We start from the raw sequence: 72,089 nt of genomic DNA on the forward strand, positions 1-72,089 counted from the left end.
ATGAGACAGTCACTGTTAGCAGTCGATTTGATGAGAGTGACCGAAGCTGAAAGACGGGTCCTTGAGGCAACCAAAGACGCTAGGGTAAAATGAGAAATAAGAAAAGAAGAGAGAAGTTGAGGAGCATGTAAATCAAGAAGATTATGCAAATGGGGTGTGCTACAAGCAACAGACATGAGCCATAGATCAAATATAACTCTGAACTGAATTTTCCGAGAGTTAAATTTTCTGACTTATTTTGTACACAAAAAATCTATTAGAGATAGAGGCCTGAAATTTTTTGGGAAGTTCCATGGTAGTGTTTGGAGGGAAACAGACTAAAGACACTAACACTATCAACGGGAAGGAAAAATACATACTGATTACTTACAAAAATGTAACCTAAATCTAGATTACCTTCTGATTACTTACAAAAATGTAACCTAAATCTAGATTACCAGCTGTAAACATTTGTAGAATAGAAACTTGCAGCTGAAGTGACATCTACATTTTAGACAGATATGTTGGTAATATGTACTTAAAGTTTGAAGAATGTAAGTAACATTCAGCGCGAGAGAACTGACTGGACACTGTAATAAAAATCTGAGTTGAAGGATCAACAAACGAATTTGACCGAATGTCATGTGACGTCGGCAGTGACCAAACACAACGATCAACAACGAACAAAATGCACAAAAAAAGGGCTAGCATCTTTGGTTCAGGCTCAAAACGTATTCGCTCTCGGGTTCGAATCCTGCTGCTGCTTGAATTTTGATTAATAATCAGCATTAGCGGCCGAAGACTTCCGGGATAAGAAGTCACCCTCATTCTGTTAACGGACTTGTCATAGAGGGCGGAGGAGCGGACAGAGGTTCAAGGCAAACTCTTGTCCTAGGGGTGGGAAACTGCCCCTAAAGGTGGAAGAATCAGCAATGATCAACGGCATGAGAATACAGAAGGTAATGGAAACACTGCACTGAAGACACGTAACGTGTATCCACAGGACATGTGGCCTGCAATTCAAGAAGTGTCATGACGATTTCACCATTGGCAAAAGATTCCGAAACAGTCCCTCATTCGGATCTCTGGGAGGGGACTGCCAAGGAGGAGCTTATCATGAGAAAAAGATTGAATAATCAACGGAAGGTTAACGTTCTACGAGTCGGGACGTGGAATGTCAGAAGCTTGAACTTGATAGGGAAACTAGAAAATCTGAAAAGGGAAATGCAAAGGCTCAATCTAGATATACTAGGGTCAGTGAAGTGAAGTGGAAAGAAGACAAGGATTTCTCGTCAGATGAGTATAGGCTAATTTCAACAGCAGCAGAAAATAGTATAACGGGAATAGGATTCGTTATGAATAGGAAGGTAGGGCAGAGAGTGTGTTACTGTGAATATTTCAGTGTCAGGGTTGTTCTTATCAGGATCGACAGCAAACCAACAACGACAACGTTAGTTCAGATATACATGCAGACGTCGCAAGCTGAAGAGATAGAGAAAGTGTATGAGGATAATGAAAGGGTAATACAGTATGTAAAGACGGATGAAAATCTAACAGTCATGGGGGACTGGAATGCAGTTGTAGGGGAAGGAATAGAAGAAAAGACTACAGGAGAATTTGGGCTGGGGACAAGGAATGATAGAGGAGAAAGACTAATTGAGTACTGTAACAAGTTTCAGCTAGTAATAGCGAATACCCTGTTCAAGAAACACAAGGGGAGAAGGTATACATGGAAAAGGCCGTGTGATACGGGAAGATTTCAGTTAGATTACATCTTCGTCAGACAGAGATTCCGAAATCTGATACTGGATTGTAAGGCGTACCCAGGAGCGGATATAGACTCAGATCACAATATAGTAGTGATGAAGAGTAGGCTAAAGTTTAAGACATTATTCAGGAAGAATCAATACGCAAAGAAGTGGGATATGGAAGTACTAAGGTATGACAAGATACCCTTGAAGTTCTCTAAGGCTGTAGATACAGCAACGAGGAATAGCTCAGTAGGCAGTACAGCTGAAGAGGAATGCACATCTCTAAAAAGGACCATCACAGATGTTGGGAAGGAAAACATAGGTACAAAGAAGGTAACTACGAAGAAACCATGGGTAACAGAAGAAATACTTCAGCTGATTGACGAAAGGAGGAAGCACAATAATGTTCTCGGAAACTCAGAAATACAGAAATACATGTCGCTGAGGAATGAAATAAATAGGAAGTGCAGGGAAGCTATGACGAAATGGCTGAAGGAAAAATGTGAAGACATAGAGAATGAAATGATTGTCGGAAGGACAGACTCAGCATACAGAAAAGTCAAAACAACCATCGGTGACATTAAAAGCAAGGGTGGTAACATTAAGAGTGGAACGGCAATTCCACTGTTAAATGCTGAGGAGAGAGGGGATGTGTGGAAAGAATACACTGAAACCCTCTATGAGGGGAAAGATTTGTCTGATGTGATAGAAGAAGAAACAGGAGTCGATTTAGAAGAGATCGGTGATCCAGTATTATGATCAGAATTTAAAAGAGCTGTTTGGAACTTAAGGTCAAATAAGACAGAAGGGATAGATAACATTCCATAAGAATTTCTAAAATCATTGGGGGAAGTGGCAACAAAACGACCATTCACGTTGGTGTGCAGAATGTATGAGTTTTGCGACATTCTATCTGACTTTCGGAAAAGTATCATCCACTCTTTTCCGAAGACTGCAAGAGCTGACAAGTGCGAGAATTACAGCACAATCAGCTTAAAAGCTCATGCATCCAAGTTGATTACAGGAATAATATATAGAAGAATGGAAAACAAAACTGTGGTTGCGCTAGATGACGATCAGTTTGGCTTTAGGAAAGGTAAAGGCACGAGAGAGGCAATTCTGACGTTGCGGTTAATAATGGAAGTAAGACTAAAGAAAGATCATAGGATTTGTCGACCTGGAAAAAGCGTTCGACAATGTAAAATGGTGCAAGATATTCGAAATTCTGAAAAAAGTAGGAGTAAGCTAAAGGGAGAAACGGGTCATACAGAATATGTACAATAGCCAAGAGGGAATAATAAGAGTGGCCGACAAAGAACGAAGTGCTCGTATTAAAAAGGGTGTAAGATAAGGATGTAGCCCTTCGCCCCTACTGTTCAGTCTGTACTTTGAGGAAGCAATGATGGAAATAAAAGGAAAGTTCAGGAGTGGAATTAAAATTCAAGGTGGAAGTATATCAATGATAGCATTCGCTGATGACATTGCTATCCTGAGTGAATGTGAAGAAGAATTACATGATCTGCTGAACGGAATGAACAGTCTAATGAGTATACAGTGTGGATTGAGAGTAAATCGAAGAAAGACGAAGATAATGAGAAGTAGTAGAAATGAGAAAAGCGAGAAACTTAACATCAGGATTAATGGTCACGAAGGAGATTAATAAGGAATTCAGCTACCTAGGCAGTGAAATAAACAATGACGGACGGAGCAAGGATGACATCAAAAGCAGACTAGCAATGGCAAAAAGGGCATTCCTGGCCAAGAGAAGTCTACTAATATCAAATATCGCCCTTAATTTGAGGAACAAATTTATGAGAATGTACGTCTGGAGTACAGAATTGTATGGAAGTGAAACATGGACTGTGGGAAAACCGGAACAGAAGAGAAACGAAGCATTTGAGATGTGGTGCTACAGACGAATTTTGAAAATTTGGAGGACTGAAAAGGTAAGGAATGAGGAGGCTCTACGAAGAATCGGAGAAGAAAGGAATATGTGGAAAACACTGATAAGGAGAAGGGACACGATGATAGGACGTTAAGATATGAGGGAACAACTTCCATGGTACTAGAGGGAGCTGTAGAGGGCAAAAACTGTTGAGTAAGACAGTGATTGGAATACATCGAAGCAAATAATTGAGGACGTAGGTTGAAAGTGCTACACTGAGGTGAAGAGGTTAGCGCAGGAGAGGAATTCGTGGCGGGCCGCATCAAACCAGTTAGAAGACTGATGCCAAAAAAGAAAAAAAAGTATGATGAAGTCAACGTGAGAATTAATGTGATTAAATGTATATCAGAATGTTCACCAAGAAACACTCCTGTTGCCCTACTCTATTTCCATTCCACCAGGAGTCACGTTTTTTAGTCAGACACGTAAACTTTTTGAAAATTGTTAGTATTTTTCCAGACTTTCAAAGGCAAGCTAGCTTAACTGTTGGAACGGTCATGGAAACGTTGTGTGAGCCATACGTCTTCCATGAGGATATTTGGTGCCGCACAGTTTTTCCGCTTATCTGCTGCTTTCATCTGTTTGCTCATACACGAAAATCATGTCTGCAAATTCCATCACTGGGTAAAGCTCCATTTGGTTAGAGCTGTTCGACGCTACTACTTCAACATGTGAACACAGACTGCAGTCAACTACGGTACACCAAGATTTCTCGTGTCAGTACGCAGTATGCCATCGGCATTGGATTAGTTATGTAATCATCCTAACCTCTACAGTCCACTCCTAAGCTCTTGTTGGGATTACCTACCCCACAATCTTAGCAACGTAGGTACTGATACATGTACTCCACTTCAGACATATCAGAGCGGTTTTCGCTTATGGCTTTCGACTCGTCATTGCGGGATACGTCATATTGATACTTTTACGTCATCGTTGAAAGTTTGTTAACATCATCAAGGAATCACCCTGTATAGATCACTTCTGTATTCCAGTTGACACGCTCCTCACTACAGTGAACACGATCCGCGGAACTAATTAATTAACGGGATACAAGCGATACGAGAGCCACGGATACACGCAGGCTATATAAACTGCCACGTAGGACCCGGACCACAACACAGAAATGTGAAATAAGAAGTCCTTTTTTCAATCCTGTAGTGCAGACCTTCTTGATATCGTCAAAGACGTGCACGTGCTTACTTTGTGTGACCGTATACCGCTGAATTACGCAGAGAATTGGTTTTACGCATCAGGTCAGCATTCAGCTCTCAAAATATCCCCCAATGTCTTGCCTCAGATTCTCGGTAGTGGCGGGTCAGAGTGAAACACAATTTCATTTGCCAAAATAGCTGAGCATGCTTAACGGAATCATGACAATTTAAAGTGAGTTCGATAACCCGAGAAGGTGATTTTTTTCCCTATACTTAGTTGACCTAAACCAGGATCCATTATTCTTTTGTTCTCTTAACCAGGCACCAATACTTTAGTTAAGAACAAAATAGTACCTGGGGAATAACATTTATTAAATGGACATTGCGGGAAACGGGAAGCGCGCAAAATGTCCTCCATAACGTCTGGCATACAGCTGACTGACTCTTGTCGTAGTAACAGGCCACAAGACGACAGTAAACACTTAATGCGGGACATTCAAGAGTTAAAAAAGCAAATGTCTCTTCACCCTTTCACTACCATTCGAACGTATGTCGTAGGACAGAAAGACAGTGGTAATTTGCTGCATGTTACATCTATGTACCAGGCTCCACTCCCAAAGAGAAGTCTGCTGATAGTTTTAGAAGTTATTGTAACTACAGGTGGCACCCACGGGTTGTGTTGTGTCTTCAGGTTTCATTGTTAACCCTCTGCTCCGCCCAGGTCCACACTGTCGCATCGAATTAATTTGTGCCTGCAGATAGGCAGCCGAATAAACTGATTTGTACAGTTAATTGCCGTCGCCCCCTCCAGAACAATTCGTGTTAATGAACTGCACACATACAGGGTGTTTCCGTAAGAGCGCGCAAAAATGTAACAGGACATAGGGAATGCTCCACTATGAAATTTGAGATAAGAAACGTGTGGTCGGAGAGGCCATCTTAAGGAGACATGGAAATAAACTTGTCTACCACTTTGTCTAACATTGCTGTTTTCCTGTTTATTTACAACTAACATGCGTACAAGTTTACACGCTCTGTCCTGTTTATTTTCACGTTCAATCTTTATTTATTGCAAGAAAACAAGGAGGAAGAGCCTGATTACTAGGAAGTCATGATGCAGGTTTTGTTTACTTTACTTGTCCACAAGTTGCTCTGTTGCATCGTATTTACATCGTCCTATGACAGAACGCGCTATGAATCAGCGACAGACATTACTGAGTGCTATTCAGAGACTTACAGTGCAATACGATGTGAAACGTCCCCTTAGAACAATTATACATGACTGTGCTTAACCTGACACACAATATTTTGTTAGCGCAACGCAATCTGACTTTCAAAAATCCCTACAAAAGAATGGCCCTGACTAACATTAAACTACACCTTTCACAAATCACTTACCTCACAAAAATCTTCGCTGCTCAAGCTACTGCAATACAGCGAGCGCCACTACTGCCAGCTAAATAAAAGATTCAAACTACTGAAGGCACTAACTACTGATAGGGATAGTTAGCAAAACGCTTGGGGCTGGCTGTGTACCAAGGGTCGCATTATGTCAGTGGTTGCTCCAACAACGGATTGATGACCAGACTTCTTCCAAATCATGCTGTTTACTGACAAGACCTCGTTTGATCGTGATGGTATTTCGAACAGGGGGAGTAGCCACGTGTGGGATGAGGAAAACCCTCACGCTGTAGTAGAGTTACACCATCAAGTACGTTTTGTTGTGAATATTTGGGCCGGCATTGTAGGCGACAGTCTCAATGGGCCATATCTTTTACCTGGCCGTTGGATGGCCACCGGTACTTGAGAGTGATCTACCTGAGTTGTTCGTGAGAGGATGTGGATACAACATGACGTTGCACTGCCTCACTTCATTGTGGGTGTCCGCAACCATCTTAGTGCCGTATTTCCTGATCGCTGGATTCGAAAGGGAGATCCTATTCCATGGCTTTCGAGGTCACCTGACCTGAATTCCCTTGGTTATTTCATATGGGGATATCTAAAGTCACTCGTGTATGAGACACCAGTGGATACAGAGACACAATTAGTTGACAGAATTGTAGCTGCCTGTAACGCGATTCAAAAAAACACCAGGGATATTTGTTAGGTTGCGTCAGAAACTTGTTCGCCGATATCATGTTTGGATTGAGGTTGATGGTCGTCAGTTTCAGCACATTTTGTAAGATGCAGTACAAATGGTACGTTCACTGTGTCAATGATGGTACTTGCAGTTAACTGTAACTAGAAGGTGTACAATTTTGCTTCTGCAGTTTGTCGATAGGTGGCGACAACGGTAAGTAGCGGTCGAAAGAAACAGATCGCAGACGCCAGTCAGTTAGCTTGGACCTCGGTCAACATAACCTCATTCAAACATTAGTCGATTTGTGTCTGCATCATAAATTTGTTCTTGACTGAAAATGTCAGTTTACGAGCCTAATTCTCGTGATTTGCGGGAGGTGTTACTGTTGTGTTTCAATACGAAGAAAACAGCTGCTGAGACTCATCGAATGCTCTCAAGTACGTATGGTAAGGACGCTGTTACTGAAAGAACGTGTCGTGAGTCGTTCCAACGCTTCAAGAACGGTGATTTTAACGTCGTAGACCGGCATAGTAGTGGAAGAGAGAATTTTTTCGGAGATGCAAAATTGGAGACATTACTGAGTGAAGACTCGCGTCAAACTCAAGAAGAATTGGCACGATTAGTGGGAGCAAGCAAGCTATTTCAAAACGTCTCAAGGCTATTGGCATGATTGAGAAAGGAGGAACTTGGGTCCGGCTGAAACCAAGAGACGTTGAACGGCGTTTGTGTGTTTGTGAACAGTTGCTTCAGAGGCCAAAACGGATGGGATTTCTGCATCGCATTGTGACCGCGGACGATAAATTGGTTCATTACGATAACCCTAAACGCAAAAAAATCATGGGGATATCCCAGCCATGCTTCCATGTCGACGGCCAAACCGAATATTCACGGCTCCAAGATCATGCTCAGCATTTGGTGGGACCAGCTCGGCGTCGTGTACTAAGAGGTGTTAAAACCAAGTGAAACAATCACAGGTGCTCGTTATAGAACGCAGTTTATGCGCTTGAGCAGAGCATAAAAAGACAAACGGCCGCAATACAGCGCAAGGCATAATAAAGTGATTTTGCAGCACGACAACACTCGATCCCACGTTGCAAAAGAGGTCAAAACGTACTTGGAAACGTTAAAATGGGAAGTCCTACTCCACCTGCCATATTATCCAGACATTGCTCCCCCTATCACCTGTTTAGATCAATGGCGTATGACCTGTCTGACCAATACTTCCGATCTCATGAAGAAGCCACAAATTGGATCGACTCATGGGTCGCTTCAAAAGGTGAACAATTTTTTCGACGCGTGACTCGTACACTGCCCGGAAGATGGGAGAGGGTAGTGGCCAGCGATGGAAAATACTTTAAATGATACATGTGTAACCAGTTTGTTTCATTAAAGCCTCAAATGCTGTGGAAAAGAAGGCGGATGCAAAGTCGCACACCTTGTAATGTAAATAAAAAAGTACTCAGTAATGTGATTTTATTCCCATTATCTCGTTAAGCTGGCTTCTCCGACTTCAGGTTCCCTACCTTAGATTGTGCAGTGGAGCATCCTCTATGTCCTGTTAAATTTTTTCCCGCTCTGACAGAAATGCCACGTATATTAACGTTCGCTGCGTCACAAACGGTGTCCATACTGAGAACCTGTAATGTGAGTTAGAATGTCTAAGAGAGGCTCTGATGTGTGTCTCTTCTGTGAGCCTTACAGCATTTGTACTGTCGTCTAATGCAAAACTAGATGCACTTACGAATAACTGTGCATGTTCCACCCCTCCCCGCGGTGTAAAACGAAGCAGTGGGAAATACACTCCTGGAAATTGAAATAAGAACACCGTGAATTCATTGTCCCAGGAAGGGGAAACTTTATTGACACATTCCTGGGGTCAGATACATCACATGATCACACTGACAGAACCACAGGCACATAGACACAGGCAACAGAGCATGCACAATGTCGGCACTAGTACAGTGTATATCCACCTTTCGCAGCAATGCAGGCTGCTATTCTCCCATGGAGACGATCGTAGAGATGCTGGATGTAGTCCTGTGGAACGGCTTGCCATGCCATTTCCACCTGGCGCCTCAGTTGGACCAGCGTTCGTGCTGGACGTGCAGACCGCGTGAGACGACGCTTCATCCAGTCCCAAACATGCTCAATGGGGGACAGATCCGGAGATCTTGCTGGCCAGGGTAGTTGACTTACACCTTCTAGAGCACGTTGGGTGGCACGGGATACATGCGGACGTGCATTGTCCTGTTGGAACAGCAAGTTCCCTTGCCGGTCTAGGAATGGTAGAACGATGGGTTCGATGACGGTTTGGATGTACCGTGCACTATTCAGTGTCCCCTCGACGATCACCAGTGGTGTACGGCCAGTGTAGGAGATCGCTCCCCACACCATGATGCCGGGTGTTGGCCCTGTGTGCCTCGGTCGTATGCAGTCCTGATTGTGGCGCTCACCTGCACGGCGCCAAACACGCATACGACCATCATTGGCACCAAGGCAGAAGCGACTCTCATCGCTGAAGACGACACGTCTCCATTCGTCCCTCCATACACGCCTGTCGCGACACCACTGGAGGCGGGCTGCACGATGTTGGGGCGTGAGCGGAAGACGGCCTAACGGTGTGCGAGACCGTAGCCCAGCTTCATGGAGACGGTTGCGAATGGTCCTCGCCGATACCCCAGGAGCAACAGTGTCCCTAATTTGCTGGGAAGTGGCGGTGCGGTCCCCTACGGCACTGCGTAGGATCCTACGGTCTTGGCGTGCATCCGTGCGTCGCTGCGGTCCGGTCCCAGGTCGACGGGCACGTGCACCTTCCACCGACCACTGGTGACAACATCGATGTACTGTGGAGACCTCACGCCCCACGTGTTGAGCAATTCGGCGGTACGTCCACCCGGCCTCCCGCATGCCCACTATACGCCCTCGCTCAAAGTCCGTCAATTGCACATACGGTTCACGTCCACGCTGTCGCGGCATGCTACCAGTGTTAAAGACTGCGATGGAACTCCGTATGCCACGGCAAACTGGCTGACACTGACGGCGGTGGTGCACAAATGCTGCGCAGCTAGCGCCATTCGACGGCCAACACCGCGGTTCCTGGTGTGTCCGCTGTGCCGTGCGTGTGATCATTGCTTGTACAGTCCTCTCGCAGTGTCCGGAGCAAGTATGGTGGGTCTGACACACCGGTGTCAATGTGTTCTTTTTTCCATTTCCAGGAGTGTATTTTTTCCTGACTTAAAGTAGTAGATGAGTTTTGCTACTTGGACTACAAAATAGGTGACGATGGCCGAAGTAGAGAGGATATAAAGTGTAGTCTGGCAATGAAATGTTTCTGAAAAAAGAAAAAAATTATTGACATTGAATATAGATTTAAATGTTGGGAAGCCTTTTCTGAAGATAGTGGCTTGGAGCTTAGCCATGTATCGAAGTGAAACGTGGACGATATAGAGTTTAGACAAGGAGAGAATAGAGGCTTTTGAAATGTGGTGCTACTGAAGGATTCTGCAAATTATGTGGGTAGATCGCATAACTAAGGAGGAGGTACTGAATAGAATTGGGGAGAAACGAAAACTGTAGAACAACTTGACTAAAAGAAGGAATCGGTAGGTAGGACACATTCTGAGACATCAAGGGATCACCAATATAGTATTGGAGGGAAGTGTGGGGGTGGGGGGAGTAAATATCGCAGAGGGAGACCGGGAGGTGGATACAGTAAGCAGACTCAGAAGGATGTAGGTTGCAGTAGTTATTGGGAGATGTAGAGGCTTGCGCAGGATGAAAGGTCGACATAGGTGTATCAAACCAGCCATCCAGTCTTCCGAGTGAAGACCACAACTGCAACAATCTCTGGCTAAGACATTAATCAAAAGAAGCCTACATTAATCTGTTTCACCCCCTCTCCCCCCTCCCCCCAACCGCAAGAAGAAACTGGGTCCTGAAAGTGTTACCCATAAAAAAACAAGTATATTTTGTAGTCCGATGATCGTACTATTGCTGACTGAAAAAAAACTTCCACAAAACTGTCAACGTCCCTATTACGGCATTATCCGTCATTGTAGGCGAATGTGAAGAACATAAGAGCAAAATGAAACTGCTACACATTTGAAATATATGCGTATCTCCCTTGTTTTCGCCGCGGTGGTAGCCGTTCGGTTTAGGGCGTCTTGTCACGGTTTGCGCGGCTCCCCCCGTCGGAGGTTCGACTCCTCCCTCGGGCATGGGTGTGTGTGTTGCCCATAGCGTAAGTTAGTTTAAGTTACATTAAGTAGTGTGTAAGCTTAGAGACCGATGACCTAAGCAGTTTCGTCCCATAAGATCTTACCACAAATCTACAATTTTTTCAAAACAATTATTTGCAAAATTTATGATTGTCTCTCTAAGTTGCTTGTATGCAATGACAACATTTTACATTTACAACATATTAAAATTTATTCATGGGCTATGCACCGTGTACCACTGGGGTCAGCATGACCCCAATCTAAATTTTAGTTTTCTTTTTTTGAATGTAACATTACGAAAACAGAATGACGAATGTTAATACCCATTGTTGTCATTTCTTGCCTCAGCAGTTGTTGTGTATTGCCTCAATTTTTGTTAGTGTTTCGTCTCAGCGTGTGCAATAACTACATTATAACTTGAAAACGTTTGAGTAGTGCTGAAATACAAGTAATTTTGAATGAAGAAGAGGAATTAGGAGATATACCGCCTGATGACGATGAAGAGATTGATGCTATTATTTCTGGAGGTAGTGAATCAATTGAAGATTCTGATGAAGACGTTGAAAATTTGGTAACTTTATTTCCTGAGGTTGCTGACATTTCAAATCAGAATGTTTTCAAGTAAGTATATATAATCTACCATATGTTTGCAAAAACTTTAATGACAGTACTAATAATAATAATAATATGTAAGCACATATTTAAAGTAGTAATCCCATTTTTTTCAGGTTGAGAAATGGAAATGAAACACGGGGAAAAATGCTGTTTGATTATATGGGAGACAGCCGGCACGAAATATATTGAAGACGGCTCCAGGTCCCACGAGACATACTGTAAGGAATGTAAATACTGTGCAGTCGGCATTTGAATTATTAATGAAGCCCAGCATTTTCCAGATTATTTTGAAGTGGACCGACAAAGAAGGTAACATTACTTTCGGTAACGAAGGGACAGATCTTGATAGACAAGAATCTGAATGCTTTCTTGGCCTACTTATTCTTGGGGGAGTGTACAATGAAGGTCACAATGAGGGCCTAGTGAATTTAGAGAACGGTCGTGGCTGACCTATTTTCAATAGTTCTATCGCTAGAAACCGCTTTACAGAAATATCACGCTGTATTCGGTTCGATGATGCTCAGTACCGGCGACAGAATCGTAGCCCCTATAAATTGGCTCTTATAAGGGATTTATGTGAACAGAGGGTAAGCAAATTACATGATGCATATGAACCACACGAGAATATTACAGTTGATGAACAACTGATAACTTTTAGGGGTAGGTGTCCATCTCTCCAGTACATCCCTTCAAAACCTGGAAAGCATGGTATAAAGATATGGCCTGCATGTGACAGCACTAATTACTATGTCACACCTGCAGGTGTACACAGCAAAGAGCGAAGGCCAGCCTAGAGAAATAAATCTGGGAAAGGGAGTAGTGTTAGAATTGACAGAAAATTTATCCGGGAGTGGTAGAAATATCACAACAGATAATTTCTTTACAAGTTTGGAGTTGGCAAAGGAACTAGAACGAAAACAAATGTCTCTGTTAGGAACAGTAAGAAAAATTCGTTGTGAACTACCTGCAAAACTTATCGAAGCAAGGGGAAGAACTGCAGCTTCATGTCTCTTCGGATTCCAGATATCAACTACAGTAGTCTCCTATTGCCCAAAAAAGGGTAAGATAGTGACATTGCTATGCATTTCAGAGAGGAAATAGGTGACGGTGAAGTAGCAAGACCTATTTTAATCCTAAACTATAATGCAAGTAAATCAGGTGTAGACACAATGGAAAAGTTAGCCAGGAACTACAACACAAAACGTATGACAAGAATATGGCCCATGGTTATTTTTTATAATATTTTGGATATTAGCTCCCTAAATGCTTTCATAATTTGGATGGGGTTAAATCCTAAATGGAATAAAAAAAACTATTACAAAAGAAGATAATTACTTCTGCAACTGGGAACAAGTATAGTACAGAAAAAGAGAAGTCGGCGCAGCAAAGCTTCTCTTCCTCGTCCTCCTCCTTCAGCAGAAGTGCATACAGGAGCAAAACGTGGACGGTGCTCCCTATGCGAACGTTCAGTGGATAAAAAACATTCTGAAACGTGAAGAAGATGCTTTTCTTTTGTCTGTAAACAACGTTCACAGATTCTTTCTTTTAAATACAAAGAGTTCTTTGTTGTAAATATAAGGATCTATAAGATCAAGGATTAACACAAGTTTGAAAGTGCTTATATACATAATTTACCTGGTTTCAATGAGTAATGTATGTTTTTATGTCAGTTCATTAAAATAAATGAAATACTGGCAATGCATCCCATGTTAATTACTTGGGGTCATATTGACCCCAGCGGTACCCAGTGGTCATTGCATTTGTAAAAAAAATGGCGTGGCGTTGTAAACAATAATTTTACAGTTATTTTATCATAATTATACAACCGGCAACTGAATATTTATGTAAACGTGAAAGTCAGCTGCAGATAACTCCACTGAAGGCAGTAGTTATCGAATTCCGCATCACTCCCAAATAAAAGCCGCAACGTCTTTGGCTCACTGCGGAACTTACCAACTCACATTCGTCGCTTTGCTAATCAGTTGGCACCCTATCAGCCATCTCTGCCACGCTCACGTTGATACAAAGAGCATACGTATAATGAATACAGCCAGTGTCATTGGGCGAAGCATTCTGCTGCAATTTATGTCTCTTACATGTATTCATAATAACCCTATTTTTTTCCTTTCTTTTCTGTCAGTAACTTACAATAGTATACGTTTACAAAGAGGTCTTGCGAGCTACAGAAACGGTACTCTACGACTGGCTGTTGGTGGTACTATGTAAGAGCTCTACTCAGCAGTGTTCCACACACTTCCAGAGCGACCTGGTCCATCCCACCACCAAGAGAATACCAGCCATTTATTTTATGCTATTTTTGTTCTATGACTGTATTCATTCTTCGAGGATCTACAACATGTATGATCTTGTTTGCAGAGTAAAAAATGTTCAAATATGTGTGAATTCCTAAGGGACCAAACTGCTGAGGTCCTCGTTCCCTAGACTTATGCACTACTTAAAGTAACTTAAACGAACTCATGCTAAGAACAGCACACACACACCCATGCCCGAGGCAGGACTCGAACCTCCGGCGGGAGGTCTGATGATGACCTGAGGAAAGACCGAAACCGATCGCCAAACGAAATGCGTGCGACTTAATTGCGAAATAGACTGATTCACTGGAATTTATAGTGGTACCCATGCAAGAATACACATTGATGCATCTGTTTGGGCACCTTTCAGGGTGGCATGAGTTTCTCATTTGGTCTCAATTTGTTATCATATACTTCCCCACTCACGTCCGCCTCTGTAGCGTAGCGGTAACGTTACCGCTTACCACGCAGGGGGCCCGGGTTCGATTCCCGGCAGGGTACTGGTTATTGTGTGTCCTTCGTCATAATTTTCATCATCATTGACTCGCAAGTCGGCGCTGTGGCGTCACCTAAAAAGGACTTGCAATACGACGGTTGAACTCCCCCGAATGGGGCCTCCCGACCAACAATACCATACGATCATTTCATTTTTTCTACAATAACGTATTATGAAACTTCCTGGCAGATTAAAACTGTGTGCCGGACCGAGACTCGAACTCGGGACCTTTGCCTTTCGCGGGCAAGTGCTCTACCAACTGAGCTACCCAAGCACGACTCACGCTCCGCACTCACAGCTTTACTTTTGCCAGTACCTCGTCTTCTACCTTCCAAACTTTACAGAAGCTCTCCTGCGAACCTTGCAGAACTAGCACTCCTGAAAGAAAGGATATTGCGGAGACATGGCTTAGCCACAGCCTTGGGGATGTTTCCAGAATGTGATTTTCACTCTGCAGCGGAGTGTGCGCTGAAACTGTGTGATATGAAGCTGTGAGGACGGGGCGTGAGTGGTGCTAGGGTAGCTCAGATGGTAGAGCACTTGCCCGCGAAAGGCAAAGGTCCCGAGTTCGAGTCTCGGTCCGGCACACAGTTTTAATCTGCCAGGAAGTTTCATATCAGCGCACACTCCGCTGCAAAGTGGAAATCTCATTCTGCTAATAACGTATTATCTGTCACTTCATTTGTCACTAAACTGGTTTTATCCACGACGTTGTTGCATTTATCTTTTCCGGCAGCGTAGTTACAAGGAAATTTTCCCTGGTGTGTCCCGCTCCACAGGTTCAGCCCGGTGGGCTACGAACCCTAAATACGCACCACCAGCGCCCTTCTTGCCGCAGCGCTACGCCGCAGCTCCCGGAAGGCCTCTGCGGTGCCGCCGCCGCCCTTTTGGTCGCGCTGCTCTGCAGAGCGCAGGATCTGCTGCAGCTCGTCCTCCACCTCTTTGGCAGAGTCCTTCCCGCGCAGCCGCATCAGCGCGTCCGTCGCCTCCTCCGTGCGGCCTTTCGACACCAGGTAGTATGGGCTCTCGGGCATCCACCAGAAGGTCCCCACGAACAGCACGGGGACCGCCAGCACGACCTCACACAGCGTGAAGAAGTCCACGTAGGGTGCTATGCTGGTCATCAGGATGCCGCCGATACCCATCATGACCATGCCCATCGAGATCATGAGTCCACGCACGCGATCCTCAGCAATCTCCACCTGATACTGCGGGCTCACCTGCCAACAACCGGAGAAGCGCCTTCAAGCAGGTGTACATACTGTAAGGCTGCATTGCTAATATGAAGCTCTTGTAGAATTCTAGAATACATTACTTGCTCACACAAAAGAATCAAAATAAGGGGAGGCGTTCAATAAGTAATGCAAAACATTAGTTTCTGAGAGCACGTTGGTTTTATTCAGGATTACAATACACCATTTATTTTGGGTTCAAAACCCTATTTTCTAATATAATTTCCGTTCAATGCGATGACCTTACGCCACCTTACTAGGAGGGCCTGTATATCCGCTTGGTAATACGATCATTTACCATTTACCACTCGACTGGCCGACACCGGAGTCAACATCTTGCTGCGTGAATAACCTTCCCATCATTCACTTACTGGTTCCTGCAGAGTGCATCCTCCATTGGATCAGACAGATGGAAGTCGTAAGGTGCGATATGCAGGAGTTTGGGTGGATGAGGAAGAACAGTTCAATGAAGTTTCATGAGCTCCTCTCGTATGCACAGATTTGTGTGAGGCCTTCCACTGTCGTGAATAATAAGAAGCTCTTTCTTCAATTTCACGACTCTGTGCGGCCGACCGGTTTGGACGACCTTGTTGCGATGATGACAGACGCCCTGTCCAACGACTCATCGTGCTTTTGTTCTCTTCCAAGCCTACGTAGACATTCTGCAAGCGCCTATGAATACTTGACATTCTCTGGTTTCCCTCCAAAAGAAACTCAGAGACAGCTCTCAGCTTGGAACGTACCTCCATTACAGCCGCTATTTTGTGTACCACATGTAGTGGAGCTGCCCATCGGAACCTCATGAACCTATAGGAGCTGAAACGGGAATATTCCACGACATCCCACAAAAAATACCGCATCTTATCAATCGAAATTGTCATAGAAAAAATGTGTTACATTACTTATTGAACCCCCCTCGTAGATAATATCTTGTGAAACTGAACTCGCTATTTTCGTACTTGATGTACGGAGCGCCGTATGGAACGACATTCTAGATGACGGATTGTCTCTCGGGTTCTGTAAGGCACTTGATATAGTTCCACACTGTCACTTATTCAACAAAATAACAACGTACCGACTATCAGGTTACTAAGCTTATCCATTACGGATGTTTTCGAACCCGTGACTGTTAATTGAATGTAAACAAGTTACATAAAACAGCAACCAGTCACTTTTTTGAGTAGCTATGTTTATTCCATGAACCGGTTTTTGAACCTTTTCAGGTTCATCTTCAGATGGTTACTGGAGGTTACGTTCTTATTTTTAGCATAATGCTGGGTGCTGGCTCTGTGACAAGAAGATGGAACACGCTTTAATGTATCGCCATGACTATTGTATATCTGACGATATGATGTAAAATTAGTTTTTTACTTACTCCGACAGAATGGGGGGCTTTTTTCGTTAGTGTCCATCCGTTTGCTTCTATTTTGATGGTTAGTGGGTATATCACTTTGCACACTTTAAAAGAATATGAATTAATTTACACTCTGACAGCGAAACTTTGCCAGCATCCAGAATGTGCTGTACAACTGTTGCTTGTAACAAAGATCTTGACAAAAAGATATGGCATAGGCCTACTTTGCGCAGAGATGTAATTTGTTCTTTTTTACATGTATTAAAGTCGATATAAGGGCAAATATTTTAATCACACTGCCGATAACATGAGAGCGCAAAATAAAAAAATAAATTAATGAATTACTACAAGAATAAACTTAAAGTGATATGTCTTATTTCTATTCGTATATTAACGTATAATACAGTCAGTTTATAACATAAATGTTAACCAAGATTGGCATCAACATGAATGCACAGGAGTCAATAATATAGAGTTACCGTATTTACAATGAGATACATCCGTTTGTATGACTATGATCTTTACGTTTAAACCTGCCAGGTTAGCCGAGAGCGCTAATGCGCTGCTTCCTGGACTCGGGTAGGCGCGCCGGCCCCGGATCGTATCTGCCTGGCGGATTAACGACGAGGGTCGGTGTGCTGGCCAGCCTAGAAGTGGTTTTTAGGCAGATTTCCACATCTCACTAGGGGAATACCAGACTGGTCCCCACGTCCCGCGGCAGTTACACGACTCGCAGACATTTGAAGCACGTTCACACTGTTACGTGAATTACGCCATAGACATACAGCTGGGGTGCACTGATTCTGTCCCGGGGGTACAGGGTGGCAACAGAAAGAGCATCTGGCCACCCCTTCAAACTAATCATGCCAAATCCGATTGTAACGACGCCGATCCTGCGAAAACTGCGGGACAAAGGCGGAAGAGAAAGAAGAATAAGAAGAAGACCTTTACATTTAAGTTTAAATTTTAAATAATAATCAACCTTCAAATGAACTGTTGATTTATTTCTGTTCTTACGATAATATAATCTGGAATATTAGTAAAGGTAGATTCTATTTTTTTAGCTAAGGTAATATGTATAAAAGTTATAGTGTTTGTAGTGGATTAAAGCTGTTGATATGACCATACACTTTATATCTAAAAACAAGAACAAAAGTTCAAGTGAACTGTCGACTCATTTTTGTTCTTACACGAACGTAATCTGGAATATTGGTGAAGGCAGATCCTCTTTGCTCCAGCTACAAGTAACATGTATAAAAGTACTGATTTATTTTAACAATAGAAAACTTTACTATTTAGAAACATAGTATAGGTTTTATTCTGTGGTGGTATATTTACATTGACACCAGTGTAGTTAGGATGTAAGGAGGATAGGGGGGAGTGGTTATGAGGGAGGCGAGTGGGGACATGTAGTAGGGTTGGTTGAGTGGTTACTTGTTTTGAATTAGTAAATCTTCAAAGTACTGAAGGAAAAGTTTGTTTCTCAGTTCAGTTTGGTCATTGAGTAAGTGGTCAGATGCTGTATTTGTAGCCGAGCGTCTGAGGCGCTGCAGTCATGGATTGTGCGGCTGTTCCCGGCGGTGGTTCGAGTCCTCCCTCGGGTATGGGTGTGTGTGTTTCTCCTTAGGATAATTTAGGTTAAGTAGTGTGTAAGCTTAGGGACTGATGACCTTAGCAGTTAAGTCCCATAAGATTTCACATACATTTGAACATTTTGAACTGTATTTGTATAGATAAATATTTCAATTTTCAAGAAGGTCAAGTATCGTGCCTTTGTCGGCAAAATGGGGTATTAGCAGATTTTGTTCTATGTTGTGATTCTTGAAGTTTTCACGGCGTATTGAATGTACGGTGAGATTTCGGGATTGCAGCCGGATCATATTGACTTTTTGCCACGATATTTCGGCTGGCAATCGTCCAGCCATCTTCAGATGAATGTCCGTCACTGGAGACTGCAAGTTCCCGGAGTCAACTTTAAACCAAAAAATTGGCGCGAAAACGCATGCGCATTGGCCTCCGTCACAGGAGCGTCCTCTATCGAAATCCGCACCCTCTGGAGCTACTGTTCTATCTGTGGCGCGCAGGCGCATGCGTAAAGGTGAAAACTACGTGTCCACCCTCTGCCGGAATGCGCGCCCAGGTCGCTAAAACAGACGTCAGATGTCGCCAGACGTGTCATTATGAATAAAACGTCTTCTCTCGGAGGAAATTAGAGTGATCACCGGGTCCCAAGCCTTGTCCAGTTGAAACCGCCATCACGACTTATAAGATTTTGCGCTAGGCGTATCTCCACGGATTCGGGATCTATAAAATTCCTCTCCAGTGTGGCAAAGATTACATCGGCCAGACGACACGCACAGTACATGAAAGTTTCATATCAGCGCACACTCCGCTGCAGAGTGAAAATCTCATTCTGGACACTCTCATTCTGTTCAACGGAACATAACCGAAAAAAGCCGCCCGTACTGTCACGAGCTAGCACCCAGCATTATGCTAGAAATAATGATGTAACTTCGAGACACCACCTGAAAATGAACCTGAAAAGGTTCGAAAACCGGTTCATGGAATAAAACATAATTATAAAAAAATGACTGGTTGCAGTTTTATATAACTTCTTTACAAGACAACAAGTGTCTGGAGCAGGTTATCAAGATTTAAGTGAGCTTGAACGTGCTGTTACAATCGGCGCACGAGCGGTGGGACACAGCATCTCCGAGGTAGTGCTGAAGCGGGAATTTTCCCCTACGACCATTTCACGAGTGTACCGTGAATATTAGGAATCCGCCAAAACATCAAATCTCCGATATTGCTGCGGCCGGAAAAAGATCCTGCAACAACAGGACCAACGACAACTGAGGAGAATCGTTCAACGTGATGGAAGTGCAACCCTTCCCAGGTTGCTGCAGATTTCAATGCTGGACCACCAACAAGTGTCAGCGTGCGAACCAGTCAACGAAACATAATCGATTTAGGCTTTCGGAGCCGAAGGCCGACTCGGGTACCCTTGATGACTGCACGACACAAAGCTTTACGCCTCGCCTGGACCCATCAACGCCGACACTGGACTGTTGATGACTGGAAAGATGTTGCCTGGTCGGACGAGTCTCGTTTCAAATTGTCCCGAGCGGATGGACGAGCACGGGCGTGGAGACAACCTCATAAATCCATGGACTCTGCATGTCAGCAGGAGACTCTTCAAGCTGGTGGGGGCTCTGTGATGTCGTGGGGCGCGTGCAGTTGGAGAGATATGGGACCTCTGATGCATCTAGATACGACCCTGACAGGCGACACGTTTGATCACCTGCATACATTCATGTCCATTGTGCATTCCAACGGACTTGGGCAATTCCAGCAGGACAATGCGACACCCCACACGAGCAGAATTTCTACACTCTTCTGAGGTTGAACACTTCGGCTGGTCACCAAACCCCCCAGACGTAAACATTATTGAGCATATCTGTGATGCCTTGCAACGTGCTGTGCAGAGGAGATCTCCACCCCCTCGTACTCTTACGGATTTATGGACAGCACTTCAGGATTCATGACGCAGTTCCCTCCAGCACTACTTCAGACATTAGCTGAGTCCATGCCACGTCGTCCTGCGGCGCTTCTGCGTGCTCACGGGGGCCCTACACGTTACTGGGCAGGTGTACCAGTTTCTTTGGTTCTTCAATATATTTCTGCATTTCATCAGAAATATTACCTCAAGACTACTTTGCCGACAATGTGAAGAAAGCGTATTCAGCATCAAGAAATAAGCTTTCATACTAGAAATGACAAACTATTCGTAATCTGTCATCCCAGGTCTTGAGTTGCTCAAGAACTTCAAGAAAATTTACCTGAGCCTGTTTGTTAGGAAAAAATGAGGTTCGGTTAGACATTTTAAATTTTTAACAGTCTACGTCGAGGTGGCGGACATTAAAAGCTCCGATTCTCTCCGACAAGTCGAACAGCCACCATAGTGCATTAATGATGTTCGTGTTTAATGTTATTATCAGGTCTGGTAAGGTATATATGTAGCAGGAACAGCGTCTCATACTGAGTGACTGCTGACCGAGTTTGGAAAGGTCTCATTGTGGGTCTCCATTTGAGCGGCTGGTCGAATCGTGCAGTGTCCAGATTTTTTGTGTATTCATTTGAGACAGTTGTCCAACATCGGGATCGATTAAACCACACGGGAACGCGAAGACAGGCATACCTGTTGTCAACGTTGCAGTCGATCTCGCCTAGGCATCACTAGGGTGAATCGTCTAATTGTTCATCATGCGCATAGTAACCCCTGCCATACGAGAACAAGTAATGGACTCTCTGTCACATTCTGCGGCATCCATAACTTTTGGTCGGAGACTACCAGCAGTCTGGCTAGGAAATTTCGATAGTGTCGTTATCAGGTAGTGAGGACTGCTGATGATCTGTGTCGCATAGTGATCAGAGATGAGGCATTGTTCTGCACTACCAAGGACGACCATCGTCAGCGAATATGGCGGCGACCTAGAGAGAGGTTCCATTCTTCCAATGTTTTGGAGAAACACAGTGGTATTACTCCTGGCGTCATAATTTGGGGACCATTGGTGCGACTTCATGTCACGGTTGGTAGTGATTGAGGGAACTCCGGCGGCACAATGGTAAGTCGCATGGGAGATATGGAAGACCATTATTAGAAGTTGTGGAGCAGCTTGCCACAGGAGCATAAACAACGGCTTTATGACGCAGTTCCCAACCGAAACAGTGTATACGTCCCCACCAGGGGGAGGGGGTGCCAATTTGACAAATGAGATCATACTGCCAAGGTCTCTGTAACTTTGACCCGATTTCGTAGAAATAACGTCACATTGCTTCTGAACCTGTGAACTTTCACTTAGTTTCCTCCTCGCTTTCTCGGTGATTCACTTTTAGGCCAGCCAATAAGATCGAATTGGTTGAGGGGGGGGGGGGGGGAGATGGCAAGGGCATATGGGCATATCACCTCCAAAACGACATTGCTCAACGAAGCATTCTGGTGTTCAAATCAACCCTCATGCTAAAGGCAGGTTTACTTTAGTCCACTGTTATCCTTTATCCATCCAGCCTCATTATTAAGTCTCTGATGCAGCTCTTGAGCGCACTTAACGACGTGACGATCGAAATTCGTGAAAAGCTCAACTCTGCGTAATGTTTGCGTGCATGGTTCGTACCGGTAAACGCCGGTCCATCAGAGACGTTGTTACTCCGTTATTTGTTGACGGATTTTGAGGCGTCCCGGCAGGGGCATGCGAATAGCGGGAGAAGGAACTTAGCGTGGAGCGCGTCTGTATTGGTTCGTACGCTGGTTATTGTTGGATGGCTCTCACTTTTGCAGCCTGTGCTTCGACAGACTGCAACCCGTGTCCGTGAGATGGGGGTGACGACTAAGGAGAACTAGTGAACTAGTAGAAGCCAGTCATGAATGGGCTATCACGTTTTTGAGCAGCACATTTATTACAGGAATCATTTTGATTTTTTTTTGTGTATGCAAATTTTAAAGGTTGTAAAGGTGTATTTTATAAAATTGATTTGTGTGATATATTTCTTAAATTATGCCAAACTTCATTTGTTAATACGTATGGGAATAAAGATAATTTGTTTAATTTTACATGTTATAGCTTCTCCTTCCCACGCTCTGCTCCATGCATTGCTAACATTCCAGTGTTAGCAAGAGAATGGTTACGTGATAGGCAGGGGGTGCTATACCAGGAGATATAAACGAAATTTGGTAACTTGATGAAATTAAATTGATAGACTCATTGTTTGGAACCGTTCCTTGTATTCTGATACCGGTTGTTTTACTTGCAAATGTGGGCACCTCGAAGTGACTGGTGAGAATCTTTACAATGCGAGCTATGTGTGAGAGGTCAGGCTACTGGGGGGAGTTTGATGCAGTTACACTGAGACTGCATGGCACGTGGATTGTCCGCTACAGATGAATAAACAGGATGTAGGTGAGGTAAGAGCGGCTTCTAACCTGTGCTCTGAATACCTCACCACTGTGAAAGCCAGTACTGAGTTTATACAAGACAACAGCTCTTCCAGGAAGCAAATATTGCGTTTTCAGTCCCAACTAAGCGATTTGGCCAAGCGAGTCCAGGATTTGTTCCAGTTTAATGCTGAGTGCTCGAAAAGCCCAGTTGCTGAAAATTGTTGGAACTTCGTTTTACGAGCTATGGCTTGCATCGGCAGGAGGTGTTGGAAGACGATACTGACTGAAGTGCAGAACGAGGTGGTGTGACAGACGGTTGTGACGTGGCAATGTGGTACTGCTTTAATTATCTCCCCAACCCGACAGCGAGAATAGTTCAAAATCAAATGGCTCTGAGCCCTATGGGACTTAACATCTGAGGTCATCAGTCCCCTAGAACTTAGAACCACTTAAAACTAACTAAACTAAGGACATCACACACATCCATGCCCGAGGCGGGATTCGAACCTGCGACCAGAACGCTCGCGCTGTTCCAGACTGAAGCGCCTAGTACCGCTCGGCCACCCCGGCCGGCGCTAGAATAATTCAGGGGAATATACTGCATACCGTAGACGCGTGGAAAAGTCTGTGTTGGAATAAGTGGAGGATCCATTAAAACCAGGATCATCGAACGTAAACAGTATTGCATGTTCGAATTAGTGCAACAATCGGAACACGCATGCTTTGAGACAGGTCGCATAATAAAATTTGCCGAAACGCAGGTTCTCGATGTGGAGAAGAGCTGTCATTGCCATTTTTCAGGAAAGCCACAGAAATCCACAAACATAGTTTTAACAAGTGACCGTTGCAGGTAACAAAGGGAACCAGGAAAAAGCCCTCAGAAATTGACGCGACATGTATGCAGTATATAATCTTCAGTTGCGGACTCAACTGCAGTCAGCCACAGGCAATGGAGGGTGAAACTTTGACAAGGCCAACACTCGTGCTGGCGAGACATATGAAAAATCGCTAAACAAATGTCAGCCGAAGAGCCTGGAACTAAAGCCAACAGGCAATTCTCCAGCCAAGTGGCCGCAAAGAGTCCCAATAATTTTGTGATAGTTAACTGATTGAATATCTGAGGCGGAAATGTGGAGCGAAATAAACATTTATATAGATGTGTACGAAAACTTATCTAAACACCGGCTAGAGCAGCTGTAGTTGGGATGGTAAAAACAACCGGTTTTAGTTTTTGTATCTTCTTTTTAGCACTGATTTAACCGGACGATTAATAATCTCAAAACAACCGGTTTCTGGAATAATGCAATGTTAAAGACGATATAAACCTCCAATTCCATGAAAATCTGACGCTGTGGCCGAGCGGTTCTAGGCGCTTCAGTCCGGAACCGTGCTGCTGCTACGGTCGCAGGTTCGAATCCTGCCTCGGGAATGAATGTGTGTGATGTCCTTAGATCAGTTAGGTGTAAGTAGTTCTAAGTCTAGGGGATTGATCACTTCAGATGTTAAGTCTCATAGTGCTTAGAGCCGTTTGAACCATTTTGAAAATGTGACGTATGTTACGTTGGGCAGACCCTCTTAACAGTCGAGGAAAGATGCAAGGAATATTACCATCATACCCGGTTAAAAGTAATCAAACCAGTTGTCGCTCCGATAACTGCCTCGAATATAATCTAGAAATGAAATACGACGAGACCAATATCGTGGTCCAAACGCTAAGTTTCTGCGACAGCATAATTAAGGAGTCTACCGTAATAAAGATGTCAGAGAAACCTAATAAACAGGACTTGAGGTTTCAATTTAAATAATGAAATTCACTATTAACCAATCACGTCGAGGAAATCTGAGAGATCAGATCTGAATAAAGCTCTTTTTCATCTAAATGTGTCCACTATTGCGACACATTCCTCTGTTTTCCATTCACAGGGTATTCGTGATTATGGATAACACCGCATTGCACTTCTCTCGATATTTCACGAGGACACACTGAACCACTTGTCAGTATTTTCACAGTTGATCTAAAAGCAATGGCAGTGCTCTGAGTTTTTCTTAGTCACCAGTGTATTGTTTACTGTAATGACACTGCGTGTTTCCGAAAACTGCCTCGGAAGGCCATGTGCAACAATATCGTGGTTCGGTAATATACACTGGCCTGGTTTGTTCCGGGGCCGACGAGATATGCTGGGACTGTGGCGGACGCACAGTACGGCCACTATAGGCCTTACGAGTGGCAGCGACCTTCTCCAGAGGGCACTAAGTTACTATTTGAGACCAATTTTAAAACTTCGCAGCCATCGCGAAAGGCCCCGAGGACACTTCGTAGCTGTGCATTTAGATAGACTCACGCTATAAGTAACATATGACAAAGTTAACGAGTTTACTGGATGCCTTTTCATTGACTTACTGATTTCCCTCCTGGCTCTTAACGTACTCCAGCGTTCACGATGTACGAGAGTGGTCTGACAAGCCTGGTAAATTTCCAGAAACAAAGGTATATTTTTGTTGTTCCTTCGTGGTTGGTAAGTTTGATTATCCCAAGGATAGTATAAAGAATTTCAAAAACGTAGAGTGTAGACAGCTATCTCAACCGGTCATTGTGTCTTCTGTGATTAAAAATGGAGAAAACCGAGCTTCGTGCTGTTATGAAACATTTTTAGTTGAAGGGTTGGACTGCCGCACAAATCAAAACAGAGCTGGCTGAAGTTCATGCATGCTCTGTACCATCGTTGGAGACCATTTACTCCTGAAATAATGAATTTAAGCGTGGTCGATGCACCGAAACGAAGCGCACTTCGGCCATCCAGTGGAGGACACCTCAAAGGAAAGCTCTGGGAAGATCTATGATATGGTAACACAAGACCACCGAATAAAAAATCGTGGGTTTGCTTGCACTGTAGGCATCTGAACTGAGTGATTGCGTAATATCCTGTTCGGGGAATTGGCTATACAGAAGCTGTGTGTCAAGTGGGTGCCGTGGTGTTCACAGTCGACCGAAAGCGAATCCGGCACAACATTTTAACACAATTTACGGTGATGCCTAATCGCAATCCTCAACACTTTTTACTGCGATTTGTGACTGTTGATGAAACCTGGAGACATCATTACACACCCGAGTCGAAACGGAAGCAAAAACAGTGGACAAAGGCTGGAGAAAGTGCACTGAAGGAGACAAAGACAATTTTGTTAGCTAGTAAGGTGATGGACACTGTTTTTTGGGATTCTGGAGGAATAATCCTCATACATGAAAAAGGGCAGAACCATAACTGAGCCCTATTACGCTTCTTTGTTGGATCGTCTGAAACTTGCGTTGGCTGAGGAAAAGACCAATATTGACACACAAAAATTTGCTCTTTCACCTGGATGATGCACCCTCCCACACATCAGCGATAACAATGGCGAAAGTCCATGAACTGGGCTTTGAATTGATTCCTCATCCACCCTATTCAACAGAGCTGACTCCCACGTGAATTCTTCCTGCTGCCGAGCTTGGAGGAGGAGGAGGAGATTAGTGTTTAACGTCCCGTCGACAACGAGGTCATTAGAGACGGAGCGCAAGCTCGGGTGAGGGAAGGATGGGGAAGGAAATCGGCCGTGCCCTTTCAAAGGAACCATCCCGGCATTTGCCTGAAGCGATTTAGGGAAATCACGGAAAACCTAAATCAGGATGGCCGGAGACGGGATTGAACCGTCGTCCTCCCGAATGCGAGTCCAGTGTGCTAACCACTGCGCCACCTCGCTCGGTGCCGAGCTTGAAACTTTGGCTTGTTGCAAAGAAATTTCCGTCAAATGAAGAAGTGATAATTGCACTTGACGAGTATTTTGCAGACTTTGACAGAACTTTATTTTCAGATGGGATGAAAAAGCTGGAGGATCGCTGGATCAAGTGTATATCGCCTAAAGGAAACTATGTCGAGAAGTAAGGTGGGTTGTTTACGAAATAAACATTTTTTGTTGCCTCTTTATCAGACTTATCAAACCACCCTCGTATGTCGGACAAAGCAATAGGGTGACGTACCAACTTCGTTGCGGGGGCCCGATTTCCCCGGGTTTGCTCCTCGTGTCATCTCCTCCTGTTGAGTCTTTGTTGTTGTTTGGAGTGTGCGCTCGACGATCTGCTGGTGATGACACCAGGCCAGTCGATTAGCCTCTGCGTATCATTTGAATTGTTCCCGACGGTTCCCTCCCGACGGAGGTTCGAATCCTCCCTCGGGTATGGGTGTGTGTGTTGTTATTAGCAGTTTGGTCTCTCAGTAATTCACACACATTTGAAAATTTGAATATTTACTGACGTTTTTAATCTCAGAGGCAATCAGAAGGGCGTTACAAGTTTGACGTGTGTATCTGTGCACTTGTCTGTGGCATCGTAGCTCCCGAACGAAAGGTCAGATCTTAAGAGAGTTTTTTTTTCATTTTAAAGCTGGTTTAATCGGAATGGTTCTTAGCTACGTTCCATGAATGTCTGTTCATCCGTTTGAATTTCATGAGGTGAATTAAGTAAAAATGTTTTCCGCCAGAGCGCTCTCTTGATATACGATGCGTATCATATAGAGCTAAATCCAGTTACCTTATACCAGGTTGTAGAATTCAAAAGAATCTAAATAAAAATCCGCGAGAACATAGGCTTATCTTTTACGGCTGCCGAACAATGATGATTTTGTGACAAAATAAGACACCTACAACCATCCTTACGATTTTATTTTATTTTGTCGCAACCAGTTTCAACGCTTCAATGCGGCATATTCAGGCCTGTACGCATAAAACAGTAACGGGAGTATTATCAACTTATCAATCAAGTTACATAGAAACAGATTAAAAACAGAATGAGAAACAATGGCAAGACTCTTCAAGTGAATTTACACCGAACATTTGATAGAACGAATAGATGCCACTGTCACATATCTACAATATACCGTAACGAATTTCCACTTAATGCATTGCGCAATTATACTATTTATTAAAAACTTCTTTAAATAACTATTCATGATCTTTACTGGTCAATCGGATATACATTACCTGTACAACCCCGAGATAACCTACTGTAAGACAAAATAACTGTAGAAGGTGATAAATGGATGGAAACAATACCTCACAAACAAGCAAAGAGAAACCTCTGTGTCACGTCAAAGTATAAAATGCCTAGTTGCACACAGATGAGGGGCATAAACTATGTCTCATTTATAAAATGAATGTCCAAGACATGTTACAAAACCGAATGTAAGATCCACCTCAGATCATAACATATGTAGGACGTATGAAAGACGCCCACAAGAAAACTGTTCATGATGAATGTTTTCATGTGGGAATGTATCTATATATCATGTACTGCCACGAAACAATCACACACAGGGATACTAAGCAGCCCGCAAGGATGCAGTGTATCACAATGGGTGACTCAACAAATATATATATATATATATATATATATATATATATATATATATATATATATATATATATATATGAAAAACCAGAAAAGTTTACTGAGTAGCATCCCGCTCAAAAAGTACTCCTGTGTTTTAAACATAAGAAATAATTGAGATCTAAAATAGTTTATAGTTATGAACAATTGCATTGCACCCGATACACACTTAGGTTTTTCAATGACATTGAAACCAAGAGCCATTACATGCAAGCAATTAATTTTTTTCATACGAAAATACATGTCACACAAATCGTGTCAAAGTCAAGCTACATTATTAATTGCCCGTAATTAAAACGTAAGTAACTGTTATTTTTATGTCAGACGTAAACTGTTAACATGTGACAGAAATCTGTAAGCTGGCTATACAAACGCCATTACAACAAAAACACTGGGATTGCCACGAGTCATATATAGTGGAATTTCAGTTAAGGTAATGTAATGCAAACTCACGTGGAATTGAAGACAGGCACATATCACTTAATGTGGGAGTCTTTCATACGTTCTACATATGTTATGATCTGCGGTGGGTCTTACATTCGGTTTTATAACACGTCTTGGACATTCATTTTATAGATGACATAGTGTATGCCCCTCATCTGTGTACAACTAAGCATTATACTTTGACGTGACACATAGGTTATGTTCTTTCTCTTTACTTGTTTGTGAGGTATTGTTTTCTTCCATTTATCACCTTCTACAGTTATTTTGTCTTATAATAGGTTATTTCAGGATTGTGCAAATAATGTATATCCGATTGACCAATAAAAATCATGAATAGTTATTTAAAGAAGTTTTTAATATGTGGTGTCACCGCCAGACACCACACTTGCTAGGTGGTAGCTTAAATCGGCCGCGGTCCATTTAGTACATGTCGGACCTGCGTGTCGCCACTGTGTGATCGCAGACCGAGCGCCACCACAAGGCAGGTCTCGAGATACGATATAGCACTCGCCCCAGTTGTACGACGACTTTGCTAGCGACTACACTGACGAAGCCTTTCTCTCATTTGCCGAGAGACAGTTAGAATAGCCTTCAGCTAAGTCCATGGCTACGACCTAGCAAGGCGCCATTAGCCTTACATAGTTGGATAGTTATCGTATGAAATGTCTCATCAAGACTGCTGTATTCACATGAAGATATAAAAGTTAAGTATAATAGGAGCTGCATACTTTTCTTGCTACCATTCACTACTTATCCTGTTCCAGAATTCACGCCTGTCGGCGTTAGATAGCGTGCATTTCGGCCTCCTATATCTACAAGGTGTTGGCACATTTACGCTTGCACATCGATTTTGCTGGTCCATTCTGGAATGCTCGATGGTTGGTTCTGGTAGATGCCTTCAGTAATTTTCCTTTTGTTGTCCGGATATCTTCCACGACGTCAACTGCCACCATCCAAGCGTTGTCTGCTATCTTTTGCATTGAAGGTCTTCCGCAGACTATTGTTTCCGATAATGGCCCACAATTCATGTCCGCAGAATTTCAGTCATTCTGCCAGGCCAATGGTATTCAACATCTGACATCCGCGCCGTTTTCGCCTCAGTCAAGCGGTGCCGCTGAACGATTGGTCCGGACTTTCAAGTCACAGATGTTGAAGTTGAAAGAGTCGCATTCTCGGGAGGACGCGTTGTTGCTCTTTTTGTCATCGTATCGCTCTCAGCCCCGAGATGGTCGCTCGCCGGCTGAGTTGCTCCACGGTCGTCCTCATCGAACCTTGATGTCTTTGCTACATCCGCCGCATCAGGTTCCTGTGCAGCGGCAGACTCCTGCTTTTGCTCCAGGCGACGTTGTATTTTATCTCAACTATCGAGGTTCACGGCGTTGGCTCGCAGGGCGCATTCTTCGCTGCCTCGGCCACGCGATGTATTTGGTTTTGGGGGCCTCTGGTGAGGTGCGTCGGCATCTCAATCAGCTGCGCCTCTGTCGTCGCACGGGTTCTGCCGCTCCCCGTCTGCTTTCAGCGACGGTGCCGTCCGGTCAGCGCCCTGGGGACCCATCTACTGGCTCGCCTCATCCCCAGGTGTTACCGACGATGCCTTCCATTTTGCCCCCGCCGCCGCCGCCGCCGCCTGTTCTCCCGCCGGCGCCGCCCGCATTCGACGCCTCGCTGCAGCCGCTAAGCGCCTCCCTGGGTCACGCGCCGCCGATCGCTTCCCGTGACCAGCTGTCCTCCGCCATGGAACTCTTGCCCGCTCCGGACCACATGACGTCTTCGCGCGTCGGATACCCCGACGCAATAGAGGTCGACCCTTCGGCCCCTCCTGTCTCTTTACGGGCACATACACCGCATGTTGACCTGCAACCTGGACTAGATTTTCAGGCGTTTCCTAGCTCCCCTCGGACCGAATGGCCGGGTGCGGGTGGCACAGCCTCGCCTGTTTTTAGGCTCCCCACCTCATCGCATACGTCAACATGGGGTCCTCCCCACGGCGGGCGGAAGCCTTATAACACGACCGTTCGCCGATTTGCGGGGGAGGAATGTGGTGTCACCGCCAGACACAACACTTGCTAGGTGGTAGCTTAAATCGGCCGCGGTCCATTTAGTACATGTCGGACCCGCGTGTCGCCACTGTGTGATCGCAGACCGAGCGCCACCACAAGGCAGGTCTCGAGATACGATATAGCACTCGCCCCAGTTGTACGACGACTTTGCTAGCGACTACACTGACGAAGCCTTTCTCTCATTTGCCGAGAGACAGTTAGAATAGCCTTCAGCTAAGTCCATGGCTACGACCTAGCAAGGCGCCATTAGCCTTACATAGTTGGATAGTTATCGTATGAAATGTCTCATCAAGACTGCTGTATTCACATGAAGATGTAAAAGTTAAGTATAATAGGAGCCTCATATTTTTCTTGCTACCATTCACTACTTATCCTGTTCCAGAATTCACGCCCGTCGGCGTTAGATAGCGTCCATTTCGGCCTCCTATATCTACAAGGTGTTGGCACATTTACCAACACATCATAATAGATAGTATAATTGTGCAATGCATTAAGTGGAAATTCGTTACGGTATATTTTAGATATGTGACAGTGGCACCTGTTCGGCCTATGAAATGTTCGGTGTAAATTCACTTGTAGAGGCTCGCCATTGTTTGTCATTCTGTTTTTAACCTGATTGATAAGTTGATAATGCTATCGTTACTGTTTTATGCATACAGGCCTGAAGATGGAGTATTGAAGCGCTGAAAATGGTTGCAACAAAATAAAATAAAATCATAAGGACGGCTATAGGTGTTTTATTTTGTCACAATATTAAGTGGCCGTCGTCCCAAAGACCTACTCCCATAGGGATAGACATACGGTAGATAAAATTTGTCTTTTGTAGTCACCAATTTCAGCACCTGCAAAACAGGAAAAAGTTGATTGTGACTCAGCTCTAAAAGGTAAACACATGCTCTCGCATGATCTTTTGTAATTCTTTCTGGTCTACAATTCAGTACTAAATCAAATGATTTTATTCTGATAGTTTAGGCAGCTATTGCCAGGGAGCGCAATGGCAGCCCACTTTCTTCCGACTTGATTTAGAATTATCGCCACTACTTACCGCCTATGTTACGTAAATTAGCTGAATATATCCTACAACACAGTCAATGCGTAAATGCGTGAATTAAAAATAGAAACGCGTAAATCACATAAACGAGCAGAATATCAGAGAAAAGAAAACAAGTAGGAACAATAATTTCAGGCTGAAACTCAAAGCAGCATGTCGATATTGCATTGCAATTTCATAATATTAATGAAAATCCATCTATTGTGAGAAAATGCAGATTTCGATGAGGCAATTCCATGTTTCGTCCTCGAAAGCATTTATGTGAACGTGGGGATAGAGAGTCAATCATACCGTGTCTACTGGTAAAATAAAAAAGTTTAAAAACAGAACTTAAAAATTTAAAAAAATGCACAAAGAAACCTCTAAAAAGTAAGTTGAATATAAGTACTAATATTTTTATCCAAGCGTCATCGTGTCTGGGGATCGTTAAGTAAATAAAAAAATGGCTCTGAGCACTGTGGGACTCAACTGCTGTGGTCATCAGTCCCCTAGAACTTAGAACTACGTAAACCTAACTAACCTAAGGACATCACACACATCCATGCCCGAGGCAGGATTCGAACCTGCGACCGTAGCAGTCGCGCGGTTCCGGACTGCGCGCCTGGAACAAGTAAATAAAATAAAAACACTACATCAAAAAATGATAAAGTGGCGTAGGTAAATATTAAAATCATATAACATTGTTGAGCCAAATTCTTAATCAATTTACTACGGAAAATTAGCAATATAGACACTATCGTCAACGACATCTCCCCTCACGCAACTGGCCGTTCGGGTCGCCGCACTTGGTCACGAACCTCACGCTGGAGGTTTAATGAGACGTGCGTCAGTACACTATCATCATACCACTGCAGAACGTTAGAATCGTAACGTGGATTCGTTAATGAAACTAAGTTCGTATGTGATTATGTAAATATATGCTATAAGGTAAGTAGGTAACTCTATTCTTTAACAATGTTAGGTTAAATGAAGACGGACTGTTTTTCATATTTTATATAATAAGTAATTATAACTTCAATACGTATTCTCCGGTGTGGATGTGGAACGAGCAGGACTGGAAGCGATGACACCAAACAGAAGCTTATACCCAGTAATAATGAAAGTATGCTGTTCTGGAAAGGATAGCTGCTGTTACCCTCTTATTTTTATTAATTTTCTCAGCGGTCTCCCGACACGACGATGCTTGAATTAAGATAGTACTACGTACATTATACTAAAAGGGGAAATTCATGTTATTTTTTTAATTATTAGAGGTTTTTGTGCCTTCTTTTTTTTTTTTTTTTTTTTTTTTTTTTTTTTTGGCAACGGCCTTTCCGCAGTGGGAACATCGTCATATCACCGAAGTTAAACACTGTTGGGCTTGGCCAGCACTTGGATGGGTCACCGTTCTAACAACGCTACCACAACAAAGGTCAAAATTTAATAATGATTGTGGTGTTGCTCACGCTGCTAAATACTGCATTTTCGGGCAACAACAAAGTTATTATGTGGCAAATGTTATTAGAGCACAGATAATAAAGCCATTTCATGTAATAATGAATAAACTAGGCACTCATCTTTTCGTGTTTCCCACGCTGGTCTCGTTGTAAAATCATGGCTCAATCTTCGAAAATCTAGGTGGTATTAATTTTAAAAAATGGTTCAAATGGCTCTGAGCACTATGGGACTTAACATCTCAGGTCATCAGTCCCCTAGAACTTAGAACTACATAAACCTAACTAACCTAAGGACATCACACACATCTATGCCCGAGGCAGGATTCGAACCTGCGACCGTAGCGGTCGCGCGGTTCCAGACTGTAGCGCCTAGAACCGCTCGGCCACCAGCGGCCGGCTGGTAATGATTCCAAGCTCGGATGCAAAGAGGCCTAGGTTTTATTCTGCAATATTCAAAAGTTTTGTAGATGCGCTTCACAAATCATTCTTGAAGATTACACTTTTGCAGGACAATGGCGATGTAAAAATGTAATCAGCACTCCGAATTTAACTTACACTTCTTTTTTGTTACTTTCGCTGTAATATCACATAACACACAAAACAGCACTTCACAATACAAAAGATACTTGAAAACATCTTCCTCACTGTTAAAGTTCACATTTTATATACTGACTACGTTATGCGTCTTTCCAACATGACGTCCTAGACTTGACTTTCTCAATGTCCGACTCTCTAACAACTAATAATCGCTTACGCGCCCAAAAATCAGAATTACAAGTACGTCAAAGATCATAGTGACAAAAGAAAGAATACACGTAAGAATAATATCATTGCAATATAAACATATCGATGTATCAAAGTACCTCTACATTAATGAAATGAAATCTGAATGTTGTCTCAGAAATATATAAACTACTTTACAGAAACACAGTAGAATATTACTGGTAGTGAGAGGTTCAGATGAGGTGCCGCAATGGTTACGTAATTCAAGTACCATTACACCGTCCAGGTCTACCGAGTGCTGCTGGCAAGCGCGGTGCACTCAGCCCTTGTTACACCAATTGAGGAGCTATTAGAGAAGAAGCGGCACCTGTAACGAAAACTGACAACGGCCGGAAGAGTGGTGTGCTGACCACATGCCCCTCCATATCCACATCCGCTGACGCGTAAGGGCTGAGAATGACACAGCGGCCGGTCAGCAGCACCGTTGATCCTTCAAGGCCTGTTCCGACAGTGTTTTTTCTTTCGCATGCCGGCCACAATAGTAACAATTCTGCTAAGATTGACAGCAGATTCCTCCCTCTATGTCTCATGATTACGAGCTGTGCGTTGCAGCGTGCCGGTATGTAACTGACTGCTTTCTGAAAATGAGGACATAAAACATTTTAAGATTAGCGCAGCAGCCTACACCTGTTAGAAACCGAGCAGTGCTGTGTACTGACCGGGATCACGATGCCGAAGCCCACGCCCCAGAAGACGACGGTGGCGAGCAGCTCGGCGAAGGTGGTGGCGAAGCGCTGCCACAGCGACGCCACGAGGAAGGGCAGCGCCGTGCAGAGCAGCAGGCGCCGCGGGCCCACCAGCTGCACCAGCCAGCCGGTGAAGAAGTTGGGCGCGATGCCCACCAGCGGCGGCACCGACGTCATCCACGACGCCTCGTCCGCCGTCAGCACGATGTGCGACGTGTTCTGCTGCAGGCGCGGCATCATGGGGGCGTTCCACAGCACCGCCATGCCCACCGACATATACGCCAGGGAGCCTGTACAAACATGACACTTCTCTCAACACCATATGGCGAAACTTACCAAATTGATTCTCCAACGTTTACACGCCTATGCTATGTTGTTGTGGCCTTCAGTCCAGAGACTGGTTTGATGCACCTTTCCATGCTACTCTATCCTGTGCAAGCTTCTTCATCTCCCGGTACCTACTGCAACCTACATCCTTCTGAATCTGTTTAGTGTATTCATCTCTTGGTCTCCCACACGGATTTTTACCCTCCACGCTGCCCTCCAATACTAAATTGATGATCCCTTGATGGCTCAGAATATGCCCTACCAAGAGACCCCTTCTTCTAGTCAAGTTGTGCCACACTTTTCTCTTCTCTCCAATTCTATTCAATACCTCCTCATTAGTTATGTGATCTACCAATCTAATCTTCAACATTCTTCTGTAGCACCCCATTTCGAAAGCTTCTATTCTCTTCTTGTCTAAACTATTTATCGTCCACGTTTCACTTCCATATATGGCTACACTCCATACAAATACTTTCAGAAACGACTTCCTGACACTTAAATATATACTCGATATTAACAAATTTCTCTTCATTACATGAAACAACAAGTTTACTGTTACCAGTCACCGTTTTGAAGTGACTGGTGACAATAAACTTGTTGTTTCATTTAATGTCAGTAACAGTCACGGTAAAGCCTAACCTAAAAATGTTCGCATTTAAATTTCTCTTCTTCAGAAACGCTTTCCTTGCCATTGCCAGTCTACATTTTATATCCTCTGTACTTTGACCATCATCAGTTATTTTGCTCCCCAAATAGCAAACCTCATTTACTACTTTAAGCGTCTCGTTTCCTAATCTAAAACCCTCAGCATCCCCCGATTTAATTCGACTACATTCCATTATCTTCGTTTTGCGTTTGTTGATGTTCATCTTATATCCTCCTTTCAAGACCATGTCCATTACGTTCAGCTGCTCTTCCAGGTCCTTTGCTGTCTCTGACAGAATTACAATGTCATCGGCGAACCTCAAAGTTTTTATTTCTTCTCCATGGATTTTAATTCCTACTCCGAATTTTTCTTTTGTTTCCATTACTACCTGCTCAATATACAGATTGAATAACATTGGGGATAGGCTACAACCCTGTCTCACTCCCTTCTCAACCACTGCTCCTCGACTGGTTTCTGTACGAATTGTAAATGGCCTTTCGCTCCCTGTATTGTACCCCTGCCACCTTCAGGATTTGAAAGAGAGTATCCAGTAACATTGTCAAAAGCTTTCTCTAATTCTACAAATACTAAAAACGTAGATTTGCCTTTTCTTAATCTACACTCCTGGAAATTGAAATAAGAACACCGTGAATTCATTGTCCCAGGAAGGGGAAACTTTATTGACACATTCCTGGGGTCAGATACATCACATGATCACACTGACAGAACCACAGGCACATAGACACAGGCAACAGAGCATGCACAATGTCGGCACTAGTACAGCGTATATCCACCTTTCGCAGCAATGCAGGCTGCTATTCTCCCATGGAGACGATCGTAGAGATGCTGGATGTAGTCCTGTGGAACGGCTTGCCATGCCATTTACACCTGGCGCCTCGGTTGGACCAGCGTTCGTGCTGGACGTGCAGACCGCGTGAGACGACGCTTCATCCAGTCCCAAACATGCTCAATGGGGGACAGATCCGGAGATCTTGCTGGCCAGGGTAGTTGACTTACACCTTCTAGAGCACGTTGGGTGGCACAGGATACATGCGGACGTGCATTGTCCTGTTGGAACAGCAAGTTCCCTTGCCGGTCTAGGAATGGTAGAACGATGGGTTCGATGACGGTTTGGATGTACCGTGCACTATTCAGTGTCCCCTCGACGATCACCAGTGGTGTACGGCCAGTGTAGGAGATCGCTCCCCACACCATGATGCCGGGTGTTGGCCCTGTGTGCCTCGGTCGTATGCAGTCCCGATTGTGGCGCTCACCTGCACGGCGCCAAACACGCATACGACCACCATTGGCACCAAGGCAGAAGCGACTCTCATCGCTGAAGACGACACGTCTCCATTCGTCCCTCCATTCACCCACTGGAGGCGGGCTGCACGATGTTGGGGCGTGAGCGGAAGACGGCCTAACGGTGTGCGGGACCGTAGCCCAGCTTCATGGAGACGGTTGCGAATGGTCCTCGCCGATACCCCAGGAGCAACAGTGTCCCTAATTTGCTGGGAAGTGGCGGTGCGGTCCCCTACGGCACTGCGTAGGATCCTACGGTCTTGGCGTGCATCCATGCGTCGCTGCGGTCCGGTCCCAGGTCGACGGGCACGTGCACCTTCCGCCGACCACTGGCGACAACATCGATGTACTGTGCAGACCTCACGCCCCACGTGTTGAGCAATTCGGCGGTACGTCCACCCGGCCTCCCGCATGCCCACTATACGCCCCCGCTCAAAGTCCGTCAACTGCACATACGGTTCACGTCCACGCTGTCGCGGCATGCTACCAGTGTTAAAGACTGCGATGGAGCTCCGTATGTCACGGCAAACTGGCTGACACTGACGGCGGCGGTGCACAAATGCTGTGCAGCTAGCGCCATTCGACGGCCAACACCGCGGATCCTGGTGCGTCCGCTGTGCCGTGCGTGTGATCATTGCTTGTACAACCCTCTCGCAGTGTCCGGAGCAAGTATGGAGGGTCTGACACACCGGTGTCAATGCGTTCTTTTTTCCATTTCCAGGAGTGTATTTTCTATTATAAGTCGTAGGGTCAATATTGCCTAACGGCCTGTGCTATATGTTGTTAAAAATTTCACCCTATGTAAGCATCCTTTCAGCATTTCTTGGTGATACAACTATTTTTACATGGTTAAAAGCAACAAACTGCTTTTATGTTCTGATAATATTTATTTGTTTCGAACCAGTTTTTGGCTTGTTAGGCCATCGTCATCAAACAACTGACTAGCGTCCACAAGGGATACTAGAGCGAAGGAAACCAAAGACTGGAAACCAAAATATTATCAACCAGCGATCTCTACACTACCTGGATGTAGGCACAGTCCGACGTAACAGTCGCGACACTCCGTGTTCTTTTTCTTGCCCACAGTGACAGCAGCGTCAAGAAGCCAGCAAGCGATACTTCTGTATACGTCGTCGGATGAATGCGAATACTGACATTTGTATTGATCTTGCAACATAGCTCTTACAAAAGGGAGTCAATGCAGTGCCACAAAAATCGACAATAACTACCAAATGACACCACATTTCTCATTCTTTAGATTCGTAAATACCGTGGAAGGTACAATTCAGTACATTAGAGGAAAGTTTATTTACGATTCTGCTGTAACATACAGATGTTTACCAAATAATGTCGTTTTCCTTCAACAACAAAATATTGCTAGTAAGCATCGGAAGACCTGATCTTTTACAGAAAGACGTTATGTATCTACTCAAAAAAGTGGAGTTTTGTTCGACACTTCCAGCCAAGTCAGTGAATTGGGAACGTGTAGGACCTATATCGAATGTAATACTTATTGCAGTGTAAGAAATAAGCCTCCACATCTGTACATTAAGCGAAAACGACTCAGCCGTGATAATAAAACGTCAAAAGCAATAAAACTGTTTCGTAACACAGAAAGAAACCAACTCCACAACTGTTGCTAAATTTGAACCACAAACGGCAAGAATCATCAACACATTCGCTCTTAAAGCAAATTTAATTACATTTACAGATTTTTTCGTGTATTACAAGGCCGAGGGAAGTGTTAGAATGGGTGAATTATTAGACTCCATAAAAATGTTTAATTGTCAAGCAAAGAACCTATGATAACAACAACAGACAAGAACAGACATATAGGTTTCGCATATATGAATATATGTTTATATTCTCTTACCTTCAGCGGAATAAGCCGGAAAAAGACCCATCATCGAAAATATTTCTTCAGAAATAAGTTGTAGCTTATACCACTGAGTTAGAGTAATCCGGCTGGTTTTACATGTATTTCATGATAATTTACGTCAGTTGATGATTTATTAACACATGGAATGCACAATTATAACAACTATTTCATTAATTAAGCAGTAACGTAATTAAGAACGAACATTATCCTTAACACGAGTGCGACTGTCTGCTTTACACCTCTTGGAGCGCTACTATCAGCTGTCAAACCGCAACAACTTCCGCGCCAAAGAGTGCCGTGACTTTATTTATTGTACTATGATGAAGGTGTCTGATTTCATATCATGGAAATTGGCGCGACTATAGATCCTTGTTATCTACATAGTGCGCCATATTGTAATTGGACAAAAAATTTTGCACCCCTCTGCACGTGATACAAATTCTTTACTTATTTGTGACTTTGAATTTTTGTATCAATACGCCATGAATAGGCTGATGGGAGAGCCGAATCGACTAGTATTTTCATTGTGCCTTCTCGTAACATATCTTGGCAGGCGTGTTGTAATTAGGTAAGAAACGAAACACGAGCATCTTTGGCTGGCACGTTCAGACAGCTGGAGATCGACATCTAGGTAATATAGAGATCACTACTATCGAGACGCACTGACTTTTTTGTCATGAAATTAGATGACAATTGTCATAGCGAAACTCATCCCTCATGTTATCTTCCAAATATGTAAAATTAAAATTTACAGGATGGATACTAGCAAACACATATATAGCGAAAAGACACAGTATTAAAGTACACTAAACGTTATAAGGAAAGACAAAGTCAGTAATATGACAATTCTATTGTGATACAGGTTTGTGGAGATGATTTTGATCACTGCTTTTGAGGTCTGGGAGTATGTGGGTAGCTGATTGGTTAATGTGAAGCTTAAGAGTGGGCATGTGCTGAGCTCTAACTGGTCATTTAGTACCGGGTGATGATCTAGAGATAAGTACTTATTTACGTCAAATGCCTCAACTTAGCTTATTTGCAGTACTTCTGGTAAATAAGCATTTAGCTGTAAACGATCAGCTGCAACTGAGTACATCCCCACTCCTCGACTTCGCATTAGTCACTCAACATGCCACATATTCCGTTCTCAATCCCAATGATGATACTGATCTCCACAACTTGTACCACTATGGAACTGTCATGTACCTCACTTAGTTTTTGCTCGCAGCCTTTAGTATTATGTACATAGAACCCGAATATTTCAGTATCACGTTTTATCGTTATGTACGGTATTCGATACTGTCCGTTTGTCTGTTGTAGTAGAATACTGTAATTTACCACCTTTGTTGCTTAACATTAGTGATGAGCACTCGATTAGACGTTCCTCGCCTAATGTGATGACTAAAGATTCTGGGTGTGTCGTAGCTTCTTTGTTTCTAGTGTTTGTTTTCTTACAATCAGTGTCTCGTGTCGGCGTTAGTAACTTGTCTCCTAACGATGGCCGAATAGGCCGAAAACTGGTTCGCGGGCCGGCCGGGGTGGCCGAGCGGTTCTAGGCGCTACAGTCTGGAACCGCGTGACTGCTACGGTCGCAGGTTCGACTCTTGCATCGGGCATGGATGTGTGTGATGTCCTTAGGTTAGTTAGTTTTAAGTAGCTCTAAGTTCTAGGGGACTGATGACCTTAGAAGTTAAGTCCCATAGTGCTCAGAGCCATTTAAACTGGTTCGCGGTAAACAAACATCAGTAGGACAAAAACGTAGTTTGTGGGTTTTTCGACCACAAATTACAAAATTCAATCTTATACGAATCTATTTTCAGTAGATAAAAAGTAAATGCCCCTATAGGTCGAAAAATCAGCAATAATCAACTGTATGAGAATGCAGAAGGCAATGGCAACACTGCACTGAAGACACATAACGTTTATCCACAGGACATGTGGCCTGTAACTGAAAAAGTGTCATGATGATTTCCCCACGGGCAAAAGACTCCGGAACAGTCCCCAATTCGGATCTCCGGTAAGGGCTGACAAGCGGGAAGTGACCATGAGAAAAAGACTGAATAATCAACGAAAGGATAACGTTATACGAGTCGTGGTGTAGAATTTTAGAAATTTGAACGTAGTAGGGAAGCTAGAAATTCTGAAAATGGGAAATACAAAGGCTCATTATAGATATGGGACTGATCAGTGAAGTGAAATAGAAAGAAGACAAGGATTTCTGGTCGGATGAGTATAGAGTAATATCAACAGTAGCAGAAAATGGTATAACGGGAGTAGGATTCGTTATGAATGGGAAGGTAGTGCAGAGAGTGAGTTACTGTGAACAGTTCAGTGGTAGGGTTGGTCTTATCAGAATCGACATGAAATCAACACCGGCAACGATAGCACAGGTACACATGCCAATATCACAAGCTGAAGATGAAGACATAGAGAAATTACATGAGGATATTGAAAAGGGAAAATAGTACGTAAATGGACATGAAAATGTAATAGTCATGTGGGACTGGAATGCAGATGTCGGGGAAGGAGTAGAAGAAAAGATTACAGGAGCATATGGGCTTGGGACAAGGAATAAGAGAGGAGAATGATTAATTGAGTTCTGTAGTAAATTTCAGCTAATAATAGCTAATATTCTGTTCAAGAATCACAAGAGGAGGATGTATACTAGGAAAAGATCGAGTGATGCAGGAAGATTTCAGTTAGATTACATCACGATGAGACAGAGATTCCGAAATCAGATAGTGGATTGTGAGTCATACCCAGGAGCAGATGTAGACGCAGATCACAATTTAGTAGTGATGCAGAGGAGCTTGAAGCTTAAGAGATTAGTCAGGAAAATTCAACATACAAGGAAGTACTAAAAATGACGAGACCCCATTGAAATTCTGTATGGCTGTAGATAAGGAATATCTCAGTAGTTAGTACAGTTGAAGAAGAATGGACATCTCTAAAAAGGGCAGACACAAAAGTTGGAAACAAAAACAGGGGTACAAAGAAGATAACTGCGAGGTAACCATGGGTAACAGAAGAAATATCTCAGTTGATGGATGAAAGAAGGACATACAAAAATGTTCAGGGAAAACCAGGAACACAGAAACACAAGAAGATGAAAAACGAAATTAATAGGAATTGTAGGGAACCTAAGACGAAACGGATTCATGAAAAATGTAAAGAAATAGAAAAAGAAATGATTGTCGGAAGGATGGACTCAGCTTATAGGAAAGTCAGAACGAACTTCGGTAAAATTTAAAGCAACGGTGATGACATTAAGAGCGCAACGGGTACTCCACTCCTAAATGCAGAGGAGAGAGCGGATAGGTGGAAAGAGTACATTGAAGGCCTCTATGAGGGGGGAAGATTGTCTGATGTGATAGAAGAAGAAACAGGAGTGGATTTGGAAGAGATAGGGGATCCAGTATTAGAATTAGAATTTAAGAGAGCTTTAGAGCATTTAAGATCAAATAAGGCAGAAGGGATAGGTAACATTCCATCAGAATTTCTAAAATAATTGGGGGAAGCGGCAACAAAACGACTGTTCACGTTGGTGTGTAGATTGTATGAGTCTGGCGACATACCATCTGACTTTCGGAAAAGTATCATCCACACAGTTCCGAAGATTGCAAGAGCTGACAGGTGCGAGAATTGTCGATCAATCTGTTTAACCGCTCATGCATGCAAGTTGCTGACAAGAGTAGTATACAAAAGAATGGAAAAGAAAATTAAGGATGTTTAGATGGAATTTAGTTTGGTTTCGGGAAAGGTAAAGACACCAGTGAGACATTTCTGACGCTGTGGCTGATAACGGAAGTAAGACTAAAACAAAGAATCAAGACACATTCATAGGGTTTGTTGACCTGGAAAAAGCGTTCGACAATGTAAAATTGTACAAGATGTTCGAATGCTCGGACTAAAACAGGTGTAAGACAGGGCTGCAGTTTTTCGACCCTACTGTTCAATTAGTACATCAAGAAAACTATGATGGAAATAAAAGAAAGGTTCAGGAGTGGAATTAAAATTTAAGGTGAAAGGATTTCGATGATAAGACACGCTTATGAAATTGCTATGCTGAGTGAAAGTGAAGAAGAATTACATGATCTGCTGAAAGAAATGGACAGTCTAATGACTACCAAATATGGATTCAGAGTAAATCGAAGATAGACGAAAGTACTGAGAAATAGCAGAAACAAGAACAGCGAGAAACATAACGTCAGGATTGATGGTCATGAAATAGATTCTACTAACTGTGCAGCAAAAAACCAGCGACAAAAGGAGCGTAGAAGGTATAAAAAGCAGACTAGCACTGGCAAAAAGGGCGTTCCTGGCCAAGAAAAGTATACTACTATGTAACATAGGCCTCAATTTGAGGAAGAAATTTCTGAGACTGTACGTTTAGACCACAGTATCGTATGGTATTGGAATATGGACTGTGGGAAAACCGCTACAGAAGAGAATTGAAGCATTCGAGATGTGGTGCTACAGACAAATATTGAAAATTAGGTGGATTGATAACGTAAGAAATGAGGAGGTTCTGCGCAGAATCGGAGAGAAAAGGCAAAAAGGCATATGTGGAAAACACTGAGAAGAAGAAGAGACAGGATGATAGGACATCTGTCAAGACCTCAGGGAATGACTTCCATGATACTAGACGGAGCTGTAGAGGGCAAACACTGTAGAGGAAGACAGTGTTTGGAATACAACCAGCAAATAATTGAGGACGTAGGGTGCAAGTGCTACACTGAGATGAAGATGTTGGTACGGGAGAGAGATTCGTGGTGGGTCGCATCAAATCACTCAGAAGATTGATGAACACCTCAAAAAACAAAAACAAAAAAAAAAAAAACAAAAAAAAATATCCCGCATATGAAGAATGGTGTGACTACATTGACAACTGTTGACTATATCTAACGTTTCCTGAACTTTTCAGATGGACGAAGCAACTCAGCATGTCGCGAGGAAATGCACGTGCAGGTTATCGCTGTCTGTTGGACTTTGAGAATGGTCGGATTATTACCGTGAGGACACAGCGGTATAATACCGACAGAGTGCACTGACAGGGTCATACGGAGGCCGTTGCGAGATAGGCCAGAGGGGCGCAAAACTGACTGAGCGCGAAAAAGAAAGATTACCTGAGAGTTAACCGGGAGAGGTACTTGAGTCATCCTATTCGGTCCTTGCATAAGTTCGTAACGTTTTTCAGTAAGTTTTACAAACCCAGCAGATACACATAGCCCGCCCGGTTAGCCGTGCGGTGTAACGCCGGGCGGGAAGGCGTGGCGGTCCACGGCACGAATTTCCCCAGCGGATTAGTGTCGAGGTACGGTTAACCGGCCAGTCTGTGGATGGTTTTTAAGGAGGTTTTCCAACTGCCTCGGCGAATGTGAGCTGGTTCCCCTTATTCCGCCTCAATTACACTATGGCGGTGATTGCTGCACAAACGCTATCTCCACGTACGTGGGCATCATAATTACTCTACCACCCAAACATTGGCGTTACACTCGTCTGGTGTGAGATGTTCCCGGGGTGCTCCACCGCACAATAACCCTGGGTTCGGTGTGGGTGGGCTGAGTGGGCTGCTGTAACCTGTTGCGGGGTTGTGAACCACTGAGGGCTACGGCGGGGACGAAAACTCTCCGTCGTTTCTAGGTCCGCAGTTCCATGCAATACAATACAATGCACATAGCAGATACTGTAGTCATCAATAATATATTCCTCTTCACTAGTTACAACTGTCTGAGAACACTGGGGTAACTTACCGATTCCGCAACTGTGGAAATCAAGTGGTTTTGAGACGAACTCTCCTAGCCATGTTCGGAGTGCATTTCCATCCGGAAAGGAAGTTTCTTGAAGGTTGTTCAATAGACAGCGGAAAAGATGAAAATCTGAGGCCGAGAGATCAGGTGAATAAGTTGCATACGGAATGGCTTCCAAACCCAGCTCATGTATAGTGTTTTTTGACAGCGTAGCAGAGTGCGACCGCTTGTTATCTTGGAATGGAGTCATTTCACGCAGTCTTCATGGCCGTTGTTCTTGGACTGAGTCGCGGTTGTTGTCAATAAATGTCAGCGGTTATGGTTACACCTCAGGGAAGAAATTCGTAGTACACCACACCATAGCTGTACCACCAGACGTAGATCATTAGTTTTGTGGATGCGCACGGGTCTTTGTATGGTGAGGTTGGTTTTCTTGCCCTCAGCCATTCGTTTCTTTTCCTTATGTTTACATAAAGACATCATTCCTTCGTACAAGTAACGAGTCAGGGTAGGAATGGTCGGTGTTGCTCTCGAGCCAATTAATGAGCAGCAAGCAGAGAAACACATACGGTCATCCTCTCATCTTTGTGATTTTGGCTTAGAGCATGCGGTAACCATACACACGATTTACGATTCTTCTTTCTCGCATTCAAATGTTTCACGGTGGTGGAATGACCACAGTTCATTGCATCCAATTCTCGCTGTCGTAGATTATGATGGATTAATGCATTTTCACGATCTTCATCAAATGCTGAAGGTCCTGAACGTGGCACTAATGTCGAAACTATCCTTTTTAACATAAGAAAACCATTTTCTTGCCATGCTCTGTCCAATGGCATTGTCCCCATTACACGGCACACATATGTATCTGTCTGCGTCCGCCGTATGAGTACCCCGGAAGTTTCCCGATTTCTTCAGTACGTCCTCCATCTACAACCACCCACATCTCCATTTATTATCTCGAAATTACAATGCATAAACTCAACTAGCATCTCAACTAGCAACAGTTGTCTGTTGCTAGTTGAGGTGGTAGTAATTACTAAACCCATAACAACCTGAGTATCAACATGCAAAGCCCGCCCAGCTAGCCGCGCGGTCTAACGCGCTGCTTCCCGAGCGGGAAGGCGTGCCGGTCCCCGGCACGAATCCGCCTGGCGAATTAATGTCGAGGTCCGGTGTTCCGGACAGCCTGTGAATGGTTTTTAAGGCGGTTTTCCATCTACCTCGGCGAATGCGGTCTGGTTCCCCTTATTCCGCCCCCTTTACACTGTGTCGGCGATTGCTGCGCAAATACCGTTTCCACATACGCATACACCATAATTACTCTACCACGCAAGCATTTGGGGTACGCTCATCTGGTGTGACACGTTCCCGGATCGGGTGGGGGGAGTCCGCTGGGCGCCGAACTCCATAATAACCCTGGGTTTGATGTGGGTCGGTAGTGGGGGTGGGTCGACTGTTGTAGCCGGTTGTGGGGTTGTGAACAACTGAGGGCTACGGCGAGACGAAGCCTCTCCGTCATTTCTATGTGCTCGGTTTGATACATACATACATAAACATGCAAACCAAATGCGCTACGGAGTTATGCACCAACCTAATATCCGATGCCTGTGAGAAAAAGCCATCCTTCATCACGGGAGTGCAAACGGACGCCGTTGTCTCAGTGCTATTTTGTCCAAGTAGCGTCATAAAGAAGTGAACACTGTCTTTGGGCATTATGTGTGAACAACGCGCTTGGTTTGTAAAGCTGACGGCTACACACATCGCTCACGTTCATCAGTGGACATTTTGCTGCTACTTTGTTATTGTCTTGCAGGATCTCAAAGTCTGTCCAGCAAATATGCTGTTTACCTAAAGGTTCCCGATGTCTGCCGATGTCTGCCAACTGATGACTAGTGTGAAACTGTCAGGGCTACGAGTTTCAAAGTATTTGATTCAATAGTAACTGAAATGGGAAACAGATCTCATGCACAAAACACCACTTCATCTCACTTCCATTTCTTGCCTGGCCAATGCAGCTTATTTTGTTGCCAAATATAGCACAAATATCGATACAGCTCAGCTAGTTAACGAAATAGCGGCATTGAGATTCCAATAGAAAGAGCTGATGAAGAGCATTTGGATGTTTTAAAGATTTCTTTTTCATGGTATAGGTTATGAGATAGCCAAACGTCGAAATATCTTCGAAGATCTTTATGGAAATTCGAGTTACTGCATTATCTTGTCAACGCAGTATCAGCAAATTAAAGATGAGAAAAAATACATAAGGTCGAGAATAGTTGAAGCACACTGCCAAATTCAGCAAGCTTGTCGGCTTGATATAATCAATGAATTCAGTTCGATAAAAGCAGGGAAACTGAAAATAAATTATAGAAAAAACATAATGATTGGGAAGGAAAGTGTTCTCAAAACTTAATTCTGGTCTTTTTCATTTCCAGTTAGTAATTTAAGCGCTATTAATAATTTAAGAGCAGCAAATAAGTTCTGTTCTTTGTTATACAACTCACTACATTGATGTGACAAATGTCGTGTGATAACGGTATGCATATGTACAGATGGTAGTAGTATCACTTACACAAGGTATAAACGAGCAGTGCATTGGCGGAGCTGCCACTTGCACTCAAATGATTCAAGTGAAAATATTTCCGACGTAATTATGGCCGCACGACGAGAATTAAAAGACTGTGAATGCGGGATAGTAGCTGGAGTTAAACACAAGGGACATTCAGTTTCGAAAATCGTTAGGGGATTTGATGCTCCGTGATCCACAGTGTCAAGGGTGTGTCGAGAATACCAAATTTCGGGCATTACCTCTCACCAAGGACAATGCAGTGGCCTATGACTTCCACTAAACGACCGGCAGCAACGGCATTTTCGTAGAGTTGTCAGTGCTAACAGACAAGCAACAATGTTTGAGATAACCGCATAAATCAATGTGGGACGTTCGGCGAAAGGAACCGTTGGGACAGTGCGGCGAAATATGGCGTTAATGGGCTATGGCGGCAGATTGTCGACGCGTATGTCTTTGCCAACAACCCGACATGTCTACAGCGCCTCTCCTGGATTCGTGAACAATTGGTTGGGCGCTGGACGGCTGGAAAACCGTGGCCTCGTCAGACGAGTCCCAGTTTCAGTTGGTAAGAGCTGATGGTAAGTTTCGAGTGTAGCGTAGACCCCACGGAGTCATGGGCACAAGTTGTCAACAAGACACCGTGCAAGCTGGTGGTGGCTCCGTAATGGCGTGGGCTGCTGTTTTTACATGGAGTGAACTGGGTCCTCTTGTCCAACTGAACCGATCATTGACTGGAAATGTTTATGTTCGGCTATTTGGGAGCCCATTTGCAGCTATTCATGGACTTCATGTTCCCATACAACGACAGAATTTTGTTGATGAGAATGCACCAAGTCACAGTGCCTGAATTGTTGGAAATTTGTGGTAAGTTCCTATGGGACCAAACTGCTGAGGTCATCGGTCCCTAGGCTTACACACTACTTAATCTAACTTACACTGAGGACAACACGCACACCCATGCCCGAGGGAGGACTCGAACCTACTACAGCGGGAGCCACGCGAACCGTGGCAAGGTGCCTGAGACCGCGCGACTACCCCGCGTGGCCCAGAATTGTTCGCGATTGGCTTGAAGAACACTCTGAACAACTCGAGCGACTGATTTGACCAGATAACCCGACATGAATCCCATCGAACATTTACGGGACATACCCGAGAGGTCAGCTCGTGCACAAAATCCCGACCAGCAACACGTTGGCAATTAAGGACTGCTATAGAAGCAGCACGGCCTCGTCCAGCGACTTGCGAGACCATAGCACGTCGAGTTGCTGCATTGCGCCGGGAGAAAAGAGATCCGATACAATATTAAGAGCTTTCCAACGAATTTTGTCAACTCGGTGGAAAACTAACCATCAGGAGATCCCATAAACAATAAGACAGACATATTCTTTTACTTGTAGTTCCTTCAGAAAATGTTTGCCATTTGTAATTTATTTTCAAACTGTATATTTAATTTTTTGGATGCCATCTATATAGCTCATTTTTAATAACAGTTTTCAATAAAGCTTTAACTATATTAAATGTACTTTACAAATTACAAAATTTCCTAAATCTGTGTAGAAAAAATTGCAGTAAACAATTTTTATGGGGGGGGGGGGGGGGGGGCCGCAAGTTGGGCAGCTCTACCAGGTGCGTGGATCACCCAGGCAGCCGGCCGTGGTGGCCGAGCTTTTCTAAGCGTTTCAGTCTGGAACCGCGCGACCGCTACGGTCGCAGGGTCGAATCCTGCCTCGGGCATGGATGTATGTAATGTTCTTAGGTTAGTTAAGTTTAAGTAGTTCTGAGCTCTAGGGGACTGATCACCTCAGCAGTTAAGTCCCATAGTGCTCAGAGCCATTTGAGCCACTTTTTTTCAACCTGGCAGCCTCTGCGCACAGACAGTTGATTGTAATGCTGACTGCAGAACAACTGATGGCGAGATGGACTCAGAACAGCGTGCGGTAAGAAGATTACATGCTATTCAGATCAGACATCCTGGTGAAAGTACGTAGGAAGCTGCGATTCTCGAGACCTATACCTCTCCAACGCATGGAATCATGCTCTGGGCGAATACCGGATATGAAAACAGTACTGAGTGTTTATTGATGGGAGACTGAATTCTCGTCAGTATGTGCCAAGAATGATGAAACGTATTGTTATAGCCTTCGTTACCATGGTTCCATACGGCGTATTGCAGCAGCTTCATACGAGACCTCACAAACGTCTCTAGCGCTCCTTGACTATCCTGCCCGATCCGCTGATTTTTCATCCATAGAGCGTTGGCAATAAATTCGTAAAGATGTTATTCGTAGGCTGTTGTCTTCCATGTCACAACGAATACGTTAGAGCAATTGTGACTGTGGAGTTAACACCTCATACTGATGTTCGATATCAGAACCCAACGGTGTGAGAGTTTAATCGTTTGATAATGGAACACTTACTAGCGATAATAATTTCTCCTTTTGTAAAATGAGACTACATGCTTATTACACTGAACAAATGATAGTATTCTTAAATCATTGCTCTGACTTTTTAAAGTGATTAGTCCTATTTAGTCTTCGGTAACATCGGAGATCGTAAAATTGTCTGTTCTTTAGTCAGTTTGTAACAGTTTTCCGCCTTCCGCCACATGTCACAAAATCGTGTAAATACACACCACATGGTCTCGTTCTGGGGCCCGTAAGTAGCGTAAGAAGACCGCGGACCATTTTCATGCTGATATCAGTGTAACTTCATTCTGTATGTCGAGTCTCCTCGATTAGACCTTACAAAAAATAGTCCTTTGTCAAAATACTTTCAATACAGATTCTTTTATTTACTGAACGTATTCACGAAAGATTATACAACTTTGACACTTTTAATACGTCGATGAAACCATATAATACCTATGATTTCTCACCGTTTCGGACGTAGCTAGCTGGAAGTGTATGTGATGACATAGGACTGATTGCGCATGAAACTAATTTAATATTGAAAGAAATGAAAGTGGATGATGAAGCAGCACTGAGATCGGGGTGTAAAGATATAGCTATAGAGAGCCTACTACGAGGGCCTGCTGAAAAGTAATGCCTCAGATTTTCTTATTCTGTCCTCAATAATGGTTGACATGCTGTGTGTATAATGTACTATAGCTCCTGCGGTGGTCATGAATTTGAAGTTTGCAAATGCCATGGACTGATAATTATTGTATGAATAGCTGGAGATGTATGCCAAACAGTAAACAAATGCATTATGTTGCAATGTATGCCTTGATAAATATTCCATGGACATTCGAGATTCTGTGCCTGAACTTTTCTTTTGGTGGTCTTCTTCTGTTCTTGGACTGGAAGAGGAAAGAATGATTGTCTGGGGTTCATCTTGCTGTAACAGTCTATGTAAATTGTAAACGAAACTAAAATATAGTTGTTCATGACTTCAAACTTGTGTATGGTACATAATTATTCATAAGCCCAAACCTTGTTAGTCCTGAGTAGACGTGGTCTTAACGGAACATTGTCCATACTGGAAAATAATTAGTAATTTTCTTTTAGATAATCTTCGAGACGTGCCGCCGTTTAGGACACTAAACTTTCTTTCAGGTTCCACGAGCTACGAGGCGGCTAAGAATAATTCAATGTATTTCACTTTAAGATTTTCTCAGGTTGCGAGATAACATCCCAGGCAGATAGGCCTGGTCACAGGATTCACTTTTTAGTGTAAGATTTCATCTGCAAAAAGATTATGCTTGTTATTTTATATGGTATTCGAGACGAAACCACGATCTGGAGTTACGGGTTTTATTACTTCACACTGAACTGACCTACGAAATATTATCTGGTGCTATAAGCACATGAGTTTAACTATACTTACGGTATACATTGGACAATATATGTGATAATTAAAGAGAGAGATAATTAATTATTTATAATTCCGTAATCACCCTGAGTACAGAGCTGGTCTGCTGATCGCAGATCAGCGTCGGCTAATAGTAATGTTGCGTTATTAATCATTGAGAGACAGAGTGCGTAATTATCTAACAGAACTGCAATTGCCGGCCGAAGTGGCCGCTCGGTTCTGGGCGCTGCAGTTTGGAACCGCGAGACCGCTACGGTCGCAGGTTCGAATCCTGCCTCGGGCATGGATGTGTGTGATGTCCATAGGTTAGTTAGGTTTAAGTAGTTCTAAGTTCTAGGGGACTAATGACCTCAGAAGTTGAGTCCCATAGTGCTCTGAGCCATTTGAACTGTAATCATAGTATTATTAGAGTTATTCCTCTTTTGTTTTGACGTCACTTTATTAAAAGCTATCAAAGCATATTCACAGTTTCAGGTCAGAGTGATTAGGGAGTTAACTCTCATTCACATTACAAAACTAAGTTCAAAGACAGTATATAATTAATTGATAATTTGTACATCTAGCCTCTGTGGCAAAGAAAGAAATACTACTATTAATATTCAAATAATAATTACTATATTATTTTTTATTATTTTTATTAATTACTATTAAATATATTTTTAATTAAGTTATATTACAATAACTCCGTCGACTTTCCCCATTCGCTGACGGAAGCAGAAACCCTCGTCCGCTAGACGGCTCCGAACTGTAGCGTGCAACATAGCGGTATGTAACGTAACTACACTACCGGCCATTAAAATTGCTACACCAAGAAGAAATGCAGATGATAAACGGGTATTCATTGGACAAATATATTATACTAGAACTGATAGGTGATTACATTTTCACGCAATTTGGGTGCATAGATCCTAAGAAATCAGAACCCAGAACAACCACCTCTGGCAGTAATGACGGCCTTGATACACCTGGGCATTGAGTCAAACAGAGCTTGGATGGCGTGTACACGAACAGCTACCCATGCAGCTTCAACACGATACCACAGTTCATCAAGGGCAGTTACTGGCGTATTGAGATGAGCCAGTTGCTTGGCCACCACTGACCAGACGTTTTCAATTGGTGAGAGATCTGGAGAATGTTCCGGCCAGGGCAGCAGTCGAACGTTCTCTGTATCTTGAAAGACCCGTACAGAACCTGCAACATGCGGTCGTGCATTATTCTGCTGAAATGTAGAGTTTCGCAGGGATCGAATGAAGGGTAGAGCCACGGGTCGTAACACATCTGAAATGTAATTTCCACTGTTCAAAGTGCCGTCAATGTGAACAAGAGGTGACCGAGACTTGTAACCAATGGTACCCCACACCATCATGCCGTGTGATACGCCAGTGTGGCGATGACGAATACACGCTTCCAGTGTGCGTTCACCGCGATGTCGCCAAACACGAATGCGACCATCATGATGCTCTAAACAGAACCTGGATTCATCAGAAAAACTGATGTTTTGCCATTCGTGCACCCAGGTTCGTCGTTGAGTACACCATCACAGGCGCTCCTGTGTGTGATGCAGCGTCAAGGGTAACCGCAGCCATGGTCTCCGAGCTGATGGTCCATGCTGCTGCAAACGTCGTCAAACTGTTCGTTCAGATGGTTGTTGCCTTGCAAACGTCCCCATCTGTTGACTCAGGGATCGAGACATGACTGCACGATCTGTTACAGCCATGCGGATAAGATGCCTGTCATCTCGACTGCTAGGGATACGAGGCCGTTGGGATCCAGCACGGCGTTCCGTATTACCCTCCTGAACCCACCGATTCCATATTCTGCTAACAGTCATTGGATCTCGACCAACGCGAGCAGCAGGGTTGTGATACAACAAACCGCAATCGCGATAGGCTACAATCCGACCTTTATCAAAGTCGGAAACGTGATGGTACTCATTTCTCCTCCTTACACGAGGCATCACAACAACGTTTCACCAGGCAACGCAGGTCAACTGCTGTTTGTGTATGAGAAATCTGTTGGAAACTTTCCTCATGTCAGCGCGTTGTAGGTGTCGGCACTGGCGTCAACCTTGTGTGAATTCTCTGAAAAGTTAATAATTTGCATATCTTAGCATCTTCTTCCTGTCGGTTAAATTTCGCGTCTGTATCACGTCATCTTCGTGGTGTAGGAATTTTAATGCCCAGTAGTGTATGTCGGTGCGTGAGAAACAGTGCTGTAATCATTTCTAGGAGAACCGTCCACACATGGTGCACCCTCTCCTTCAGCATGACTAAGGCAGACCACACACGAACGTCGTGACATCTGCAGACAATCCGACGCTTTGAGTAATCGATCATTGTCCATACAAACCCGAAGTCACCCATACGATTTCCCAAACTTAAAGAACACCCTCGAGAAGTTCACTTTGGCAGTGTCGAGGCGGTGCAAACAGATGTGAGCGTGTATCTCCGTCAACGAAATCAAACATTCTACAGCGACGGTATTAACAAACTGGTCTGTCGCTGGGAGAAAGCTGTTCGTCGCCAGGATCACTATGCTGAGAAACAAATATCCAGTCGTGCAGAGCAAAGATGTAGAACGTTAATGAAGTTTGTTTTATTTAAAAAGCCTAATGAGTTTTCTCGAAAAAATTTGAAGCCATTACTTCTAGCACATCCTTATATTAATATTCCACTATGTGATCAAAAGTATCAGGACACCCCCAAAAACATACGTTTTTCATATTAGGTGCATTATGCTGCCACCTACTGCCAGGTACTCCATATCAGCGACCTCAGTAGTCATTAGACATGGTGACAGAGCAGAATGGGGCGCTCCGCGGAAGTCAAGGACTTTGAACGTCGTCAGGTGATTGGGTGTCACTTGTGTAATACGTCTGGACGCGATATTTCCACACCCCTAAACATCCCTAGAGCCACTGTTTCCGATGTGATAGTGAAGTGGAAACCTGAAGGGACACGTACAGCACAAAAGCGTGCAGTCCGACCTCGTCTGTTGACTAACAGAGACCGCCGACATTTGAAGAGGGTCGTAATGTGTAAAAGGCAGACATCTATCCAGACCATCACACAGGAATTCCAAACTGCGTCAGAATCCACTGCAAGTACTATGACAATTAGGCAAGAGGTGAGAAAACTTAGATTTCATCGACGAGCGGCTCTCATAAGCCACACATCACGCCGGTAAATGCCAAACGACGCCTCGCTTGCGGAAGGAGCGTAAACATTGGACGATTTAACAGTGGAAAAACGTTGTGTGGAGTGACGAATCACAGTACACGATGTGGCGAGCCGATGGCAGGGTGTGGGTACGGCGAACACCCGGTGAACGCCATCTTCCAGCGTATGTAGTGCCAACAGTGAAATTCGGAGGCGGTGGTGTTACGGTGTGGTCGCGTTTTTCATGGAGGGGGCTTGTACCCCTTGTTGTTTTGCGTGACACTATCACAGCACAGGCCTACATTGATGTTTTAAGCACCTTCCTGCTTCCCACTGTTGAAGAGGAATTCTGGGATGGCGACTGCATCTTTCAACACGATCGAGCACCTTTTCATAATGCACGGCCTCTGGCGGAGTGGTTACAAGACAATAACATCCCTGTAATGGACTGGCCCGCACAGAATACTGACCTGAATCCTATAGAACACCTTCGGGATGTATTGGAACGCCGACTTCGTGCCAAGCCTCACTGACCGACGTCGATACCTCTTCTCAGTGCAGCACTCCGTGAAGAATGGGGTGCCATTCTCCAAGAAACCTTCCAGCAGCTGATTTAACGTATGCCTGCGAGAGTGGAAGGTGTCATCAAAGCTAAGGATGGGCCAACACCATACTAAATTCCACCATTACCGATGGAGGGTGCCACGAACTTCTAAGTCATTTTCAGCCAGGTGTCCGGATACTTTTGATCACATAGTGTATTTTGTCCGTTTTAAGTTTCAGGACCTCAAGCGGTAAAAACGGAACCCTTATATGGTCGCTTTGTTGTCTGTATCAGCTTGAAATTTATGTCGCATACTAAGTTCTACGATCCCTTGGCGGTATAGTAAAGGTTAGTTTCTAAGTCAATACAGCTAAAACATACAGCCATTTATGTCACATATGTTGATATTTTAAACGCACATTAAATGGGTTTGTTTATAAATAACTTTTCTGCCGCACGTCAGGCTTTCACAAAATCATTTGTAATGGTCAAAATCAGATCAATCTTTAAAGGCTGTAGGATACTTCCAGTTGATGTAGAATCACGAAATTTGGCAAGGATGAAGGTTTCACAGTACGAGTAAAGCAAACCAAAATCAGAAAGTTGTTAATATGTAATTATATCACACAAAAAATATTACGTTTGTAGTTTGTTATCCGACGTCATACTTCAATTAAAATTTCTTCCACTTCCGCAGGTCGTCTGGTGCAACAACCGTACGTAGAATATTTGAATTAAAAGCAGTCTTGGTTGCAATTTTTTATCAACAACGCGTTTAGACTTCGTTGGCCTTCTTCAGATAATCTTAAAAATTTTCTGTTATAACAATTTAAAAACCATAAAACGGCTCTATGCTAGACGGAAGCACCCGTCGAATCAGATGAATCCGCAGATATCTTAATAAAGTCGTACCAGTAGGCCAGAATGGTGCAATGGCACGACCATAATCAAAACGAAGTATACACATTTACACTCAGTGCACAGTGCTGCCGCCTTAACTTCACGGCAGGAGCATCAAGTGGGCACGACCATAATCAAAACGAAGTATACACATTTACACACAGTGCACAGTGCTGCCGCCTTAACTTCACGGCAGGAGCATCAAGTGGGCACAGAAGTAAGCAATGGATTAGGCTTGTATAAAATGGCTGTAGTTTTATTTATTTACATTTTAAGATAATCTGAAGATGCCACACGAAGGCGAAAAACGCTGTTAATGAAAGAATAAATTGCGACCAAGACAGTTTTTCTCTGAAATATTTAAATTAAAACATTCTCGGAAGTCTTAGAAATCCTGTGACCGATATCTTCGGAGTATCAATGTTGCTAACAGGCAAAAATCGTCAAGGTTCTCAATTCCCGAAGAGTATGAACTGTCTATATACTTAATTATACGAAACCATAAATCCAAGCGTCATACGCGCAACTGGCCATTTTTTATTATTTTGTTTTATTAGTTATATTTAGTGACAAACGTTAATATATTCGTGTAATACATGTACCTGAACATGGATGTTTCAATGTATCTGTATGTACCGTTGCCATAAGGCAGCCTGTTTTCAATCACCGAAAGTGAACAGTTGAGTAGTAGGATCGGTGACGAGGAAATTCGGATTACTAACGTGACGGCACGGCTGGAGGGTTGGTTTTCGTTAGTTGAGGTACAGATAAAACATTTAAATTAATGTGTACAACGTATCAAACTGAAACTTAGAAAGACAGTGATTGAGTGAACTATGCGTTGTGCTTTTATTCGTGGATGAACTACGACGGTTTTCATGTGTATAATGGAAGCAGGTCGAAGAGTTGGTTGGTTCGTTTGTTGGTTCGGGGGAGGGGACCAAACAGCGAGCTCATCCGTCCAATCGGATTAGGGAACGATGGAGAAGGAATTTTGCCGTGCCCTTTCAAAGGGACCATCCCGGCATTTGACTGAAGTGATTCAGAGAAATCACGGAAACCTTAATCAGGATGGCCGAACGCGGGTTTGAACCGTCGTAAACCCGAATGCGAGTCCAGTGTGCTAACTACTGCGCCACCTCACTCGGTTAAGGTCACTGGTGAAACTATACTTGTAAGTGATAACAGATTTGAAAATTTTGAATACTGTGCTTCGATGTGAATAAGTCACGAAATATGTCGTAGACTGAACTGAAACTGTTTCATGGGTGCCACAGATTAGGATGTTGTATAGACAAATGTACTGCGTAAATACGTCAGTTCCAAGAATTTCAAAATGTGCGTACTCTAGAACTGCACTCCCACGACGCCAGGCTCAGGACGACAGCTGCGACAGTACTAGAGCCTTATCATTACGTGCGACAACTATTTAACGCATCTGCAGACATTATTTTCAACCCAGAATTACCAAATAAAGGCATCGTACATAATCGTCGCCACACTATTTCGTAATGCTGCATCGATTCGAGGTGGAGCGAAGGTGATCTTTGAAAAAGACTGACACGCTCATGCTCATAAATTAAGGATAATTGTTGCAGAATGTGGTGCCACACAAGGTGGCACTACACAAAACTGGTGCTAATAGCCTAGGCATATAGGGAACACACACGACACAGATCTTTAAGCCTACGGTATAGCTGATAAGTTGATAAAATCGTCCCGCGTCACACGTGCTACAAAACACCACTGTTTCCTGCGCATGTATCCCGACATCAATATGGGATATGATTTCTATGCACACGTACACAGGCCGCACAACGGGTGGGCATACTCTGCATCAGGTGGTCGAGCAGATTCTAGGGTATAGCCTCCCATTCTTGCACCACTGCCTGTCGGAGCTCCTGAAGTGTCGTAGGAGTTTGAAGACGTGCAGCGATACGTCTACCGAGAGCATCTCAGACGAGCTCGACGGGGTTTAGGTCCGGAGAACAGGCCGGCCACTCCATTCGCCTGATATCCTTTGTTTCAAGGTACTCCTCCACGATGGCACCTTGGTGGGGCCGTGCGTTATGATTCATCAGGAGGAAGGTGGGACCCACTGCACCCCTGAAAAGGCGGACATATTGGTGCAAAATGACGTCCCGATACACCTGACCTGTTACAGTTCCTCTGTCACAGACATGCAGGGGTGTACGTGCACCAATCATAATCCCACCCATCAAACCACGACGTTCATACAGGTCCTTCTTCAGGGACATTAAGGGGTTGGTATCTGGTTCCTGGTTCACACCAGATGAGAACCCGGCGAGAATCAGACTATACCTGGACTCGTCCTGTACCAATGACAATGTACTATGTTCTTGACACCAGACTTTACGGGCTCTCCTGTGACCAGGGTTCAGTGGAATGCACTTTGCAGGTCTCCGGGCAAATAAACCATGTCTGTTCAGTCGTCTGTAGACTGTGAGTCTGGAGAGAACTGTTCCAGTGTTGCGGGAACGTCCCGAGCAAGGCTACCTGCAGTACTCCGTCATAGTCTCCAGCACTAATGGTGAGATATCGGTCTTCTTCTGGCGTTGTACGCTATGGACGTCCAGTACTGTGGCGACTGGACACGTTCCTTGTCTGCTGGAATCGTTGCCATAATCGTGAGATCACACTTTGTGGCACACGGGAGGCCCATGCTACGGTCTGCTGTGTTTGACCAGCCTCCAGTCGCCCTAATATTCTACCCCTCGTAACGTCATCAATATATGCTCTTTGAGCCATTTTCAACACACAGTCACCATTAGCACGTCTGTAAACGTCTGCACACTTACTCGCTGCACCGTACTCTGACATGCACCAACACACCTCTGCACATGTGGACTGCTGCCAGCGCCACCGTGCGACGACCGCAGGTCAAATGCACCGCATGGTCATACTCCGAGTTGATTTAAACCCGCAAACCTCCCACCAGACCGTTGTTTCAACACGTAGCAGCATATCCTTAGTTTATGAACATGAGTGTAGCATCAGGCTCCCAAATACAAAAATCGTGTGTTCTTGTCTTTAAAATAAAATATTGTTCCAGTTGTAATTATGTTTTCAATCGACAGCATTCTAGTTGCAAAGCTATCAACTTACAAACTACCGTTTTTCTCTTAATTTGTAAAATAATAGTCACATATGCTCGCATTAATTCAGTGCATTTGCCACGTTTCAGAGATTCTGATTTCTCCCATATATATATATATAGTGTCTAGGGGACTGATGACCTCAGATATATATATATATATAGTTAATATGTCATAAGAATAATTAGTCGTATGACTTAAGCTGATGGTTGATACTATTTAATTTAATCGGACTACTTTCTGGCGTTCTCCCATCATCAGAACCATCATCAGAAGTATCAGTATTACAAAAGACATAAAGTCTTAGTTCTTCTAACATGTTACTTGTACTATACAGGGTGGTCAGAATCAGTCTGATAAACTTGTAAGGGAGTTGCAGGGTGGGTTGTGCTGAGGAATAATTGTTAAGAAAGAAATTGATACATTCCGCCGTTTCAGAGTTAATTAGCATTGAAGTCAGCCAGTAAGGTCTTTGCGTGCGCAAAATCAGTCGGCTCGCCATGTACAATTAGTGGCAGTTGTTCTCATACCGTAGGTGATAGCGCAAGACACTGTTCGGTCTTTGGCTCGAGTTCGATCCTCATTACCGTCCCATGTCCAACTTTTGTATCGCGCCCTCGTTCCGATTCAGGAAACCAAACGAAGGACATGTTTGATGACATGATGGCGGGCCGCTTGAATTTGCGTGCGCAACGGCTTGATTGGTTAACTTAAATGCTAATAATTACCTCGGAAACGGAGCAAAGTACCGATTTTTTTCCTTAAAAACTATTTCTCAGCACTACCTACCCTACAACACCCTTATAAGCTTTTCAGACCATTTTTGACCGTCATGTATGAATCAGTGTTTTATCAGTAATTAAGCAACTTTACTCGTGGGGCTATTCAACAACTTTACTTTATATTTTCAGGACATAAATTTAATGTCAGAGAATGATCCTTTTTCTTAATTTTCTTGATCTTGCTTTTTGCACGCAAGTAAAGGTACCGGGCGAGTACACGATTACAATTTTATTAATTTTGAGTTGGACAGTAAATCTGATTTCAAGCTACGTAGGTAAATCCTGTCTTTCCGACTATAACAAAAGTCTTCTAACACAATACGCGTTCAGTTCTTTTTTAAAGGATCTTCAGTGCTCGTTCATTCTGAATGTTGTTCTACACATATGTGTTAGATTTTTTAAACAGGGCATTTTAAATGACAGGAAATACATTTACGTTTGATGTTGTGTAGGTCCACTCCCATCTCGCAATTTCGAGATGGAAGTGGTGTCAGAATCGATGAGAGCACAATCCGTAAATAGAGTTTGTATTAGGCTTCCAGCCCAGTAAATGGATTTAACCTGTCCCTACATTTAATATGCTTTCCGCGCAGTAATATCAAAGACGAATAAGTATTTCAGTGTTCGAATGAAGTCTGATGCCGCGTAATTTTTGGTTGTATGTAGTGGATTGCACCATATCTTTAGATTTCAGTATCAGCGTGTACAGATACAAGTTTTATTGTATTTAATAATATATGTGGAATATGTGAGTTATTTTCTTTGTTCTAAATCGCATAGTTGCCTTTCTTAGCGCACCGTGCGAATGTCGATCGACGTGACTATTGAAAAATTTCTCAGGGTTGGGATTCTCAGTCATGTAATTGTTGAAAAAAACATAATAGTTGCCGTTAACTGTACAACGTTATTTATTTCCTCTACTTCAGTTTCGGCCTTAAACAGTTTCTCAAGTGATATACTGCAACCGTCTCTGCTTTCACATATGTCAAACTTTAGAAATCTTCTGACATGTAAACGTGTCTTTGTCATATATGAGCCTTTTAACTATAGCAATACAGTAACTTTAAACGAGCGTCACGCTTCATTTTCGCGATGTACATAGCCCATCACTAGTTTGATGTTGCTATGTTCTTACACTTAAAGGGCTCAGATACGACAAATGTACGCGTCAGAGGATTTTTAAAGTTAAACATGTGTCTGTTGCAGTAAACAACTTGAGAAACAAAAGTGAAAATAAATAATTTCTACAGTCAATGGCTACTATGATGACTGCTTTTCGAATTCCAGTACTGCTAAGCGGTAGCATCTTTTTCTGACGAAAGCTGTCATTCGATTGTGATTCGTTGAAAAACAGAATCCGGTAGTTGATAATGAAATAAAATTATTGACTTAATTATTCTCTGTAGCACTACGCAAGCAACGAACAGCGCTGTTTTGGTTGCCTTGTTATGAAATTCATATACGTTACTGCTTTATCATTACCTGTCGGGTGGCAACAGGAGATTTCTACAGGTTGAGAAGGTTGTTGACGACACACGTGTTTTTCTCCTGATAAGATGTACTGCGGTCTCGTGACATTGTAGGGAAGTGCTACCACATCTGGCAGGCCGTGATAATGCCAGACAGTAAAACTGGCGAGTAACAACTATCGCTATTCGAATTTCATTGTCATACATACCTTTATGGATTTTATTTCTGTATGAATTAAAGATTTCCGTATGACAGTTAGGCGAAGTACCTGTATCTTCCTCGACACAAGCATATATTCACATCCTCGATTTGGAAATAAAATTATTGCTTCTGACACAGAAAATCTGAAAAATCATATTTGATGGTGACTGTTTTGGTTTTAGGGATGGTCATATAGCCAAGTAATGTTTTGACAGCGTTATTAGGTATCAGCAACATCTTTCAATTAATGGAGGATGACTACAGGTTGAAGGGCTCTTGAAGTACCGCATATCTCTGTAGATACCAGTATAGGGTAAAAATCTTTAGAAGACTGGTTCACTCACAATAATATCTCTACAGTCACCGTCTTAGTTATAGTTCGTCAGCAAAGCTGTAGTTAACAATTAGATGGTTACTCCTTCTAAATCCCGTACTACGAAGCAGAAAACAATACTGAAGTGTTAGGCAGCTCAGTACCTAGCCTGAATTCGTTCGCAAATTTCATGTTATTTACTCTGTTTCCATATGTCTATCGTTCGCCAACAAACAGTGTTGCATGAGTTGGAGGACTGCAGATTATCAAATGTTCTGATTGTGTTAGTGTTACAGGTTATCTTCGTTTTAGATTACACGATGATTTCCACATAGGCCGTGTGAATGAAAGGTGGGTCGGCATGTGCAGTGAGAGGGTAGTTAACTGGTGATCGAATATGATTCCCATTTTGCGTCAGATCTGCAACTAGAGTGCTTGAAACTTACGGGCAATTGACATGGTTTGGTATATTTTACATTTAAAATGCACAGAAATGAGTTTATTAATAGCAGCTTACATCATAAGGGCAGATAAACGGTAATCAAACGATCTTAAGTCTTAGTTTCACCCTGTCAGTTGTGGCATTTCAATCTGTCTCCTCTGTCGTTTGACGTCTTGTGTTGTTATCTGCGGAGAACATGGACCATGATAGGCACTTAAACAAACATAATCGCTGAGGCGTTAACATAGACATTCATATACCCTATTTGTAGTCAGAAACTTGTCGAATCGAACTTAGTCTGTTGCAATGTGCTCGAAATAAACTCAGAAACAAGGCTGCAAGACAGGATACACTGGTGTACTAAGATGTTTTCTATGACAAACAACTACAAAGAAGGGGTAGCTCAGATGGTAGAGCACTTACCCGCGGAAGGCAAAGATCCCGAGTTCGAGTCTCTAAATGGTTCAAATGGCCCTAAGCACTATAGGACTTAACATCTAAGGTCATAAGTCCCCTAGACTTAGAACTACTTAAACCTAACTAACCTAAGGGCATCACACACATCCATGCCCGAGGCGGGATTCGAACCTGCGACCGTAGCAGCAGCGCGGTTCCGGACTGAAGCGCCTAGAACCGCTCGGCCACAGCGACCGGCTTCCTCCAGATATCGTGGTTGTTATGTCGCAGTTTCACATTTATTAATTACATATTAGTTACCAAGAAGTTCTGACCCTGAGAAGCTTAATACTGTTTTAGCAGAAGTCAATGTTTTCTTCACAGGAGCATAATGCCATGACATGTCGAAAATGTTCATATGATATATGATATTTGTAAAGATAGACTAATAACTTTCAGTAAATAAATCACATTTGTTCACACAGTCAAATCCAACTGCTAGCACAACTTGATTACCTACACTAATGTGATCCATTTACTGAAAGTTACCAATCTCTGTTTATTATTATCACATACAATATAATATGTTCGTTTTTTGACATGCCGTGGAATTATTCTTCTGTGAAGAAGATGTTGACATATGATAAAGTAATATTAAGCTTCTAAAGATGACAGATTAATTTGTTGAAATCGGTAAAGTGAAATAAATTTAATAGTTGTGCAGCTGACGACTGAACTTTATTATCTTCTTACCTGAGCTGTCTATCGTCCAAGTTTCTTTTCTTTACGAGGCCTCACTTCATGCAAATATCGGCCGGCCGGTGTGCCCGAGTGGTTCTAGGCACTTCAGTCTGGAACCGCGCGACCGCTCCGGTCGCAGGTTCGAATCTTGCCTCGGGCATGGATGTGTGTGATGTCCTTAGGTTAGTTAGGTTTAAGTAGTTCTAGGTTCTAGGGGACTGATGACCTCAGATGTTAAGTCTCATAGTGCTCAGAGCCATTTGAACCATGTTGAACCATGCAAATATACTCACTACATACTTACTAATATTCAAATTTATATTAGATGTTAACAAGTTTTTCGAAGAAGCGCTTCTATTGCTATTGCACGATCTGTATCTTACATTCTCTCTACTTCGCCCATCATCAGTTATTCTCCTGCCCATATAGCAAAACACATCTATTACTTTCAGTAGTGTCTCATTTTCTAAAGAAATTCCCTTGCACGCCTGCATGATTGCATCCTATTACTGATGCTTTCTGTCGTCGATGATCATTGTATAACCTCTTTCCAAGGCACTATCTATTCCACTCAAGTGCTGCTCCAAGTCCTTTTTTTCCGCTTGAGAGAATTACAGTGTCATCAGTAACCTGATTAGTGTTATTTCATCTCTCTCAATTTCAATTCCATTCCCAAATATCTCCTTGGTTTCCTCCACTTCTTGCCCAATACACAGGTTGGATAATATCGGGGGTAGGCTAAAACCTCGTCCCATTCCCGTCTCAACTACTGCTTGCATTCCAAGTCCTTCGATTGCTTTGAGTACAGTCCCGGTTTCTGTACAAACTACAGGTAATACTTCGCTGCCTACGTTTTATACGTGCTGTGATGGGCAGTTAAATGGAAAACAGAACACCCGTCTCGCCGGGACCATGGAATGGTTCCATTCAAAAGTAACCATCACACGCGTTAAGACGTTTATCTAACTGGGAGACACAACGACCAATTCCTGGTTCGTATATCGCTGTGGGCCGCTAACGGTTCCACAGCCACACCCACTCTGGCACTCCGTCACCTGACTGAAAGCGACGTCCAAGCACGTTTCCTTCATGTCACCAACGATGTGAAAACCATACGGTGAAAGATCCAAGCTGTACGGAAGATGCTGAAATGTTTCCCAACCACGTCGGTGAAGCGTAGCCTGAAGCGAAGCCAGAATGAAATTAAATAGGGGAATGACAGACAGAAGAGAAAATCTATCCACATATTAAGGGAGGGCTTTGTGTAGTCCAATGTAGACGCCGCTTTAGTTAAAGGAATATGTGGTCAGGACGATCATAACCCAGAAAGTTGGAAGAATTATAGTTGATTCTAGTAGAAATGAATTCAGAGAGGACGATGCATCAGATACATCAGAGAATGGCGAAGAGGACACAGAAGCTCAAGAACTCTTGACCACAATACATCTACTTGAAAGTCACAATACCAGTCACAAGACGAACAGGCTGGAGATTCCAAGTACCATGGAACGAGGGTCTCGAAAGACTGAGAAGTAAGGACAAGAAGATTCTAAATGAAAGACCGCACTACGGAAGGAAGGGTTCCCGGAATAGGCAGATACAGAGACCCTAAACAACAGTTTGAACACTGCTCGCGGCATAGAAGAAAATCGAGCTATAACAGATTGGTGGCACAGAACCTACATCTTGACTCACAGAGTGCGCCATATAAACTCGACTGTCAAAAGTTAAAATCTCCGACTATGTGCTAATCCTAAAACACACAGACGGCAGAATAACAACGGCCGGCAATCTACGCAATAACTGATGGACATTTTCTTTCCAGGGGTTTCTGTAGCAGACGAATTTGATGAAGACGAAGAAATGCGGAACAAAAGTGGGAAACCATAATGTGGAGACCGGATAGTTCGTACTCTTTACGAAGAGAATGTGAGGATAGAAATCCTGAAAGTGAAAAGGAGTAAATAAACGGGCTGACGGCATCACTGCTGAAGTTCTACATGCCCAACACATGCACGTAGGTTTGTAACAACTCTACACTGTGTGTTTATTGCAGGAAAAGTATAAGATATATGGAAGAAAGCAACTGTCATTCTCCTGAAAACGTGTACAGACAATGATCCCCTAGCTCAAAATTTCTATAGACCAATTTGCGCTCTCGATACCTTAGGGAAAGGCATGGAGAATGCTATGTGGTATATAAGAGAAAAGACTTTTTCATGGAATGAACTTCCTACAGTGTACATTCAAAAGTGGAAAGTCAACAGAAAGCGCTGTAAATGAGGTGATAAGACTTGCAGCAAAACGCTCCGCATAAATACGCTGTGGCCACAATGGTGGAATTCTCCGGGGCTTTCGATCACTTATGGTTGTACAACTGTTCGGAGCGTTAAAATATAAAAGCAACTGTGTCTTACCCAGGAAAGAACCTTACAACACAAATTTCGAAAGCCTGTCCACAGGGATCCTCCTCGGCTCTGGTGCAACAGTAGAACAGTGTAACACATGGTACACTATCAGGGCTGATATTCCGCTGCTGTTCATCAAGGCATGGGTTACATGTGCAGAAACGTGTCACTGGGGACAGGAATTGCATCAGATAGTGTTTCAAGACAAATCCAGGTCTTGTTTGTTTAAAAATGACGGCTGCATTTTGGGTCGCCGTAGACAGGAGGAGCGGCATCGGTATCACAGTGACTGCTTTTGCATAGGATGTACAGCGCCAACTCGAGGCCTTCTAGTGTGGGGTGCTATAGGGTACAACAATAAATCACAGGTGGTGTGTGTTCAGGGCACTGTGACCAGTGTCACCTACGTGATTGACATCCTGCGACCAGTAGCCGTTCCTTCTCTGTGCATCACCCCAGACGCCATTTTCAGCAAGTCAACGAACGACCACATTTTGCTGGACAGACACGTGTCTTCTTTGCATCACAGGATGTCAGCCTTTTGCCCTTGCCCGCCAGAACATCAGACTTGTCGTCAGTCGAAAATGTGTGGGATATGCTGAAACGACAGGTGCAGCACTTTGACCCAACGCCGACCACTACAGATGTCCTTTGGAACGAGCTGAATGCAGCACGGATGGCTATATCACAGGAAGGCATTTGCACCTTATGCTCGTCCATACCATCATGCACGGAAGAAGTTATCAGGGCCCGTGCGGGACCATGTGCGTACTAGCCAGAACGAAACATGCTGAATCGAGGTGTGCCGGCCGGTGTGGCAGATCGGTTCTAGGTGCTTCAGTCTGGAACCGCGTGACCGCTACGGTCGAAGGTTCGAGTCCTGCCTCGGGCATGGATGTGTGTGATGTCTTTACGTTAGTTACGTTTAAGTAGTTCTAAGTTCAAGGGGACTGATGTCCTCAGGTGTTAAGTCCCATAGTGCTCAGAGCCGTTTTTTTAATCGAGGTGACTGAAATGCTAATCATTTCTGCAGAAAATAACTAATGTACATGTCCTGTGCATAATAACATTCTATCTTTAGTCGTTCAAGGTATTCTGCTTTTTTTCTGAACATGAGTGTATTTGAAGAAACGTTTGAGTAGCACATTACCTTATCAATTAACTCCCGACTGATTCACTGCAAGATGTTGATAGAAGATCGAGAAACAACGCAGCGAAGATATCTGAGGTCAACAGTTACGGCAGACGAACAACCCACTCTGCATGCACGGGGACTGTAACAACATCAGAGTGGAAATGCAGCCGTGGGCCGTGTTCCGCCACCCGAAGATCTAGGACCAGCGCGACGCGGGTCGGAGTGTGGCAGCGCTCCCCACTGATAGAATCGATGATCCATCAGAAAAGGGAGTTATTTGCCCCCTGAAACGGGGAACAACGGAAGAGGCAGATCCAAACACAACACCCTCCCAGCGCCAAAGGAAACGGCAGGGTATGCCTACGAACTTGGGAGCGAGGCAATGCGTTGTGGGATATGGCAGACAGGAACTGATATGTTAGTGGTAGTAGACAGAGCTATATTCTGTAGCAGGTGTAGTTTTTATTAATAGTAAAATAGTTATGACGGTAAGAAGCAAAACTGCAAAAAAAGTGATAATGAACACACAGCAACCAAAGTATTGCATCATCTCGATATGTCATGCAGGTGTGTTACTACTGTGGCCGTTCTTCTACCAATCGGAGGGTCACCCTTGATATTGTTTGTAAAGATACACAATATTAACATGAGCGCTACCTATGGGTAGAACGCAGAACTGTAATGGATTTCCGCATTTCAGTTGAAAGTAAAGCACAAATAGGGACGCATTAGAGACGCCTGTGGAGCAATAGAGCGAATGTTCATTTTGCCACGAAGGACAATAGGGACCAGTGATAAAGCCTTCACCATCATGTTACGTACAGAAGGTTTGTCAACCAGGGAAGTTGCTTGGTGTGTGTACAGGAGTCAAATCGGCTACAATTGACAGATTTGTAGCAATTAGACTTAAAACGCGTGCACATTCAATATGTACAAACGGTGATCGATATCTACGACTCATGTGCTAAAGAAACAGTGGGCTGAGCGCTCCGGAACTGAATTACCATTCGAATGGCAACAGGACGTCATGTATCGCATAAAACTGTTAGGAGACGACTGCATAATCCGTATCTCCATTCACGCCTACCATGGAGAACACTACCTCGCAAAGCACAACACCATGGCCTTCATTACAGATGCACAATAAATCGTGCAGCTGGTAGCCCTAGACGTTTGCTGGGTGCTGTTGGCGAACGAAGCTCGGATCTGTCTGTACCATGATCATCGCAGACAACGTGTTTGGAGACAGTCCAGTAAATCGAGTGCCTCCAATACTGTGTCAAAAACGTACAGCAGGGCGGTGATGTAGTGATGTTCTTGGGGGAATTACATGAGGCTACCGTACACTTCTCACCGTTTTGTGGGTAGACTCACAGCTCCAAGCTTTACTGACGAGATTCTGCTACCAATAGTGGGACTATATCGCCAACATTTTGGTGACAATTTTAGCTTGGTAGATAATAAATCGCGTGATTATTGAGCTTTTGTCGCGAACACGTTCGTTCAGCATGCTAGGATTACCAGAATGGAGTGGCACATCTGCTCCCCGTAGATGAACTCAGTCGAAAATGAGGAGGGTCGATTGAAACGAGCTATTTTTGGACGTCGACAATAAGCAAGTACGAGACTTTGCACAGCGTACACAGGATCGCCATTGAAGAGTGGGCTATGTCTCATAGATGATCTCATAGATGGTACGCCACGATGGATTCAAGCCTGCATCCGAGCAAGGGGACGTTCCTCTACCTTTTGATATTGCTCAGGATTAGTGTGAAAAAACTCCCATGGGAAACAGACGGCTTTGCGGTTACACAAACGTTTGTTGCTTTGTTCTGCTGGACTGGACACATTGCGGGTGAATATACTCTGAGGTGACAAAAGTAATGGAATAGCGATATCCACATATACAGATGGCGGTAGTATCTCGTACACAAGGCATAAAAGGGCACTACGTTGGCGGATCTATCATTTGTACTCAGGTGATTCGTATGAAAAGGCTCCCGACACGATTGTGGTCTCACGAGGAGAATTAACAGACCGGATCTATCATTTGTACTCAGGTGATTCGTATGAAAAGGTTCCCGACACGATTGTGGTCTCACGAGGAGAATTAACAGACTTTGAACGCGCAATAACAGCTGGAGCTCGGCTTATGGGACATTGCATTTCGTAGGGCATTCAGTATTGTGAGATGCACAGTGTCAAGAGTGTGCCGTAAATACAAAATTTCAGGCATTTCCTCTCACCATAGACTATGCAGTGGCTGACGGCCTTCACTTAACGATCGAGAGCAGTGGCATTTGCGTAGACTTATCAGTGCTACAGGACAAGCAACACTGCGTGAAATAACCGCAGAAATGAATGTGGGACGTACGAGGAATTTATCCATTAGGACAGTGCGGTGAAATTTGGCATACCAACAAACGAGCGTTGCGAGTGCATTTGCTAACAGCACGACATCACCTACAGCTCTTCTCCTGGGCTCGTGGCCATATCAGTTGGACACTAGACGGCTGGAAAACCGTAGTGTGGTTATATGAGCGCCGATTCCAGGTGAAAAGAGCTCATGGTAGGTTTCGAGTATGTCGCAGACCCCACGAAGCCACGGACCCACGTTGTCAACAAGGCGCATTTGCATGCTGGTGATCTCTCCATAATGGCGTGGGCTGTGTTTACATGGGGTGGATTCAAAAATGGTTCAAATGGCTCTAAGCACTATGATACTTAACATCTGAGGTCATCAGTGCCCTACACTTAGAACTACTTAAACCTAACTAACCTAAGGACATCACACACATCCATGTTCGAGGCAGGATTCGAACCTCCGACTGTAGCAGCAGCGTGGTTCCGGACTGAAGCGCCTAGAACCACTCGGCCACAGCAGCCAGCTTTACATGGAGTGGACTGGATCCTGTTGTACAACAGAATCGATCATTACAGGAAATGGTTAATTTGGGCTACTTTGAGACCATTTGTAGTCATTCATGGTCTGTATGTCTCCGAAGAACAATGGAATTATTTTATGAGTAATGGTGCGCCATGTCACCGGGCCTCAGTCGTTCACGATTAGTTTGAAGAACATTCTGGACAATTAGAGCGAATAATTTGGTCTCCCTGATCGTCCAACATAAATAACATTGTACATTTATGCGTGGTAATTGAGATGTCAGTTCGTGCATAAAATCCTGCACAGGAAATCCTGTCGTAATTATCGACAGCTATACGGTAGTAGAGGTAGCATGGCACAGATTTCTGCTGGAGACTTCTAACGACTTGTTGTGTCCATGGCACGTCGAGTTGCTCTATGACAGGGGAAAGGAGGTTCGACACGATATTAGTGGGTACCCCATGACTTTCTGTCAACTCTGTGTATACGTATATAACAATGCCAAGTTTGAATTTCTATGCCATGAATTTCAAAATAAAAGGGAGATGCAAAAATTTTGTTGATGGGCGTTCATTGTACTCTTACAATTAGTGCCGATGTTCAGAAAAAATTTTGGTTGACAGAAATAATTTTTATAGGAATGAATACAGCCTTGTGTTTAAATCAAAGGTAACAGGATATAATATAATAAATAAATAATAACAAACAAAGAGTACATGTACAGATCTGAATGAGGACACCACCTGGGAGGACTCACCTGTTACAGCGGCAACCAGCTGCAGCGGAAGACGACGCATGCCGGCCTCTGGTATGTACAGCTACCGTTTACAATCCATTTTTCAGCACCCCGATCTCGTATATATGAACACCAGATAAACATCTCCCTTATCTGCAGCTATCATTAGGGACAGGTGATTCGAAAGAGAAGTAGGTAGCACATTATCGTGGCAGGAGGCCAAACGTGAACTGTTTACACCTCATTATATAGCAGGGATCGCCTCATTAGACGGATAAAATTGCTTCCACGTGTAGCCCTTCTCTTTTTACTCATGTTTCCGTACTTTGCCACATCTTGGTACTTGCTACGCCCACGGCACTCAACGATTTGTATTTTATCTCCGCCACTGTTTCCCTCCCTTTATAACTAATATAACTAATCGGTTAGTTAGGTTTAAGTAGTTCTAAGTTCTAGGGGACTGATGACCACAGATGTTAAGTCCCATAGTGCTCAGAGCCATTTGAACCATAATATAACTAATCACTGCAGTTACTAAGCACTTCTACCGCGTCCGACTCATACTGATTGGCATTACATTTATTTTTCAAAATTACCTTATGTTTTCATTTCAGTTTGAGGACGAGAGAACAGTGTCATTTTTCGGCAGTTACCGTACATTTCTCCGTTTCATTTCGCTTGTACTTCGTAACTGATTGCCTCATTTCCGAACTATTAGGTGTATGACCACACAGTAATTAAAAGTTCTCTCTCAAAGAAGGATGTGAACCAGATTTTTGGCAATGCTAATTCTCACTAAATAAAGTAGTATACTACACGAGCCACGCTACCAAAGCAACGGATGTCTTTTTTTCTAATGTTGAGCTATTTGTAGATGTAAAGTTGACCATACTGGAAGAACGTTGTATATGAATGAAAACGGCGGATGTGGTTGATGCAAGATTCACTCCGAAGGACACTGTATCGTTAAATAAAGGCATATAAACGAAAATAGATCCATAATGCTGGAAGCAGAACGTCAAGAAAAATTGAAAGAACAGGGAAAATAACTTATATTTCTGGAGATAGTAAAGATGTGCCTGAAAAAACTGCCTCAGATGTGCTATGTACAACAACGCTGCATATCATTTTAACGCAAAAATTATGCATTAGAATAATATGTTTGGTCTTTCCGTGGTTTTGGTAAAACAACAATGGGATAGTGATACTTCAGTACAAATACCTTGTTTGGACAGGATATTTTACAACAGTACAGCAAAAGTTTATTGTTGCTGGACATAACTTTCTAGTCTGGGATCGTACCTTTGGAGTAATCGGGGAAGAAGAAGAGTAATGGATGTCGTGATTACGTATGAATGGGAGTACTTAATATCTTAAGCTTGCTTAAAGCCACCCTCCATTATAAAGGAAATGAGCCAGAATGAGTTCGTTGCTGTGAATGTTCTTGATGGAATTACAAGTGTGACTCAGACCTGAAAATTAATATGATGAAAATGGCTTGAAGATCATTGGTTGGTCGCAAAATAATAGTTACAGGATGTTTCTGGACCCATTTGTTATTCATTATGCGATTCGAAAAAAAATTGGCTCTGAGCACTATGGGACTTAACAGCTGAGGTCATCAGTCCCCT

General features: G+C 43.6%; 1 protein-coding gene across 1 annotated transcript; it reads right to left on the bottom strand.

Annotated features, from left to right (window-relative positions):
- Window positions 1–15,349: 15,349 nt before the first annotated feature.
- On the bottom strand, window positions 15,350–35,219 carry LOC124613579 (facilitated trehalose transporter Tret1-like). The gene is made up of 2 exons (XM_047142294.1): window positions 34,917–35,219; window positions 15,350–15,766 (listed from the first exon to the last, which is right to left on the bottom strand). Exons 1-2 carry the CDS (start codon window positions 35,217–35,219, stop codon window positions 15,350–15,352), a joined length of 720 nt encoding a protein of 239 aa, XP_046998250.1.
- Window positions 35,220–72,089: the final 36,870 nt, after the last annotated feature.

Source organism: Schistocerca americana, chromosome 4 (genome assembly GCF_021461395.2).
Source record: "Schistocerca americana isolate TAMUIC-IGC-003095 chromosome 4, iqSchAmer2.1, whole genome shotgun sequence".
Lineage (NCBI taxonomy): Eukaryota > Metazoa > Arthropoda > Insecta > Orthoptera > Acrididae > Schistocerca > Schistocerca americana.

Bases quoted from the DNA above. Each gene is read 5' to 3' on its own strand.
- LOC124613579 (XM_047142294.1), bottom strand. From the start codon at position 35,219: ATGTCGGTGGGCATGGCGGTGCTGTGGAACGCCCCCATGATGCCGCGC. The intron at 15,767-34,916 runs GTCAGTACACAG...GGTTGTTGGCAG, and splicing joins GCTTCGGCATCGTGATCCCG to GTGAGCCCGCAGTATCAGGT.